A 70,601-nucleotide genomic window follows, 5' to 3' on the forward strand; every position below is an offset into this window, starting at 1 on the left:
TTTAATATCAGAAATTCCTTTACGTGGGTGGTAACTGGGGAACAGCTGCAGGTAGCTGAATCACAGCCCAAATCCTTGCAGAAACGCGGATGGGACCCCTGCCAACAGCGGGGCGATGGCTTTGCGAGCTGGAAGGGAGCAAGGCAGACTAGGAAGGGGGGTGCAGGCTGGGGAGGCAAGTTTTGAAAAAGCTGAGTTTGGAAGCCGGTGCATGTTTAATAGGATTAGAACACATGAGTTAGAGGCGGAACATTCGCAGCCCGCCTGCCTCGTTAACCAGCCAGCCGAGGGAAGGCCGGACCGGCTGCAGCCTCGGCAGGACAGCAGGGTGGTGGCCGAGCACCTGGGGTCCCTCCAGGGGCGCCCAGGCTGGTGGAGAGACTGTGGAAGTTCTTTTCGCTCCGACACGCTCTTCTGTGGCCTCAGAGCTTCCATCTGCCCCGCTCCCGGGTCCACTAACACACCCAGTTTGTCAACAGTGTCTGCGGATGCTCCATCCGTCCCTGTGTGACGTGGCCCAGGCCCGTCCACCCACTGCCTCGGCCCGTCCTGGGGAGGGAAGCGGGACTTGGGCCCCCTCTGTGGGCCTGGGCCCAGCCGGCCTCAGAGGGCTGCTGGGATGTGACTTTGAGTCTGGGGGTTTGAGTGACAGGTTGTGGGAAAGGGTTAGGTGAGCTGGACCACTTTTCTTCTCCACACACGGGTCCTGATTTGCTTGCCTGCTGACGTTAGCCGCAGGTGAGAAGGCTGTCGCAGACCCTGGGTTCCCGGGCCGGGTGGCCCCTGGCGCCAGGAGCTGGCGGGGTTCTCTCTGGCTCCCAGCTCTTGCCCTGACTCGGTGAGTGACGCTCCTTACTTAGATACAGAGGCCACAGGTCAGCCCAACCTGTCCTGAGCGGCTTTCAGTGCCATGGAATGAGAAACAAGCCCCCCCACACCCCCACCCCCGCATTGCTGCAAATATTTCACCTGAGACACTGCGCAGATCACATATTGAAGGGGCGGGGGTCACGGATGGGACCGTGTTTACAAGACTGAGGGCCATGGGCACTTCCTGTGATGGCACCTGTACTGGCTACACTCTCTAAGCCATGGCTTGGTCTCGGCCTGCTGGGGACCACGCCCAGTGGCTGACAGAGTCCAGCGTCTTTGCAAAGCATCACCGGGGGTTGGCGGTTAGCTGCGTGGTGTTGCCTCCTTGACTTTTCACTGACCTGTCCTCTTCCCGGTTCTGAATGGGGTGAAGAGTCAGACTTACAAGACCCGCAGGGGTTCTTCAGTGTCGGTAGAGGGTAGCGCAGAGTGATCAACAGCCCACGTTTTAGGACTGAACAGGCTTGGGTTCAAATCCTGGCCACCACTTAACTGTGCGACTTGTAAGCAATACTGAACCTCTCTAAACCGGTGTCTCTGCTGTAAAATAGGTAAAAGAGCGCAGCTGGCGTGGCTCAGTGGTTGAGCATTGATCTATGAACCAGGAGGTCCTGGTTAGATTCCTGGTCAGGATACATGCCCAGGTTGCAGACTCGATCCCCAGCATAGGGCGTGCAGCAGGCAGCCAATCAATGGTTCTCTCTCATCATTGATGTTTCAATCTCTCTCTCCCTCTCCCTTCCTCTCTGAAATCAATAAAAATATACTTAAAATAGGTAAAAGAGATCAGGTAAAAAACAAAAACTGCACCTAACATTCTTGGTATGCACTTCATGTACCCGGTACAGAGTCTCAGCCATGGTTACTATTACTAACAGCTGCCATTCAGAGAGCTTTCCCACGGTCAGCCGCTGTCTTAGCGAGTTACATGATTCATTTATTTGTGATCCTCAGCCCAGTGGCCTGCTCGGCTGATGTATCTGCCTCTTAGTTGAGGCAATGACTTCCCGAGAAGTTCTTTCTCAACCTGACACCCAGGCCTAGGACTTGGTCTAGATTAAGATCTGAACCCGGCCCAGGGAGGCCCCGGAGGCCCCAGTCCTTGGACAACCCAAAGGGATGCTTGGAGCCCTGTGATGGGTGGACTCCTGCCCGGATGCGGGGGCCTCAGGAATCCAGGGAAGCAGGGACCATTCTCAGGGCTCTGGGGAGCCCTGAGTGAGCAGTGTGTGTCCTGCCGGCTGTGTAAACACAGTAACCAAATATGCTGATGAGTTTCAGGGCCCACCAGATGGCAATGAGTACAGGGGGTGATGTGCTTCCCATTCCTTCTTTTCTTTTTATTTGTTCTGCGTGCTCGGGGAGGGACAGAATGTGAGACGCCCAGGAAGCTGTTATAACCTTAGATTTCCCTTCATAGATCTACAGCCTCCCTCACCTGGTCCTCGGGGCTTTGATGAAACGTCACCTCCTCAGGGCAACCTTCTTGGACCAAATCCATCAACTTCCCAGCATTTCATATACCCACCCTCTGTTGTCCCTTCCTCCTTAGCATTTGCTATGTGACGTCCCATATAGTTTAATCATTCCTTTGGTTTAATTTTGTTATTCCCTCCCCTCCAGCAGAAAATAAGTTCCCAGAGGGCAAGCGTTTTTTAAATATTTTTTAATTGATTTCAGAGAGGAAAGGAGAGGAAGGGAGAGATAGAAACATCAATGGTGAGAGAGAATCATTGGTCGGTTGCTTCCTGCATACCCCACACTGGGGATTGAGCCAGAAACCCAGGCATGTGCCCTGCTCAGGAATTGAACCGTAACCTCTTGGTTCATAGGTTGATGCTCAATCACACCAGCTAAGCCAACTGTGTGTGTGTGTGTGTGTGTGTGTGTGTGTGTGTGTGTGTGTGTGGCCGGGGGAGGGGGGTGGTTGTATATTACCATATGTCAGGTCTATAATAGTGACTACATGTTTTGAGTGAAAGAATTGATATGTGTCCCTCCTGGGCTAGCCTGGGCATGGAGCTGAGTTCTGCAGACATATTTTCTGGAGTCTTAGGAACATCCCACTTTTCCAGATTTTTGAAGGAGCCTGGGCAAGAGGGTCTACATGTAGGTCTTTCTACTCAAGTTCCTAAGACAGAGAAGAGTTCCTTGCTCAAATGCAAGGAATAGTGAAAATACTAGAATTAGATAGCATGATTACCCCCAGTGTCCCTCTTTGGGGGGGGGTGGTGTCTCAGCCCCAAGCATCCTCCCCCACATATCTCCTCCTGCCCTTACCAGAGACTGGAGCTTGTGCCTGGCCCTCAAGCCTCATCCTCCTTCAGTGACCAGCTCAGGGCTGCTGGGTGCTCCGGTGCAGGCTAGCTCCCCTTGGAAGCCTGACCTCTTTCCCTTTCACCGAAGGGAAATAGGTTTTTCTGTTTTATTTTGTGTGTATTGTTTTTACTACGTTGGGTGGTGAACGCAAAGGTAACAATAGTAGCCAGTGTCCCTGGACATGAACCAACAGTCAGTCCTCCTTGCTCTGGCTCGCTCCCTCTGCACTCAGCGTGAGCTCATCAAGAAAACAGAGCAAAGAAAAGGAAACTGGTCTTGGGACAGATGGAGTCATTTAATGGGAAAGCTGGGGACTGGGGAGGAGAGGAGAGGGGAGGAGTGGAGAGGAGAGGAGAGGAGAGGAGAGGAGAGGAGAGGAGAGGAGAGGAGAGGAGAGGAGAGGAGAGGGGAGGAGTGGGGAGATGAGGGGAGGGGCAGGGAGGGGAAGAATGGAGAGGAGAGGAGAGGGGAGGAGAGGAGAGGGGAGGAGTGGGGAGATGAGGGGAGGGGCAGGGAGGGGAAAAATGGAGAGGAGAGGAGAGGAGAGGAGAGGAGAGGGGAGGGGAAGGGAGGGGAGGGGAGGGGAGGGGAGGAGAGGAGAGGAGAGGAGAGGAGAGGAGAGGAGAGGAGAGGAGAGGAGAGGAGAGGAGAGGAGAGGGGAGGAGTGGGGAGATGAGGGGAGGGGCAGGGAGGGGAAGAATGGAGAGGAGAGGAGAGGGGAGGAGAGGAGAGGGGAGGAGTGGGGAGATGAGGGGAGGGGCAGGGAGGGGAAGAATGGAGAGGAGAGGAGAGGGGAGGGGAGGGGAGGGGAGGGGAGGAGAGGAGAGGAGGAGAGGAGGAGAGAGGAGGAGAGGAGGAGAGGAGAGGGGTGAGAGCTGGCAAGCTGCAGGAGGGTTTGTAATGGGCTTGCCGACATTGGTTTGGTAGAGGGGGTGGGGGTGGTAGAGCCAGCATGGGCTGTGAAGCATCCTAATCTCCCAGCCAAGTCTCCCTGTCACTCCAGAGAAATAAAAATCAAAGCCCATCGTGCGTTTCAGTCCATTTTTGGCCTCTCGCCTTTTTGTTCGTTGGACATGCCCAGTAGCTCTTCACGGTGGGTGCAGTCGCTGTGCCAAGTCCTCTGTCATCCGAGTTCAGGCTTCAGTTATGTAATGGATGCAATGAATAAGCAAAAGCCGTGGTTTGGTTTGGTTTTTCTCTCACTTGGCTGAGAATTCCATCTATCACCACTCTCTTTATTTTCCTTTCTTGTCCTCTTTGTGATATATATATTTCTGAATGAAGAGGGGATTGCAGGAGCAGGGTTGAGAGAGGTAACAATTTTTTCCTACATCTCTTTCACAAGCTTTGTTTTCTTTTTATAAGAAACGCTCACATGAAAGAAGAATTTTCCAAAGCTAAAAAAAGGTTGTGTGTCTACCAAAACATGATGGTGATGTGGTCCTTGCTCCTAGACCGAGGAAGGACACAAAGACACACACTCACACTCGGCACTCAGCAAGGGTCTGGGACGTGTAACATAAGTTGTGCACGGTACAGTAGGGGACGAGGGAGGCTGGTGGGTGGAGAAGGGATGGCTCTTCAGCATTTGCCCAGCAATCAAATGAGGGGGCCCATTGTAGGGTTACATACAACCCCCGCGAAAGAGTTCAGGGCAGAAAGAGCATGGCAGGTTGAGGGAGCCCATAGTCATTGCACATGGCTGCCATGTCAGATGGGTGAGGCCTGGGGAGTTGGAAGTGGGCAGGGGAGAGAAGGTCTCAGAGTGACGGGGCCGGGACATGGCACGCTGTGGACACCATGTAGCATTTTGGACTTTTTCTATGGGTGATGGGAAGGCATGGAAGCATATGGAGCAATGAAATAATGTGATCCAATCTGTGTTTTAGAAATCATCAATTCAGAGGATGGACTGGGGGATACATGAGAGCGGAAGGAGGGAGACCCGTTCATTCATTTATTAAGCAAGTATTTATAGAGCGCCTTCTGTATACTGGGCATCACTCCAGGCCCTGGAATATAACAACAAAACAAGAATATTTTCAGGAAGAGAAAGCCATATACACACACACACACACACACACACACACACACACACATACACACACACACACACATATGCATGTGTATATATATGATAGATCACTATATGCTATATATGTATATATGTATCTATGTGTAATAGGATGAGAGGTGTGAATGGGTTCTATTAAAAATGAAGTGGGCCCAGATATAGAGTGATGGGAGTCACAGTTCAGACTGAATGGCCAGAGAAGGGCTCTCGGCGCAGCTGGAACGAGCAGAGAGCTGGATGGAATAAGAAGCCCAGCCATGCCAATATTTGGGGGAAACTGTAATAATATGTTGGCAAGAGCAAGCACGGCCCACATTGGATGGTGATGACAGGGAGAGGCGACCGAACATGTTAGGAGTTGGAACTGAAAGGACTCCTCGCTGTGGAGAGTGAGAGAAGGGAAAAGGCCCCCGATGGGGCTGGTTTTCTGTCCTGGTCGCCAAGTGGGGGCAGTGTTATTAAGGGAGGGGGGGCACGTATTTTTTCAGAGGAAATGTAACCAATACATTAACTCTCAGTGGCTGGTGACACACGGCGGACGCTTCCATCTTCCTGGGCATTGTTCTCACCCTGGGAAGGTTCTGCATAACATCCATTCCCCTTTAAGAACAGAATGGGAGACCTCAGCCCCAATGGTCAGGACTTCGGGGACGGATCTAAGTTGGCTGAGCTTGTACCCTGTTTTCCTTCCTCCTCCCTTTTTCTGTTTGATCCTGCCCGTGAGGCCCCTGACTAGACAAAGTCAGGTCTTCGTATACCTTCGAGGGATGTAGCTCAGACAAGGTGTGAGAATAAGCCCACCTACCTCTACTCAGCGAGCAGAGTCTGCAGACCCACCATCCAGCCGCCGCCTGGCTTCCACACATTTCCGAGCAGATCCCGCACGCCAAATACCAGCAGGGAAAGGCAAACGTGGAGACTAGGGGAAGGAGGTGACCATGAATGTTCCGAGCTGGGTTCCTGAAGAAGTTTTTCAGCGGAGGGATGGCCACAGTCTAGTCTAGAGATTTCTGAAAGACGTTTGCAAAATGACTGGCCGGTGCGGCTCAGGGGTTGAGCATTGACCTATGAACCAGGAGGTCACGGTTCCATTCCCAGTCAGGACATGTGCCCGGGTTGTGGGCTCCATCCCCAGTGGGGGCCGTACAGGAGGCAGCCGATCAATGATTCTCTCTCATCATTGATGCTTCTGACCTCTCCATTACCCTCTTCCTCTTTGAAATCAATAGAAATATATATATATATATATATATTTTAAAAAAGACATTTACAAAATTGCCCAGTGGGGTCAGCGACTGGCTTTTTCCCCTTCACCCCCACACTGAATGCTGTTTGTGTGTGCATTTAAGGGAACTCTGATGGTACTTGAATTACTTACATATTTTCCCATCATTTTGTTAATTACACCGCGGTTTACTTCGCCTCTTGTGCAATTGGCGAAGCTAGAACGGGTGGCGGTGAGCAAAGCCACTTTTCTGTGGCACAGTGACCGCTGGCTGCCGGTGTCGAGACCTGCAGGGAGTGGCCGGGTATCCCACGGCCTTGCCCTGGTGAGCCTGTGTGAGCTCCGGGATGGGATGGTCAGTGACCCACCTGTGTCTAAACACTAATGTTGCGCCATCTCGACATGTTTCCAAACAGAACAGGGGAGGCTGGCTGGCTTGCAGTTGGACCACCTTTACGCGTTTTCCAGCCGGGCTGAAATTCCAGTTCAGGCTGGGAGCCTGCGCTCCTTCGAACCTTCTCACGGCTGATTGGCAGACTCGAAACACCCACTCTGTCTTCAGGAGGTGTCAGGGCCGGGTGTGGGTGGCATGACACGGAAGAGGCTCTGGTTTGGGGGAAAGAGTTTTTAATACCATCTTTAAAATTGTATATATTGGTTGATTTGAGAAAGAGAGAGAGAAAGAAACATCAATTTGTTCTACTTATTGCTGCATTCTGTGGTTGCTTCTTGTATGCGCCCTGACCGGGGATCGAACCTGTAACCTTGGCGTATCGGGATGACACTAACCATCTGAGCTACCAGGCCAGGGCTTGGGGCAAAGACTTTTAATGGGAATGGAGGTAAAACTTGAACTCAGTCCAGAAGGGTGTGTCCCCTTTGGACCAGCATGAGAGCAGGAAAAAAGAGGGGTCCCACTGTTCCTAGGCTGAACACCAACACCCTCATGATGGCCTTGGGGCCTCCTGTCTCCATGGAACGGACCCCCGCTGCCCCTCAGATCCATCTTGCGCCCTTTCTTGCCCTGGCACTGAGCTCCATCAAGTTTGGCCTTTGGCTATGGTCTGTGTCCCTAGAGTCGTGAGCTCCAGGAGGTCAGGGGTCATGTTTATCTGCTCACCATATTTGTTGATTGAATGAATGAAGGAATGAATGGATGGATGGATGACCTGGAGAGCTTCAAGTTGGAAAACTGCTCTAACGCTTATCTCAGGGATAAGTCTTTTTCTAGTAAATGACCCAGGACTGAAAAAGTTAAACATTCCTTCCTGACAGAAGATGTTGCCTGAGAAACCCAAGTGACTTCATCTGGTGGAACCTGCGGGTCTTGCCCTCTGTGGATGGGGTTACTCTGAGCCCCTCCTGAACATGGGTCTGAGGCTCAGGCTATGACTAAATGGTGCCTCCACGTCAACATGGATCAGGGGTCCACATTCCAACGCCAGGCGTGCGCTCTGAAGAGCATTTAGGCTAAACACCACGCCGGTCATGGAAAAGGAACCCTGAAACCTCATGTGACTTGGGCTCCACTTGGAAGCTTTAAAATCAGTAAACTAATAAATAAATAAATAAATAAATAAATAAATAAATAAATAAATAAAATAAAATAAAATAAAATAAAATAAAATAAAATAAAATAAAATCAAACTCACCCTCACTTCTGCAAAAGGAAAAAGCAGAATGGAATCAGGTCAAAAGTCAAGCCCCCATCACCTGGATGGAGTGTTTAATATGCGTGGGAACTGGGGGTTGGGCTGGGAGGCATCCCTCAGGGAGGGGCCTGGGCCCAGACTGGATGGAAAAGGCCCTGGGGGGGGAGGGTAAAGGAGGGCTTATCAACAGCAGACTTCCTCCCAGCAACTTTCATCTTTTTATACTATTTGTCTTGCAACTCCTTAAATCTCAAAGGACGTTGCAGTCGAAAAGCACATTTTCTAGGGGATAGGATGTGTGTGAATTTGGATTGGAGAGCCCGGGGGAGGGGCAGCGCCAGGCTATGGGAAGGACCTGGATCAGACCTGGTCTCCTGGCCAGCGCGGAGGTCCAGCCAGGATCTAAGTCAGTTTCATAGCTGCTCCAGCGACTGTTAGAGCAGACACAGTGTGGGTGGCTGCCAGGCCCCCACATCTCACCCCTGCTTCCTCCTCGGATCTTCCTTCAGGTCGTCATTGCTCTTTCTTCAGGATCCACCTGTGAGCGTCCTGTGTCGGAGAGAGGGGCTCTGATGGGAGGGCTGGGGAAGCAATGGCTGGAGGTACTGGACACGGGCCAGCACCCGGGAATATGTGTGGTGGGAGCAGCCGCCGGAATTCCTGTCCTGCTGTCCCCAGGACCCAGCGGTGCGACTAACTCTGAGCAGGACACTTCTTTCTGGGCCTGGGGTCTGTGATCTGTAAAAGGAGCCAATGAGATGGGAGGAGTGATCCATTTCCGAGTCTGTGGGCTGTCACTGGGTAGGTAGCCCCATGCATGAGGCTGCAGAGAGCTTTGCCTCTTCCACGTCGATAGTCGAATGTAAGATCTGGTTTGAACATTCTGGTGTACAGGGATGTTCTGACTTTGCTATTGGCAGGTGTGTGTGTGTGTGTGTGTGTGTGTGTGTGTGTGCGCACACGCTGTGAATATGTGATACATTTGTGCTATTCTGTCACCAGGTAATTGCGAGAATGGCTTCTACAATCTAGTCTCAGAGAAGGCAGGGCTACTATGACAGCTGTCCAGGTGCTCCTAGTGGGTTTGCATCCAATGACTGATCCGGGCGCATAAATGTGGATAGAAGGGTGCACAGGAGCCAAAGGGAGTGTCGCTGGCTAAGCGGGCAGCGCGTCTCCCCTCTGTTCCCACACTGCTCCTTCCTGTGGTGTTTCACTCCATCCCGGCAGCCCGGGTTGTCCCCGGCGTGGAGAGCGCACAGAAGTGCTGAGCTCAGCCTTGTTTCCTGCCGCACCTCTGGGGCCGCCCCAGCCTCGGCCAACCAGCAGGCCTGAATTACAGGCTGTTACGGAAGCCAGAAGGTTGCAATCAGGAGCTGGCTGGCAACGCTATGGGTCAGCAGAGGGGTCACCCCTGACTTATTTCCGTGTCCCCCTGTCCTGGCAGGAGGTCCATGGGGGCACAGAAAGCAAACACAGTGGAGGGCTCCAATCAGAAACAGCCCGTGACCTCCTCTAGCCCGGAGCAGCCACAACATTAGACTCTCCAGCAGCTCCCTGGGGACCTAGGTGGAGGCCAGGAAAGGGTCTCTTTGCGTCTGTGGCCGGGCTCTGCAGGGACTTCTGCAGATGCACACGAATCCATGCCCAACACGCCTGCATTGCCTGTGAGCCTATGGCACTCACGGGAGAGAGCTCTCAGGGGCTCCAAACGCATGCAGAAGGCTTGCGTTAGGTGCAGCCAGCTAGGAGTGACCAGTATCAAGGGCTGTCTACATATCCTTTGCCCTTTTGTTAGAAGGCTTTAAGGAGTCATCCTGAATGGCGTGCCTAATGAGCAATCGGATCAGGCTGCCTCCCTGTCACTCAGTGGATTTGACCAATCAATCAGCATCAGGGCGGATCAGCCCAGAAAGGCCCGGAAGGAGAGCTCACTTTGAAAGCAGTGTTGACAGGGATGGGGGTGCAGACCCGGCAGCAGGCCCCATCTCGGTTCTCTCTCCATTTAGGGCCTCACTGTCCCTGCTTCATGCTTGGGGACGCTCTTTGGCAGCAATGACCTCTCTCTGACCAGGGGGTTCCTTTTGGAATGGAGGGTCCCCTGCTAGTCTGATGGGTCCTCCCTCAGGAGCCCTTGTCCTGTACTTTTAATATGAATAGTACCTCACCTATTGACTTCAGATAACGGTTCTAATTTACATGTTGCTTTGCATGCAATTTGCATCACATTAGGCCCATTCCCCCTCCTATGAATATTTATCAATAGTCACATAGCATGGAAGAGGCTATATAAAGAGGAGGACTCCACCCTCCACCCCCTTCCGCCTCAGCCTCCTCTGCATCTTTGTTGCTTTTCACTGGCAGCCTCCAGCCCTTTCCAGTTCCTAATCCACCTCCCCACCCACTTCTCTGTGACAGCGTCTTCCTAAAAGTGATCTGGGGATGATCACCACTGTGGCTTCTAGGAGCTTCACCCAGCCTGGAAAGTGTTCCTGAGGAGTCAGAGCACACGGAAATTATACATTTAGACCAATTAGATCTTTAGATCATTTTCTACCCACTCTGCCACCCGGCCCTGGCTCCTTGCCTTTGAAGGCCTCCGAGTGTCTGCTCCTGCAGCTCTCACATTCCTAAGCGCAAGTCAGGAGGAGAGCCATGGGCTTTAGGCCACTTACACTGAGATGGGACCCTCAAGAGGAATGTAGCACCGGCTGTCACACCAGGGGCAAGCCAGCCTGGGGCTAGACTAGATTAGAATCATGTGTATTTTCCGGTTTCTATTCTGTGAGTAATATCCTAGAGCATTCATCAGCCTGTCCATCTAGTACACTCTTTTAAAAAATATACATATATATTTTTTATTGATTTCATGAGAAGGAGAGAGAGATAGAAACAACCATGATGAGAGAGAATCATTGATCAGCTGCCTCCTGCATGCCCACTGTGGGGATTGAGCCCACAACCCTGGCATGTGTCCTGACCGGGAATCAAACCGTGACCTCCTGGTTCATAGGTAGACGCTCAACCACTGAGCCACGCTGGCCAGGCCCTAGTACACGCCTTCTGAACTCCTTCTGGGGTGGTTTGACTTGCTTGGTTGGCATCCTGGATGAGATGGACCTGTGTCTTATTTGGGTCCAGTTGCTCCAAAGCCTTCTTCATAGCGTCATGTAGCATAGACCCTCTTTGAAATGAGACCTGTGTATGAGGCAGAGCAGTATAGACGACGCTGACTGGGAATCGAACTGGAGACTGCTGGTGCATGGGTCGATGCTTAATCACTGAGCCACACTGGCCAGGTCCCTTCTCTTTCCAATCTCACCCCTCCTCCCTATGAATTCTTTCTGCCAGCTTATAGGCAGAGAGGTGTCAGGATAGCCCACCTATGCCTTTAACTGGAGACACCAGGATGTGAAGAGATGCGTTCTTTGCCGGACATCTTGAGGCAAATGCATCATACCTAGCTGGGAAAAAGAAGTCTTCTTGGCCCATGCCAAGCCCTTCCTGGCCGCTCGGGGGGCTGTGTCTCCGGGCTCTGTTGGGAAGGGTGTGATACAGGATGACACGGCCCATGACAAGGGCCCTGAATTAATGCTGCTGAAGTGTGCTGGGCTGCCCTTGTGAGCTGAACACAGGGCAAGGCAGGCTGCATGCTCGCCGCGTATTCACACAGGTGCTGGGCTGACTCAGGCCCGTCTGCTGACTGGAGAAGCTGGAGGTGGGTGGAGGTTGTGTGTACAGATGGTTGTGTGTTCTGACTCAGGTCTCTAAGGTGTCGACACGGAGGGCACATTGGGAAATGCTCTATGTAGAAAGGGCTGACGGATGGCCTGGACTGCCTTCTGATCCCTTAGATACGTTAGGAAAGTCCGGCCAACGGAAATGGTGCCCTTCCTCTCCTTACCCCCAGTCCCCCATGTGTGCTAGCTGGCATGACACACTTTTTTTCTTTCCTGTGACCTCTTGTCAATTTAGATTTATATTTTTAACATTCTTTTTTAGTTTTCTTTTAAAAATATATTTGTATTGATTCCAGAGAGGAAGGGAGAGGGAGAGAGAGATAGAAACATCAGGGATGAAGGAGAATCATGGATCGGTTGCCTCCTGCACGCCCCCTACTGGGGATCCAGCCCTGGGCATGTGCCCTTGACCAGAATCTAACCTGCGACCCTTCAGTCCGAAGGCCAGTGCTCTATCCACTGAGCCAAACCAGCTAGGACTCTTTTTTCTTTTAAAGACCAAGGTAAGCCAGTTGTGGACATCGGTATAGGGCGCCTAGAGAGCATCAAATTATAGTAGTAATAGAATCAGCTGTATAGGAATACTTCCAGCCGCAAATCATAAAACTTTAATAACGGTGGTTTTAACATGAAAGGCATTTATTTGCCTCACAAGGAAGCCAGGAAAATGTAGTTCCAGGCTAGTTCATCACTCAGTGATGACTCCCAAATCCATGCTTCCTTCTACCTTTCTCTACTTTTCTTCCTCAGCTTAACCTATTGGCCTTTCACCCTCATGGATGTTGCCTCATAGTCACAAAACAGCTTCTGTAGTTCCGGGCATCGCATTTGCATTCAAGGCAAGAGGAGGGAAGAAATTAATAGTATTAGCAACCTGTCCCTTTTATCAGAGAGCAAAAGTCAATCGTACAGTCGAACTTTCGTTCCATATGTTGTGTTTATTCATGTTTCTGGAATCTCTCGCTTTTCCTGTACTTCCTTGCAGAGGGAACCCTAGGCTATAGTTCAGAGTTATGTTCTTCTCTTTTACTCTGACAAAGATAAAGAAGGAGATTTCCAAAGATATGAGAAAGAGGTGGAGAGACAGACAGATAGAGATAGAGATAGAGATAGAGATAGAGATAGAGATAGAGATAGAGAGAGATATAGAGAGAGATAGAGATAGAGAGAGATAGAGATAGAGAGATAGAAGTAGAGAAAAAGAGAGAATGAATTACCCAAGACATGGAGAGATGTACTTTGGTCTATTTCAGTTAATGCAAACTAACATTATGTTTTCCCCAGCCATAACTGTAACATCACCTGCTGTGAATGTACCTGCTTGCCCACTGAGTCCTCCTGCACCTCATTCGTTATTAGTAAGATTTCAAATTGAAGTGGCAATATAAGAAGGCCCATGAATAGGTAGTTGGCTGGATAGTCCATCTTACTGATAAATTATTTTTGGGGAGCAAAAAAGAAAGCCTGTTACAGGTGTGGAAATTAGCTTCCACTAAACGGTCCAGGACTGGACCTGGCATTTGGATAGGAGGCTTTCATACCTGCTTTAACATGTGTAAGAAACCTGACTTCAGCCCTGGCTGGTGTGGCTCAGTTGGTTGAGCGTCATCCTGTATACACCGAAAGGTCACCAGTTGGATTTCTGGTCAGGGCACATGCCAGGCTGCGGGTTCAGCCTGGATGGGGTATGTTGGGGGGAGGGAGGGAGGGATGGGAGCAAATAATCCTGCTTGGTGTTTCTCTCCCTCTCTCTCTCTCTCTCTCTCTCTCTCTCTCTCCCCCTCCCTCCCTCTCCTGAAATTCTATACAATAAAAGCCTAATATGCAAATCGACGGAATGGCAGAACGACCGGTAGCTATGATGCACACTGACCACCAGGGGGCAGACGCTCAACTCAGGAGCTGCCCCCTGGTGGTCAGTGTGCGCCCACAGGGGGAGTGCCGCTCAGTCAGAAGCTGGGCTCATGGCTGGTGAGCACAGCAGCGGTGGCAGAAGCCTCTCTGCCTCCACTGCAGGTGGGCGGTAAGGAGCAAGGGATCCTGGACTGCGAGAGGGATGTCTGCCTGCCGGCTTAGGCCTGATCCACACCCCCCAAGGGGTCCCAGACCAGGCTGAGGGACCCACCTCCCCTCCAGTGCACGAATTTCATGCACCGGGCCTCTAGTCAATAATAAAACAAAATATTTAAAAACTGAATTCAGACTCCAGTTCATTCAAACATTTAAATAATAATAATAATTCTTTATCCTCTCCTTTTTATAGTCTAAGACAGTGGATGGCAAACTACGGCTCGCGAGCCACATGTGGCTCGTGAGCTGCGGTTTGCCGCTCTGTTGACTAATGAGTTTGCTGACCACTGGGATAGGGGCTTAATCACAAGGAACAACAACAGCCTGTAATTATTGGAATCGAAAGTCTAGGCCCGTGGTCGGCAAACTCATTAGTCAACAGAGCGGCAAACCGCGGCTCGCGGGCCGCATGTGGCTCGAGAGCCGCAGTGTGCCAACCACTGGTTTAAGAGAATGAAAATGAAGGCCCAGGAATTTCAAAAAACTGTCCAAAAATTTCTCGGAATGAGCCTATTAAAAAAGAAGGAATTTTATTTTGTATTATCCAAGGCAGGTATCCAAGGCCACCACTTGGGGCAGACATTGCTAGCCAATCACAGTCCACTTCCTCCCACACACCTAGCAGACATCGCTAATCAATCGCAGCCAACGTAATGCTGGCTTATGGTTTCTTAACCTACTGGCCACATCCGTCACAGGCATCTTCCATTGCCTTCTTTGAATAGATCTAAAAACCAGAACACTGTTTCATTCAGTCAATTAAATTTTGTTTAATCTCTTTTTAAGAGGAGAAATGTCCTTTTAAACATGTTCTACCCCCACCTTCCCCATGATAAAGACCTCTGTTCAGTCATGGAGTGTGCCCCAGACTCTGCCATGGTGGCCTTGGGTTGCACACAGCTGGCCTTGGAGATGATCCCACGGAGAGGTATCAACTTCTCTGCAGGAAGCTCCTCAGAGACACATGGCCAGTGGGTGACCTGGAAGGGCCCCCACCTCTGCTTCCCACAGCTGGAAACACGTGTTGGTGGGTGGGATGTCTTGGGTAGAGAGTCTTTGCCCCAGAATTAGTGGCGCTAGCATATCCCCTTTCCCACAGGGTTCCAGCATAATTGAGCAGGCCACCTGGGGAATTATTCACAGGGAGCTGGGCTGAAAGGACCTGAGAATTCTACTTCTTTGGATTTTGTGCGTTTAGAGAGGAGCGGATTGGGGGAAGGGGGCCTATTCCACCGATAGCCCGATAATTAAATGGTGGTTGATATTTCTAACCATCGTCACTGACTAAAGAGCCAGTTAGAATATGACCACATCAAAAAAGTCCTAGCACATGTGTTAACCCAGCCGTGGGCAAACTACGGCCCGCGGGCCGGATCCGGCTGTTCTATCCGGTTCTCTTGCTCTCCCCTCCACTCCTTTACTTTGAATTTATATTAGTTCACACAAACACTCCATCCATGCTTTTGTTCCGGCCCTCCGGTCCAGTTTAAGAACCCATTGTGGCCCTCGAGTCAAAAAGTTTGCCCACCCCTGTGTTAACCCTTTTTGAGGCAAGCTTGTCTTTTCAAGGCAATGACTTTTGTTATTTCGGTTGCCTTCAGCCTTCTTGGATGGCTTGCTGAGCCTGGCTTTGGATGTGAAGGATAAGGAATTTGAAATTCACATGTGTGTGTACAGCACAATTTTCATTTGCAAATTACTGTCTCATGACAGAGACTGGGATTCTAGAAGTGTGCTCTAGGCCTTGTCTACCCTACCAGATACCCATTCATTCTTACAAATGAATAGCAAAATCGCCCAGCCAACGTGGCTCAGTGGTTGAGTGTCGACCTATCAACCAGAAGGTCACTGTTCCATTCCTGGCCAGGGCACATGCCCAGGTTGTGGGCTTGACCCCAGTAGGGGGGGTGGGGGGGGGGCAGAAGGCAGCTGATAAATGATTCTCTCTCATCATTGATATTTCTCTCTCTCTCTCTCTCTCTCTCTCTCTCTCTCTCTCTCTCTCTCTCTCTCTCCTCTCTCCTTTCATCCCTGAAATCAACAAAAAATATATTTTAAAAATTAATAGCAAAATAGCTAACATTTATTGAAATTTTCCTCTTGCTAGGCACTGTTTTAAGCACATTATATGTGTACCTTTAATCCTTGCATTCCTTTACATCAGGGGCTATTAGCAATCCTATTTATAAATGAGAAAATGAAACCCAGAGAAGGTAAGGGACTTTCCCAGGGTCACACAGCCATGAAGTGGCAGAACCTGGGGTGGAACCCAACTGAGATGACCTCACAGCCAGTAACCTGAAACCCAGTTCCCATTCCCATCCCTTGCACCTTGGAGATGAACTAATTATTGCTCAACATCTGTTTTCCTTGAACGAAGATGAAGAGATTTCCTCTCTGAGCAGCAGTACCGGTTCTAGGCCTCCCGCTGCACCCTGGTTCGTGTTTCCTGCGTCTTTGCTACAAATGGAGAAAACCCGAATCCTCAGGGCACCAGACCGATTCCTGGATCTTTATTATTTTTTCCTAACTCATGTTAACATTGCCCTTCCTAGTCTCCCTTCCGCTTCCTCATCCGCTCCCCTGGGCCAGCATTCCAGGGGCAGCAGAAGCCATTAGCTGGGGAGCCCCAGTTGTTGCTTTCCAGCTTCCTTTGATCCTATTTTGTGGTTGACTTGGCGAAAGTCCACATCTGTCACCAACGGGCTTTCAAGAAGCTGCGACTCATATCGGATTTGACCTCCACACACACCCCGTTCTGAGGCTTCCATTTCCTTTCAGGGCTGGGCGTGTGAACGGGGTTGCTCTCATCCCACATCTCTCTGTCTTGCTCTCCGTCTCTTCCCTCTCCTCCCCCTCAGTAATCCTTGGGGCTCAGGAAGGACCTTAGCATGTTTCTGTTGCTGTGTGGCATATGTTGTGTCCTAATCCTTCCTGTGTTTGCTGTAGGTATGGCGGTTCTCCAAGACAAATTACCCATGTTGTTGAGGAGGTCACGGGGCTGGCGTGGCGCGGATGGGGTGGGGGGGAGGGAAGATGTTTGTGGTGATGCACTCCCGGGGCCGCCTCCGCCTCCCGGCCTGTTCAGGGCTTGTCTGCCTGCGAAAGTGCTGGACCCTGAGACCCCAAGCTGCGAGCTGGCAGGAGGGGAAGGAAGAGGAGAGCTCTGCCTACCGGCCCTGTCATCTGATGAAGGGGAAGCTTGTGTGGGCCAGACCTCGGGCAGCAGATGTTGGTGGAGGACCTGCCAAGACCGCGTTGAGGGGAAGGCCGCGATGCATATGTTACTTGACACGGCGGGGGGGGGGGGGGTGGGGGATTAGGGAAACCATGAGGAAGCATGCCTCGTCCCTTCACACCGTGACACCTCGGGGATGTGAATGATGAGAACAGAGAGGCACCATCCACGCACACACACGGAGTGACGGGCCCGAGGGCAGGCAGCGTGAATGATGCCTTTGCTTGCCCCCCCTCTCCCACCCACTACCCCGCACCCCCCTGCTGGGCCGATTGGCAGGCGTGGTGAGAGGCATTGTGCGAGCTGCAGAATCCAAAGCAGGAGCCATTTGATGGAAGAGCTGCCTTGGGGTTGTCCTCCCTCGTTCTGCCCAGTTAGCCTTCCCCGCCCATCCCCACAGCGATAAGGGATGTGATGCGGTCGGTCCCTTTCCCTGCACTTTGCAAATGAAGTCATGTGGAAGGCGGCCAGAGAGGCCAGCATCTGTCTTTGTGGATGGCACCAGGAAGCACCAATGAAAATGAATGCTATTCAGCGGGCTCCGGTCCTCGGGGAAAGCGGGCAATGGGACCATTGGAAATCGGAGACTGGGCTAAAGAGAACCAGGCATCGAGTGGGCAGAAACGGGCCAGATTCCACGGTTCCTTTCTTTCCCTTTGTGTGAGGTTTTCATGGGACTCTACTTGCTCCTGGGGGGTAGGAGGGGGGTAGAGGCAGGCAAGAGATGCAAGCTCTCATCTGCATTCCCTACCTGTGAAATGGGGGTGGGGAAGAGGGAGACTGTGGAAGACTGGCCTTGGAGAAGCACATTTTGGTAATGAAATGGCTTTGGCCATGACGCCAGGGTCTACATTTCTTTCCACGGCTGTTGCACTCCCGGAGGAGGGGAGAGGGCCATCCAGTTGCCCTTCTGGATCCAGTGAGGCCGTGGAAATTCTCTAAGCTGGAGGAGCCCTGCAAAGAGCGGTCAAGGTTGTATAGCATTCCCAGCAAATGAAGCACATCTGGAGACCAAGATTTGGTTGCCTTCCATAATTTCAACCTGTTTCCACCAGAGATTCCAGGAGGGAGAGAGAGAGGAAGGGGAAGGGAGAGGGTCCTAGAAAAAGAACTGCTGGGAGGGAACCATGAAACGTGGTGAGGGATGGAGAATGAGCGAGGGAGCGTGTGAGAGAGGACGAGGAGGACGAGCAGAGACAAGGGGGAAAGGCTGCAGCCTTCGACATGAGAGAATGTGTGTTCAAGTAGGTGAGGCCTAGCAGCTGTGTTCATCGTCACCCACTCCTGGAAATTTCCCCGCAGGCTGGTGGGAACCATTTATGGAGGCACTGAATGCAGCCAGAACTCAGACAAGGGGAACCGTAAGAGTGTGCACACTGTGGCTGAAATATCTCCCCTTCTCTTGACCGAGGGTTGCCCCTGAGAAGTCCTCAGACTGCACAGCTGTTTTCAGACCCTAAGAAACAGTGTAAAGAAATAGCGCCAGGATGGGGGCAGCTTGATGGACAGCAGGAAGAGCCGGGGGTATTTCTTCTCCTGATCTCATTATGGTGAGACTTCTCCTATCAGAGATGCATTCTGGGAGATTGGTCTTGAAGGGATTCTGCAGTCATACGATTTCCTCCCGGCCGGGCCAACGTGAGACCCAGAGCAAGGTGTGCTCTGTGACCCTGAGTCCTCTCACCGGTAAACCACCCACCACTCTGAGGTCCAGAAGCTGAGGGGAAATCTCTGCATAGGGCTGGGGCCCTGTCCGATGCCCAGTGGGGACCTGGTAACATTTTGTAGAGTGAATGAATGAAGTAGTTATGTTTTGTCTTTTCCCCTTCCCACATCTTATCTCCACCCCCAACTGGCTTACTTTAGGCTTTCTTTCAAATCTGATGAAAGAAGTTAAGAGGAACCATTAGGCAAGGGGTGATTTGGGTGCCCCAGGCCCAGGAAGCAGCCGTCCCCAGCCCAGTTTAAGGGCCCTGAGACATCTGTAGTTATGTTGGTTCTTGACTTTGTCCAGAGCTATCGATGGGGACTCCCCTGGCTCAGGGTGAGAGTGGGCAGAGAACTCCCTTCTGATCAGAGAGGTCTGCAGGAGTGGCTGCAGCCCGAGGTGTCTCCAGCCTCTGACAAGCAGGTGACATGACCCCTTTGAGGAATTCTGAGCATCTTTGCATCTTCCTAATGAATTCCAAACTAACCAATCAGAGAACGAAATACAGCCTGGGAAGTAAGGGAGAAGGGAGTGAGAATGTCTCCTCAAGGATTTTCTCCCTGGGACCAAAGTATTTACATTCAGATTTGCATATGATTTGCATATAATTTGTGTCTGGCTACAAAGCCTGTCTGTTGTTCAGATAATGTTTAAGCTAAAGTTGATTTGCAGAATGTCCACCCCTCCCCCTTTCCTTACTCTACCTACTCAGACATAGGGTGGAGGTGTCAGGGTGTCAGGACTGTCAGGGGACAAGGTTAGTCCTGCCCCACCCCCACCCCCCAGCCTGGTCACATGCTCTCTGTCAGCAATGCTGCCAGCTAGTATGCATTTTATTGTCACCGCAACTGAAACCAGGACAGGGCTGCTTGGAAAGCTGGGAGCAATAAAGGGGAGAGTTATCCAGATAAGTTAAAAAAAAAAAAAAAAAGTAAAGTCTGGGAAAATGATTAATGATACGAGCTAACATTTATAAAAGTGCCTTCAATGTGCCAGACATTGTTTTCGGTGCTTTCTATGTATTATGTATCTCATCCTCCTAACAGCCCTATGAGGTGAGTACCACTGTTACTTCCATTTCAGGGGTGGGCAAACTTTTTGACTCGAGGGCCACAATGGGTTCTTAAACTGGACCGGAGGGCCAGAACAAAAGCATGGATGGAGTGTTTATGTGAACTAATATAAATTCAAAGTAAAGGAACGGAGGGGAGAGTAAGAGAACCGGATAGAACAGCCAGATCCGGCCCGCGGGCCGTAGTTTGCCCACGGCTGTATAGATGAATAAACTGAGGCACGCAGAGGGTCAGTAACTTGCCTAAGATCATGCAGCTTGAAAAGAGAGGGAGCCAGGACTTGAATGGGTCCTCACACTCCAGCCTGTGGTTTAACCAGCCTGCTAGGCTGCGAATAGAACAGGGAGGCAGAGCTCTGGCCAGCTCTTCACTTCAGGCTGCAGGGATGGCCGCTGTGGCCACGAGAGGGTTGGGGACAAGATGTGTGGACATCCAGGGGCTCAGGAGATGGAAAGAGGTGGTAGGGCCCCCAGCCCTCAGCACCTGTGATGAGCTGCAACCCTTCTGGTGTTTTCCGAAGCCACCCATGTTCACTCTTACTTTTGACAGAGAACTCCCTTCGGGGCAAGAACTGGTCTGAGCCTGCGACAGTGAGAAATCCCTGGTCAGTGGCCCGGAGTGAGAGGGTGGCTGGTCAGACAATGGCAGGGATGAGTCACCCTCCGTACCGTCAACAACTCCAGGAATCCATGTGATCAGGCTTTGAATGACCACAGGGAGAGTGTTACCACAAGGGAAAGGAAAGCGAGGGGCCACTGCTGTGTGGCTGTGTGCAAATAACTCCACCTCTCTGTTCAGTCCCACTCTTCCTTTTCAGCCTGGATCTGAAATGCACGCGTTCCTCTGGTGTCCCTTCCTTGCTTGCTTACTCTTTATGTTGTTTATCGGGGTGTTGTCAACTTCTGCCACATGAGAAGTGGCCGGCGGCAGCTGGGAAGTGCAGGGGATTGTAGCTGAAAACAAACCTCGCCAGAGCAGAGCGGGGGGGGGGGGGGGGGGGGGGGGGGGGGGAAACATAATTAATGAAAGATGGTGGCGCGGCCTCCGGTTAGCATTGGCTGAGGCCCTGTGAGAAACTTCCCGGAGCCGGCCTTGTTGTCGAGGAGAGGGTGTTGTCATCTGAATTGATTTGCATGACAATGGGCCGGCCCCTCATTATGCACAGGGATGCTAATGGGCACCAGCCAGAGTGCATTTCCATGGGAAAAGGATCTTCCTTTGAGGAGGCAACCTCTTCCTCCTCCCCCTCTCCCCCTCCCCTCCTCCTCTCCTCCTTCCCATCCTCTACCTCCCCTCCTTCCCATCCTCTACCTCCCCTCTCTCCAGCCCCCTCCCCCCTCCCCTCCCCTCCTCTCCTTCCTCCCTTCTCCCTTTCCCCGTCCTCCTACTGCCTCCTGCCTCTTCCTCTGCCCTCCTCCTCCCCCTGCTCCCGCCCTCTGTTCCTCCTGCCCTCCGCCTCCTTGTTGCAGTGGACAGCGCCTGTCCCTCACCTTGGGGAGGGAAGGGGGTTTGCGTGGGGAAGGAGGTGTGATGTGTTGTGTATAATTGAAAACAAATGGACCCCCCAGTCGTGCCAGCCTCATGGTAATGGGGTGTTGACACTGGGGGAGAAGCCCGGTGGGAGCAGGTGGGACCCCAGACACCGAGGTGCAGGGTGGGAGTGGGGACGGGACGTTGGCATGGACATTACCTCTGGAAGCGAGCTGTTCTCTTGTAGCTTTGCATCCGCACTCCCTGGAAGAAGGGCTTCACACTCGGCACCACCTCGCCCCACTCAGCCTTGCCTCCCTCACTCGCTCCGGGAGGCTGCGGCATTCAAGGCGAGGGTTTGGAGCCAGATCATCTGGGTTCAAGTGCCATCTCCACTGTGTACCAGCCATACCAGCTGTCAGACTTCGGCTCTGTGACTTAACTCTGTGTTGCCCAGTGTCCTCCGGGGTAAAGCTGGGAGCCCAGTGCCTCCCAGGAGGCTCAGTGCTTAGAAGCCACGTGGCAGCTGCTAAATGTTAGGTCCTCACCCTTCCACGCAGGGCCTCCATGGTCTCCGTGTCCCTTTATAACATAAGCCAGGGGGTCTTTTAGACGGCTAGGTGGTCGACTGTCCTGTCAGTCCCACCCCCACCCGCCTGGGTTGTCCCCCACACTACCTCCATGGAGGGCGTGGGCTCGGTGGGACGGGCTGGCTCGCCATCAGAGTGCCCTTGGAAGGAACTGTCCCTGATTTGTCACATTGTATCCCGTAGGTCAGCTGAGGGCCCGACTCATCGGACTGTGGTTGCTGCAAGTTCCGGAAAGCTTATCTCAACGTACCTCCCGGGATGGAGTGCTGGCCTTCCCCAGAATGAGATTCCATTGCAGAGTGAAATGACTGTGCCTAGAGGTAATCCGGAGCTGCTTCGCTTTGCACCACAGTGTCCCCGAGGAGGAGACACAGGCCGACTCGCTGATGGAGCGCCTGACCCACCCACTGGCTTGGAGAATGAGTCGTGGGCCCTTTAGCTGCATTTCTCACCCCTTCTGATGTGAAGTCACAGAGAGAAGACCTCCTTCTACAGACCAGGCATTGGCTGTCACTACACCACATGCAGAATCTGCAGGAGCCTTGGTCTCGGACATCCCAGCCCCCAGAACTATGAGAAATGAACTCTTCTCTTTTTAAGCCACCCAATGCATGGTATTTTGTTATATCAGCCCACACAGAGTAAGACAGTGTCCATCAACAGTCCCAGTCCTGGCAGGGCGAATCAGATCCAAGGATAGGGACCAGGTGGGCAAGAACCCTGAAGTTTCATATTGCCCCAATTACAGTCACAGCAGTGACCACACACACACACACACACACACACACACACACACAACTGGTAGGCATTGAGTTACAAATTGGAATGAAATATCTTCTTAGAAGGCTCCCTCTCAGGTAAGAAAACAGATTATCTGATTGTTGCAATAAATGCTAGAAAAGAGGTGATTCAGGGTGCTCTGGGCAGAGAGAAGGTTGACCCAGCTGAGCGGGGAAGGCTTCCGGAGGAGATGACTCACAGGGCATGGAGGATGAGGAGGAGTTCCCCAGGTGAAAGGTCAAGAGATCGGCAATGAGAGCCCATTCAGGTACAGCCACAGCTGTGAGAAGCAGCAAGGAGTGACCATTAGCACGGTCTTGCTTTCACCTAAGGCAGTGGTCGGCAAACTCATTAGTCGACAGAGCAGCCAACTGTGGCTCGCGAGCCGCATGTGGCTTGCGAGCCGCGGTTTGCCGACCACTGTCTAAGGAAGCAGAGCAAGGCGAGGTGAGAGGGGAGGCTGCTCAGAGTGGAGAGAGGCCGGTACTAAGAGCTTTCCAGTTGGCCAAAGAGATTAGGCTTTCCTCCATAAACACGGGGTGCTTTCGAAATGCTCTCCCACAGAAGATGGGTACCGTCAGGATCGTTCCTAAATGATCAGTCCTTAGGCGAGAGTACTACTCCAAGTTCTAATTGTCATAAAAGGGGATGGCTTCATGAAGGGGGTAACATTTGAGATGAGCATTGAAATCCAGGTAGAATTTGAACACGCAGAGACGGGGGAAAAATATTCCAGATGGAGGGAGGAATATAAGCAAAAAACAAACAAAAACAAACAAACAAAAACCCCTCAAGAGATTTGGGTAAAAGAAGGAGGAGGAGGAGAGAGGAGGAGGTGGAGGAGGAGGAGAGAGGATAGGTCATTCAACGTGAATGATGCGTAGAGTGGTTAAAGGGGGAAATCATGTGAAAATCAAGTCAACAATGTAAATGTCGTCAAGATCATGGAAGGCTAACTTGGTTGTCTTTTATTTGCATTAGTTCCCTGCCATTTGGCTCATGAAGTCTTCTGAGCAATAATCAGTCCTGCCCCGTCCGTTCCTTGGGACACACAGCCTTTGCCCTTGGCATCATTCCTCGTGGTGGTTGGAGGTGGTGCCTCTCTTCTGAGATGGCGGCCAGGCTCCCAGCGCCAAGGGTGAGAGACTCGCTCTGTGCACCGATACTTCCTTCTGCTTCACTACAAGAAGGGTCTGTAGACTGTGACATGATGGTGTCCCCAGCCACTGACAGGCATGCCCACTTGCTCATTCCGCCGTTGGCCCAGGTCAGTAGTCACCTGCATGTAAAGTTAGTTCTGGGGATGGGTAGAGCACTACTGGTTAACAAATGTATGGGTTGGTATGTTGTAGGAGTTACTTACATAACTACTCCAATAAAACGACTTGGGTAAAAAGCAACTGGTGGCTACAGCGACTGACTTATAGGATCTTTTGCCCAACACTTCCCTCTCATGGCTGGCGCGTCGCCCCCATTTTGGACTTCTTCCCGTCTTTATAGCTTTAGTGAGATTCTAGTTCTGAGACTCAAGGAAACTTTGTAAGCCTTCCTTAATGTAAAGGAGTTTGGACATGAACTTGAATGGCTATTGAGCTGATTTTCCAGCTGACAGGAGATGGTTAATTGCACGCTGTCTGCAAGAGTCTTAAAAATCTGTCTGGCCACGTTAATAGTGGCTTGACATTTACAACTTGAGACCACTGGGGGTGATAAAGAATCCAGGGTCCCCGCAACTCAGGGTAATAACCCCTTTGGTGAAAACGAAAGCACAGTGGGCAGGTCTCGCAGCCCTATAAACCGAGATGATCAAAGGCACACGTGGTCCAACGTCAGCGTCTCCGATAGGACTCTGTTCTCTCCTTCTGGGACGGCGTCTGCTTGTTCCAGAGCAAATGCGGTCCGTGGAGAGCAGGACTCACATGGGGGGGGGGGGGGGGGGTAGGGAGGGGCCTGCTGGCACGCTATAGGGAGGAAACGCTGCATCATTTTTAGAGACCAACTTTTCCCCGATATGGGATTTTATTCTAACACCTGAAAAGGAAGACAGGCAACTTACCCCAAGCGGATGATCTTTTCTCTCCCTTGACTCCTGTGTCGAAAATGCAGGGGTGACGCTTACGGATGGAAGACACCCAATCTGTCTCCCTGAAAGAGTGTGGGAACGTTTTCTAGAGTTCACGTGGGATATCCTGTCGAGGGATAGTGTCTAGCGAAACCGTTGGGAGGGAGGACAGGGTCAGCAGTGGTGTGAGCGGCTCCCGCTCTGTCCAGAAGCTTGGAGTCCTCAGTGGTCCTCCGCTGCCCCTTGCCCTCTGGCCCCGGTTCAGCGCTCAGCCGGCCTGACTCTCAGTGTCTTATTGGTTCTTCTCGCTGTTGCCCTTTCACCCGAATCCCTGGAAAGTGGGGCTAACGGGCCCTACCCACCTCACCGGGTCATCAGGAGGACCCAGTAAGACAGGTGCCCAGCATGAGGTGCTAAATAGAAGTTCCACAAACCACAGCACCCTACCTCTCATTCTCACCCGTATGGGACACACACACAAGGGGTGATGGAGATTTCCTTGGAGAGTTGGTGTTCATGGGTTCTTCCGCCTCTTAGTCCACATGTCTGCAACTTGTTCACGGTTCACACCATGCATGGTATTTTCCCAGTTAAAAAGAAAAGCGTAGTGCCAGAGTAGTAAAGAAACCCTACATATAGCAAAGTTGCTCAGGGGGAAGCGCTGTATCTATTGTGGATAGTGGTTACCTGGACGCAGCAGATGAAGAAAACGCATTGGCTGTGTCCACACTTTGTGGGCTGAGCCAGTCCCATCCCAATGTTCACCAATCATGCCATCTTCTCAACAAACAGGCATACCATCTACTTGAATTCAGTTGAGCAACCCCCTTCCCTGCCTCCCTTGAGAATACACCTCTCCCTGCAGGGAGCGGAGTTACCCAAAGTCATCAGCAGTGGCCCTGTGAGACCCAAGGTCATGGTGGTGCAGAAGCCACGCCTTCCAGAGGTTGCTGCTGGTCAGGGGCTGAGCACAGCAAGGGTGCCTGGCTCAGGGAGCTGTGCTCTCGGGAGACCTGGCATTCCTGGGAAGGCTGACTTTGGCTGGAGAATTCCCATGTGGTCTTGCCTAGCGCTCTACGATGCTTTTCTCTCTCCTCCATCAGGGTCAGACTTGTCTTGTGGTCTGACAGGGCTCCCAGCTTTTCCAGCTCCCTCCCTGTTTTCCCTCACACAGGCATTTCCTCTCATAAAGCCCTTGCAATTTCATCCCATCCCAGCATCTGCCTCTCCAAAGACCCGAGCTAATACATTGTGGGGTTTTGCTTGTTGTTTTTCATTTGTTTTTGTTAGTTTGTTTTTGTGTTCCTGTCTGCAATCTCCAGGGTGCCAAGCCAGAAAGATCCTTGCTGGACTCTCCCTCCAAGGAGGGAGGGAAATTCCAGGGTTCCCTGCATGGCCTCCCTTGGAACCAAACCCTGAGGTGCCCTGATTTCTTCCTCGAATGGCAGACGGCAGAGCAGCTACAGGCTTGGCAGTGAGCTGTGCTGGTTTCTAGGAGAGTAAATACATTTTGCTTCTTTGATGACAGACCTAGACTAGACATTGTCTGGAAAGGGGGTTACAACCCTGCCTCAGCTACTTCGGAGCTGGGACCTGAGGCTTGGCAGGTGAACATAAGGGAACTCGTCTATAAAGTGGAGATCATAGTACCCATCTCATTCTATGAGAAGCTATTCAATATCTTCCCTCCCTTTCTCCTTCCCTCCATTCCTCCTTTCTTCTCAACCTTCTTTCCATTTTTCCTTCTTTCCTCCCTCCCTTCCTCCTTCCTTTCTTCCTTTCCTTCCTTCCTTCCTTCCTTCCTTCCTCTCTTCCTTCCTTCCTTCCTTCCCTCCTTCCCTCTATTCTTTCTCCCTTTCACTGATAATTATTGAGGGCTCACTATGTTCCTCTGTGAGAGTGGAACACTGTGTTACCTGCTAAGTGCGATGAGTGACACCTAATAAAAGAATAAGGCCCAACGCTAGCCATCGAGAAGCTTGAGAGCTATGGCTGTAGAATAGACAACCCTCCTTAAAAGAGCTGTGAAACGTCAAAGTAAAATACAAGTAAACACCTGGGAGTTATCTAGGTAGCACGGGGAACAGGCCTGGGCTACACCAGCTCGAGTGACTCCCTTAAGGTCTTAGGAGGAGAGGATTTAGGTCTTCCGAGTTTAATTAGGAGAGAGAGTAAGAGACCAAGACTCATGTGAACACAGACCCACGGCAATGGTTCCCCACCAGGGCCGTTTTAGAGAGGCTTTGGGGTTGTCACAGCTGGAGAGGGTGCTATTGCCAGGGAGTGCTCAGAGGCCAGGGATGCTGCTGAACCCCTCTATATAATACATACACAGGACAGCCCCCTTCCAGGAGCACGTCAACCGTGCTGAGGTGGAGCAAACCCTGGTCTACCAGGGTGATGTGCGATGGGTGTGGGACGGATTATCCAGGGAGAAGGTTGGAGATGGGCCCGTTGGGGAGCGGTGAAGAGCGGGGCTGGAAAAAGAGCCGCAGGGGTTGCTTGGCTCAGAGCGGTGTTTAGGACCCGGCGCTGTAGGTTCTTGGACAATCTAGAAACACAAGCAAATTGCGGCTCCTGGAAACGCTGGTGGCAGGAGGAGGAGGGCGAGAGCTGCACCCACGTCAGCTCTTCCTAGGCAGCGGCGATGGAGACCCAGGCTGGACAGAGCCCCCGGGACCTGAAGACTCACTCCTGCCACATTCTGAAGACAACAAAGTCATCAAAAGCCCGGGGTGGGGACCTCGGTGTGCCAGCGTTCTTTGAGACCGAGCTTTGTCCTTCGGGCCTCAGGGACGTTGCCTGGCTTGTAGAATGCCATTCTTGTTAGGAGAGACACTGGTCTGCGCCATCTTAAGGGGAAACATATCCTTTTAATAAGTTTCTAACTTTTCTTAAGTGTGACGGGACCACCTCTCTTAGGTGCTCTAGACTCGAGTGAGTTAGCACTGTGGGCTTCGACCACTAAGCCGGATCTATCTATCTATCTATCTATCTATCTATCTATCTATATCTTTTAATGGAGAATATTCTTTTTTTTAATCTTTATTGTTGAAAGTACTACAGATGTCCCCTTTTTTCTCCCATTGACCCCTTCTAGACCGCCCCATCCCCCACCCCAGGCCTGTGTCCATGGGTCATGCATATATGCATAAAGTTCTTTGGTTGATCTCTTTCCACCCACCTCCACCTTCCCTCTGAGTGTTTTATTTATTTTTTAAATAGGAAAGTTTAAGTAAAAACAAAAACAAGACAAAAGTTCTCCTGGGAAGAAGGCCTGTTGTTCCATCGAGAGGGTTTGGTTCCTGTGTGGATGCTCTTCTCACCACGCTGTTCCGAGGAGGGCCCCATCCTGAGGACCCCACCTCCGCCCACGCCCCAGGCTGCCTCTCCTTTCAGGTCCCGGGGTGCGGAGGGGCGGGCCTCGGTCACTCGGGTTCCGGTCTCCACTGTCCTCCAGGACTCTGTGGTGGCCTGGTGTGGCGTGTGTGTGCACGCGTGCATGTGTGAGCTTGGCTTCTGGGAACAGGGAAAAGGGCAGAGAGAAACAGATGGGTCCCCCGAGACTCCCCTTGGCCTGCAAACTGAAAGGCGGAGAAAATCGTAATAAAACACGGAAACAGCTGTGGCAGGACAGCAGCAGCGTGTGGGGCGGGTCCCGGCCCCAGGGGGCTTGCAGTCTGTCAAGATTCTGTTCCGAGGAGGCGGGTGGGTATCACCAAAAACAGCATCCACAGCCTGGGGGGCGCCCACTCCCTGGGTCACCAGATCCACCCTCCGCCCTGCAGCCCCTCCTCACTCTCCAAGCCGGACTGTAAAATGGAGATGGAATTTATCTCTTACTACATTAGAGGAGATTTGCAAACAGGAGCCCTCCCTGCGGCTGGTCGTTCACTGTGTGTTGCGGTTGCTCTTTCTTCAACCTCATGTAAATCCCCCAACTTCGTGTAAACCTGGTGTTTGTTTTTTTTTTTTTTTTAAATATATTTTATTGATTTTTTACAGAGAGGAAGGGAGAGGGACAGAGAGTTAGAAACATCGATGAGAGAGAAACATCGATCAGCTGCCTCCCGCACACCCCCCACTGGGGATGTTCCCGCAACCAAGGTACATGCCCTTGACCGGAATCGAACCCGGGACCTTTCAGTCCACAGGCCGATGCTCTATCCACTGAGCCAAACTGGTCAGGGTTAAACCTGGTTTTTGTCCAGGTTTCGGCACAAAAGTCAACAGCAGGTTCGCACAACGTATGTTTTTGTCGACGATGGGCCAGGCTGATGCCCTGACTGGGCAGAAAAGACATGTCCTTAGTCATAACCATTGGCTTCATTTCAAAAGTGATGGGACTCTGTCTCCAGGGACTTTTGGGCTGGGCAGCTCTGAGAAATTCAGAGTGAAAATGTGGCAACTTGGGGGAAGAGCATAGATTTCATATCAGCATGGACAGAAGTTTGCCACCTCTCGTCACACCATCAAAAGTGAATGCTAATTACAGTTTCAGTTACATCGCTGAAGCTGTAATAGGGTACCGCCTTGCCAGGTCGGGTAACCTAAATGCTATTCAAATGGAAGATGGCTCTATGAATCAAGGATGTTGATTTTTTTTTTGTTTTTTTGGTGTTTTTTTTTTTTTTTGGGGGGGGGTAATCAATTTATTTATTAAGTAATCTTTTCTTTTCCATGAGATATTTAAAAGCAATACACGTTCAGATGATGCATTTTAGAAGCTAGTAAACTCCTGACTACCGTATCAACTCTTTATTCGCTTAATTCTTTGACTGTATTGAATCCAGAAACATAGCTCTCCATGATTTATTAAGATTACTTGTTTAATGTGGGTCTCTCCTTACCAGGTGTGAGGTCCCACCATACCACTAGCTTCTAGCATTGAGCCTGTCAGCTGGTAGACCAGAAAGACACAGTTGTCGTCTTGATGATTCTGACCTCTTGAGTGACGTGACTGAATGGACCAGAGCAAGCCAGTTCTTTCCCCACTCTGTGCCCATGGGGACCGTTTTGATGAATAGCTATGTGTGCTGGCCTCTGGCTGGACCCCTGAGTTTCATTTGGTCTCATGTCCATTGAACGGCTACTACTCCTCGCTGATTTCTGATACTCTGTTGGGTCACATGACTCTCCTGCCATCTTAATGTTGCCGTCTGGCATGAGGTGCAGGCCTGGTTAACTCAATAGTAAACCACTTGCATTATGGCTGAATCTCAATGAGCAGAGGACACAGGTAAAATCTGGATGAAGGAGAGTCTTGGTGAGAATAGGGGGTCAAGGGTATCGGGGAGACTTAAAAACGCCATATTATGATTTTTTCAGATCCCAGGAAACAGCTGCAGGTGGAGAATAGGATGGATTTCAAGAATTCTCCATAGAGGCAGGGGTTCAGACGGGGGCCAGCTGGGTGATGAAATCCACTCAGAGGTCAGATGTGTGCTCATGTTCACCGAAGGCTTCAGAAATTTCAGGGACTTTCAAAACTGGCTCCGGAGAGAGGCAGATCTGTTGACTGAGGAGCGGGGCTAATTGATGCATGGCCATTCTGAGATGCAGCGGCCTCAAGAGTGAGGGGAAATGGGGCTCCAGACTCCTTCCTTTACCACTGTTTTGGGGAACCCTACAAGAGAAGTGCCTCTCCCCCACTCCCCTCAGAATGTAGAGAGATGAAGGACACTCAGAATGGGACAAATCTTACCCCACGGAGGGGCTTTAAGCTATAAAGTGTGGAAGCCCCACAGATGGATCGGCATGGATTTGGGTCGGCTCTCCACAGGTCAGAGAATGTCGGGTAATTTGAATAAGCACCACCTAGAAGCTCAGATGTTTATTTGGGCTCTAACACTTCCCTCCATGATCCTGCCTTCCTCCACCTCCCAGGCTGCCTGGAAGGCGCTGAGAGCTCACATTAGACACTCCTGCCTCCCCAGCCCTCTCTGTCTCCAGCTGGACCTGGGGGACCAGTCCAATCGGCTTCCTCGCGGCGCTTGGCACGCCCTACACGGGCCTAGCTGTATTCATACAGCGCCGAGACAGCTGCAAAAATGAAAAGTCATAAGAAAAATGGATATCCAAGCTCTTCCCATCCCAAGAAAGGAAATAAACATCTGGGCTCCAGAAGAGTGCAGGGGGCCGTCAGATCTGATGTCACATTAATTCGATAATGCAAACCACTCTGCAAGGGAATTACCCAGGGCGTGGAGGAAGAGGGGTCATTGGAAATGCAAATTAAAAGCATGAGATAGCATTTCACACCCGCAAAAATAGGTGTCAAATTTTGAAAACCTGACAACAAATGTTAGTATCGATGGAGAGAAGCCGGAACTCGCCTACATGGCTGGCCCGTGGGAGTGTAACATGATTTATGCACTTAAATGGTTTGGGAGTTTCTTACAAGGTCGCGCATTTATCTATCCTATGACCCGGCAATAACGTTTCTAGGCATTTACCCAAGAGAGATTTATATCAGCTTTATTCACGATAGTCCCAAACTAGAAAAAAAAAAATCCAAATGTCCATCAGAAGGCACATGAAGGGACACACTGTTGGATGTTTATCCAAGGAGATAATACTCAGCAAGAGCAAGTAATGAACTACTGATGCGTCAACGCAACACGGATGATTTTGTCGAAATCACGCTGAGAAGAGGAGTCAGATATAAATGCTGCATAGTTCCACTTGCATGAAATCGAAGAACAAGCAAATCGAACATGTGGCGATGGAAATCAGGCCGGTGGTTGTCTCGGGGGAGATGCGGACTGAGTGAAAGGGAACGAGGCAGCTTTCTCAGGTGATGGGTATGTTCTCTGCTTTCATTGGCGTGGGGGGCGCTCAGATGTACACATTTATTAAAAATTGTGGGGTTAGCCCGGCTAGCGTGGCTCTGTTGTTGAGCGTGAACCTATGAACCAGGAGGTCACAGTTCAGTTCCTGGTCATGGCACATGCCCGGTTTGCAGGCTCGATCCCCAGTAGGGGGCGTGCAGGAGGCAGCCGATCAATGATTCTCTGTCATCATGTTTCTTTCGCTCTCTCGCTCTCTCCCCTCTCCCTTCCTCTCTGAAATCAAGAAAAATATATTTTTTTGAAAATGGCGGGTTATATACTTAAGGTCTATGCATTCCACTGAAGAGTTTTATTTTTATTTTTTTAAATATATTTTATTGATATTTCATAGAAAGGAAGGGAGAGGGATAGAAAGCTAGAAACATCGATGAGAGAGAAACATCGATCAGCTGCCTCCTGCACACCTCCCACTGGGGATGTGCCCGCAGCCAAGGTACATGCCCTTGACCGGAATCGAACCTGGGACCCTTCAGTCCGCAGGCCGATGCTCTATCCACTGAGCCAAACCGGTTTCGGCGACTGAAGAGTTTTAAATTTAATTTTTACCTCAATAACATAAAGGAGGGACAGGGTCAGAAATGGAAAGCCGTGGGGAAGGATGCTTCTTGGAGAGCCGCTGCCACCCTCTCTCCCCGGGCAGGTGTGGAGGTCTTACCCACCAGCCCCGACCGCAGCCCCGGGGGCTTGAGCAGATGTTTCCAGAGCTCTGACCGGTGCTGAGAAACACAGCTCATTGGTGCCTGACTCAGGAGTCCAGATGTGAGGAGTGGTGACTTGGGTAAGTGATGTGTTTCCACTAAGCATGTGGTCGGCAAGCTGCGGCTCGCAAGCCACATGCGGCTCTTTGGCCCCTTGAGTGTGGCTCTTCCACAAAATACCACGGCCTGGGTGAGTCTATTTTGAAGAAGTGGCGTTAGAAGGAGTTTAAGTTTATAAAGTTTGGCTCTCCAAAGAAATTTCAATCGTTGTCCTGTTGATATTTGGCTCTGTTGACTAATGAGTTTGCCGACCACTGCGTGACTAAGCCAACGTGGTTCCCCAGGGGTGGCGGGAGCGGGGGGGGGGGGGGGAAAGAGGGAGCATGGGATCATCCTGTTTAGCAGACTCACCTGCAGGAGCAGGGAGACCTCACAGGGAGAGGCTGAGGTGGTGTGCACATGCTCAGCAGTGGCGTAAGCGTGGCAAACTACCTGTTGGAGGAGGGATGTGTCTGCCTGAGTCAAGACAGCTGCGCAGGTGAGGAGTCCTGGCAGCGCCGCGGGAAAAGGGGTCCCTCGGCTCTGACAAGTGCCTGGCCCACCAGGGACACCGGCTTCAACCGCCCAGCAGGGCCCAGCCGTGAGACCCAGCCGTGGAGATCATGTCCCTTTCCCTGGCCTCTCCTCCCTCCTCCTCTCCCCGCCTGCTTGGCCCGTTTCTTCCAGGCTCTCTGCTGGGCAGGCAGGAGAGGGGCCCACCAGGCTTGGGAATGAGAAAGATGCCAGAGGGGTGGGGCATAGGGAATAAGGTGGGTAATGGCAAGAGACCGAAACAGGCAAGATTGCGGAGGGAAAAGGGAAAACCTTTTCGGTGAAAGCCAGTGAGTAAGTATTTCAGGCTTTGCAGGCCACCGCCTCTGTTCCACCCACGCAATTAAATGTTTATTTGCAACAATGGGCCAGAACTGGTCCGTGGGTGATGGTCTGAAAACCCTGGGAGTAGGGCATAGGGTCCTATGGTAAAGAATTTGGATGTTATTCCAAGTGACTAGGTAGACAGCCAAAGGTTTTGAATGGGGTGGAGGTAGGAGGGAGTCCTACGGTTAGATTTTTAAACAAATATATTTTTTATTGATTTCAGGGAGGAAAGGAGAGGGAAAGAGAGATAGAAACATCAATGATGGGAGAGAATCTTGGACCGGCTGCCTCCTACATGCCCCCCACTGGGGATCGTGCCCACAACCCAGGCATGTGCCCCAATTCGGAATCAAACCAGGACCTCCTGGTCCATAGGTCGACACTCAACCGCTGAGCCACACCAGCTGGGCAGATTTTGCTTTAAAAAGATTCTTTGCGCCCTGACCGGTTTGGCTCAGTGGATAGAACGTCGGCCTGCGAACTGAAGGGTCCCGGGTTTGATTCCAGTCAAGGGCATGTACCTTGGGTTCGGGTACATCCCCAGTAGGGGGTGTGCAGAAGGCAGCTGATCAATGTTTCTCTCTCATCAATGTTTCTAACTCTCTATCCCTCTCCCTTCCTCTCTGTAAAAAATCAATTAAAAAAAAAAAGATTCTTTGCAACGTAAGATCTTATTCTCCCTTCCTAATGATGAACTCCATTTCATATTCTCTTTGGAAAATTAGGACTCGTTTGGGATGGGGTGTGGGGGGGGGGCGGCAGACAGCAGGGCGTGGGAGTCACTAGAAGTTGTTATGCTGTGTGCTAGTTTACTTGACCTCAGGTTAATTGCTTAATCTCTCTGAGCCTCAGTTTCCTTCTTAATAAAACTGTAATAATAACACCTGACTCTAAGGGTTATTAAGTGGATTAAATGAGATCACGTGTATAAAAACACCTGTCACAGGGCCTGGCAAAGTGAGGGCTCAATGACGTAAATCCCTTTTCCTCTCTCTCTTTTCATTGAGCCTGTGTATGTCACGCTCCAGTCAAGACAGAGGTAAATGTAAAACTCGGTAATTAAGTTCAAAAAAATCTATTGCACAATGACCTGCTAGGTGAGAAATTTCTCACCAGAACATAACCGGGTGATTTGGTTACTGCAATAATTGGATACAATTTAAATGTAAATTTATAGACGCACAACTTCTGATGACACGGAGGATGAATCTACTTGTATTCCATGTTAGTCAAACAGAGCTTGGCGCTGTGGTCATAATTCTGGACATGCTAATTTGAGAGGAATGCTCATAAGGGAAGTGCACTGGCAAAAAGAATGGCAAGTTGTGGAAGAGCTTGGGGACCATATCAGATGTGAAAATGTATTGGAAATGTTTAGCATGGGGGAAGAAAAAAACTGAAAGAAAACTCGAAACGTGTACAATTAGTTGTAGGGCTACCATCTGGAAGAAAGACCAGACTCACATCATATTGGCGTGGAGACAGGTGTCCCCGACCATGGCATGGGGACGGCAGAGATGAGATTTCTCCACCATTGAAGATCTCCATGACAGGAGAAGGGAGCTCCCCATCAATGCCAGCCTTCTAGAAGAGATTAAGGGGCATTCGATGGCCGAGATGTTGTTCAAAAGATTTTTGCAATGAGCACACAGCCAAACTCAAAGACCTCCCATCATACCTCCCAAATTTCCGATTCCATGAATTTATGGGGTTTGTTAACCAAATCTCTGGAGGTCCAGAGACCCTCTTGGGTACCAGGGACTAGATTACAGGGGTGGGCAAACTTTTTGACTCGAGGGCCACAATGGGTTCTTAAACTGGACCGGAGGGCCGGAGCAAAAGCATGGATGGAGTGTTTGTGTGAACTAATATAAATTCAAAGTAAAGGAGCGGAGGGGAGAGCAAGAGAACCCTCCGCTCTTTCGGCTCCGCGGGCCGGATAGAACAGCCGAAGAGGGCTGGATCCGGCCTGTGGGCTGTAGTTTGCCCACGGCTGGACTAGAACCTTCTTTTCAGGTGTCTGGCAAAAGGGATTGTGAGATACACAAATTTGTGCCTAATCAAGAGGTACAGGGACTTACAGAGTTTTATTGAGGTGGGCAGGAGGGAGTGACTAAGGAACAAGAGACTGGGTCACTTCTATGTCAATTGGGTCAGAGTAAATTTCATGTCACTGAAAAATGGATGAGATTAGAAGAGGAAAAAAAGTTAGGAAGTTCTCACCTGAATCATCCCCCAACCCATTAACTACCTTATCTCTGCCATCCTCGATTAGGCCACCATCATCTCTCTCTGGGTGGCTGCTATAGCCTCCCAACTGGCCCTAATCATGTGCTCAGAGTACACGAACAAGAAAATAGCAGGAGGACTCTGTGTTTTTCCTGCCTTCTCTAGAATGTAAGCCCTGTGCCTGGCCGGTGTGGTTCACTGGTTGAGCATCGATCTATGAACCAGGAGGTCACAGTTTGATGCCCAGTGTGGGGCGTGCAGGAGGCAGCCGATCAATGATTCTCTCTCATCATTGATGTTTCTATCTCTTTCTTCCTCTCCCTTCCTCTCTGAAATCAACAAAAACACATTAAAAATAATAATAACCTAGAAAAAATAAAGGGAAGCCCTGTGAGGGCAGGGGGACTACATTCACTGCTGAATCCTGACCCAGAGGGGATGCTCTCCAAAGGGGAGAAGGAAGAGTAGAAACCGCCCAGAAGTGGAATATGGCACCTTGAAATCGTGGCAACTGGACTAAAGTCCAACAGAAAATTTTGGCATTTCAAAGGCCGTGTCCAGCCGAAGCGTCAAGGTAATGTACGTATTACCCGAATTTTGTCTGGTTGTCTTGAGTGAATGCAAATCTGACATTGCCTGGCCCGAGTTGTCTTTGGTCCACGAACAATTCTTCAGCTGTCCAGCGTGAACGAGTTCTAGACTGTGAATGGTGGAAAAGCAGCAGCCCCATGGGAGCCCAGCAAACTCTTTCCAGCTTCCAGAGTTAACAGGAGACTCTAGGAAAATGCAGGGCAGAGATGGCCTAAGAACGGAAAAGAAGAAATGAGTAGGAAGAGGAAGTGAGGCAGAAGAAATAAAGAACATTTCTTGTGGCCTTTCGTACGCCGTGCACCTCTGCTGTGCCCATGAGATAATATCTTCTGAGAAATGAAAAGCATTTGGGTCTCAGAGGAATAAGAAAAGTATGTAAGGACAGGTGGTAGAATGTTACGGTAGAGATTCCTGATACTGCGTCGGTGACCTCGCCATGAAAGGTTGGAACGTATTAAGCACCTACTAAGTGTCAGGACTGTTGAAGAGAAGGGAAAGCATCTTGCTGGCAGCCTCTGATGTCATAGTTTGCTATCCAACAGACATGGTCATGGGCAGACCCAGGTTTTGGGGGGCCTGAGTTGTATCAGTTTTTTTTTTTTCAGGGAGGAGGGGGATCTTCAAAAACAAGGCTATACATTTTTAAAAATATGGGATTAAGTCCAAGGCCTTAATAGAAGCTAGTGAGGAGTCCTGAAGCTTAAGCATCTTTAGCGACCTTGTAAGTGACTCTAGCAATTGACAAAGTGTCAGAGTGGTGCCTCAAACATGTTCCTGTTGGAAATGAAGCGGGGGGTGGGGCGGGGTCGGGGGGTGGGGGGGAACAGGATGGAGCTGAGCTGGGAAAGTCAAACACACTTCTCACACGAACCCATAAGCACCATGTTCATTACAGCCCGAAAGACTGCTTCTCAGTGATTTGTTCATATTCTCTTAGGTTAAAAATTCCTTTTATGTTTTGGTTAAAATGGTTTTCCAAAAAGTTTTATTGCAAGTCTAAGATACAAGCTATTTCTGGTCTGGAGGACTCTCTGCTAGGATCCCAATACATGTCTTGTTGTCAGGGTGATAAGCCCTGCATTTCTGGATTTGGACTAAAAATGCCTCTAAAATATTTCATAATCTGGTGATGCTGGGCTTTGGATCTGGTGGGTGGGGGTGAGGGGATTCAGAGGTGCCCGCTCTCTGCACTCGGCTGTCTCCTGTGTATCAATGCCATGGGGGGATTTCCCATGAAAACCCCAAACATTTTCCTTTACCTTCCAAAGGAATCCTGTGCCGACCAGGAGATTCACAGCGAGTGAATTCTCAGCCTGCTCTTCGCCCCAAACTGCCCTCATGCAACCCTATTCCACCAGGGACGGATTATCAGCATGCTAACAAAAGGGAAACGGAGGCACGGGGCAGTAAGCAGCCTGTTCTAGGTCACCCAGCAAGTTTATGTCTCAGTGGCATCTTCTGGCTCTCGGAAGGTCTGCCCAAGGTCATGCGCTGAGGGACACTGAGGAAAGAACACGTTCCTAGGAGTGGAAATCTCGAAAACCTAGGTGGGGACAGGACTGAGTGTGATTGGACGCTGTGTCAATTTTCATGGACAGAGGGATTTGGGCGAATACGAATTTAACAGACGGTTATAAAGGACTTTGGGAGTGTTGGCAAGGGGGAAAAATAGAGATTTTTGTAAAAATGGAGGATGGGCTCTGGGCGTGGGGGGTGCGGTGGGACTTTATGGCACTAACAAGCAACAGAATCTGCCGCCTGGGATGGGGTTGGGGGTGGGGGCAGGGAGGTGTTTGTGCCGCACCCAGCAGATCACAGGCCCTCAATCCATGCGCTGCCTCGATTTGATAACTACCATTTTCCTGGTTGCCATGATCCTGGCCTGGGGCGCAGGCCAGGGATCCAATCGGCAAAAGCAGACAATGGGAGGTGATACGGGAGAGTGGGGTGCTGGTGAAGGCCACGGGGGCGCAGGCCCAGCCACAACCCCAGCCCAGGTGGCAGAGGAGACCTGCCTCCTTACAGACACTTCCCCATCAGGATCAGCTGGGTTGGGGGCGGGGTATCTCCGTGTGGGGGTGGGAGGGAAGGAGCGATTTCATCTGTGTAATGAAAAATGACCTGAACGGTTCTCTGATCCTGGAAACTCCCATCTAACCGGGGCCAAGGAAAACAGGATTAGGTCTTATTACTTCTGCGATGGCTTTGCATCTGCTCAGAAGGAGTTAAACCGGAGGGAACAGAAAAAACCCTCTCCCTCTATGGCCCCTGCAGATAAACTCTGAATGATTTCCCGGGTTAATAGGACAGGCTTCCCCGTGGCCTCCCCTCCCCCAGGCACTGGTTGACTCTGGCTTCCTTCGCTTTTGAAGTGGACACCCCATTTTGGGGGGTGCGTTCATCATCCCAGAAAGCTGGCTCTCGTGAAGTCAGACAAGTCACCCCCTCCGGCCTCTCCCTTCTGACAAGCCACTGACTTCGGGGCTGATATGCCCTCCCCACTTCCACAGGGTTGCCCCAAACCACCACACACACTTGCCTGCGTGGGCAACTACTGACACGTGATTCTCTTTGTGCTCCAACGGGGTGGCACTCGACAAGATCTTTGTGTGTCCATGTTTGAGGGCACAGTCTTCCCAGGCCGGTTTTAGGATTGCCAAGAATGCACTTAAAACCCCGAACCTCACAGGCAACCATCTCTCTGGGCCCACGTTTCTTCAAACCATCCTTTTCCCAAGAGAAAGGGGTGAGTCCACAGGGCAGTGTTCTTTTTATTGCAATGTATATTTATTGTAAACAATAATATACAAAAAAAAGAGAGAAAAGGTAAGTTTCACAGAGAGAACAGAAGTTTCGGGGTGTACGGGGAGGGGGACAAGGAAACAAAACACAAACACGAACCAAACCTTAACCTAAAGACAAAATATGATTTAAATGCCAGGTTTTTTAAGTTACAGAAATATTTTTTTTTTAAAAAAAAGATCTGCTTTTATACAGAAATGGAAAGATGCCATATTATAAGAGTGCTTTAAGATTTTATTCTACTGACTTCTAAAACTGTTAATATATCTTTTTTTTTTAAATAAAAAAAAAGTTTGCTGTCTTTTTTAAAAAGCAATCCTCAAACGCTCCAGCCACAGAAATAATTAAGAATTAAGGTCTGTCAGCGGGCTCGCCCCTCCCCCTTTCCTCCCTCTCTCCAAGAGAACATGCAGAGGAATAGGATGACACCGGCTCCCACTGTCCCGTGTCACACCACACGCACGCCGTGTAGGCAGCCCGAGATCTGTGGCAGAAAACACTGCAAAGGACTCAGTGATACACTACATTTGAAACCTCTCATTTGTACAAAAAAAAAAAAAAAGAAAAAGAAACAAGTTTCCAGTTTTTCAACAAAAAAACAACGAAGAAAAAAATAAAAGGACGGACAAAAAGGCATATTTATACAAATCTAGGACAAGGAATCCAAAGAAACTTGCTTTTAATAATACAAAAAAAGGATTAAAGAGATAAATAAAAAAAAACAAAACTGGTTACAGTTAAGAACATAATTTAACAAGATGACCATACTCTTTGAGGAAGGCTCCAACAACCTATTTTAAAGGTAAATTTTAAAAATAAAAAAAAGATGCTTTTTTTTTTAATTAAAACCTCTCCTTACAAAATAAATAATTTGAGCACGTGGAATGTCTTGAAGGTTAACTGCTGGTGTTCAGAGAGGCACAGGTGACTGTGGGAGGAGGCTGGCATCTGTGTTCCACATGGGGCCAGGCAGCCAGCGGGCAGGGTGCTGGGGCTGGGGGAGGCACTCACTGGCTGCTGAAACATCCCCAAATCACATTTCCTCTCCTTGCCTTTTGCTTCTTGCTTACGATTTCCTTGAACAGGCAAACGCAGGAGGAAATAGATGCACTAAAAGAGAGCGCAAGTATTTGTCAGCAGCATGTTTTTAAGGCTCAAGGTGTGTGTTTTTTTTTCTCTCGTTTAAAAAATATATATGTGATAACGCTTCCCATATGCTTCTCTAGACTAACGTGTCTACTAGGTCCATACTTGCAAAATAAGGCCTTTATTTGTCTAAGGCAGTTCCTCCTCCAATCAGAAAGCCTGAGGCATTAAGCAAAGCTAACACCTCCCCCCCTCTCAACTCATAACACAAACCTGTGGGGGTTTTTTAAATGTTAATACAACAACACTTTTTTTTTCTTTTTTTGTAAGAGAAAGCAAATCTGTACAAAAATACTCTGGTTGCAAGAAAAGCTAGGGCACGCTGTTCCACTAAGTAGTTTAGCTGTTGGAAAAATAAGAGCATTTAATTTTTTTTAAATCTAAAAATATGTATAAATCCCCTCAAAATGGTAATGAATCATACACAGTACATACTAAAAATATTTAAAATAGAGAATATTCCTCACAGAGGACTTTCTTCTTTAATTACTGCTAAAAAATAATTACAAAGTCCCAACAGGCAGAGAGATTGAGCAAACACGGTCCCACGGGTCTCCATCCCACGGGTCTCCATCCCACGGGTCTCCATCCTCGAGCTCGCTGGGGAGAAGGCTACCAAGTCCGGCCTCTTGTGGAGATGCCGCGGGCGCCTCCAAGCCCCGAGTGGCCTGGCCACTGCCTGCCTCCAGCAAGGTGGGCATGCGTTTTGGATAAGCGAATGTTTCTGTCTTGGAATCTGGGTCCGAGTTGCCTTTTAGCTTAAAATGTCTTTATGGAATGAGAAGAGGGAAAAAAAATAATGTCCAAATGAACAGAAATCGTGGTGGGCTGGTTTTCTTCCTTTCTTCGGTTATGTTGAGGAACATCACGCCAATCATCCATCACCCTTTGTCTCCGGTCTCCTCAAGGTCTGGTGAGCTGTGTGTAGACGGGCTGTTCCCAGTGCTGGGGGCTGTGGGTCTGCGGGATGGAAGGCACCCCGGAGGTGTCGGCGATGGGGGTGTACATGGGCCGCTGCGCCGGGTTCATGTAGGTGAAGGTGGAGTAGAGGCCGGAGCCCTGGCCGGCCGCGTGGCTGTAGTAGGAGCCGGAGTTCTGGTGGTCGCTGTAGTCGTACTGCGAGCGGGTGATGGGCGGGTAGGAGGGGCTGTAGTGCGGGAGGTTGAAGGGGCTGTAGGCGATCTGCTGCGCCGGCGAGTGCTGCTGCTGCTCGCTGTAGTGGCTGGGGCTCAGCTGCTCCGTCTTGATGTGCGTGCGCTGGGCCTGGCCCGCCTCGCTGCTCAGCGGGGTCAGCGTGTGCGCCTGCGGCTGCGGGGGCGCGGGCGGCTGCTGCGGGGGCGCGGGCGGCGGCTGCTGCTGGGGGGGCGCCGGCGGAGCCTGCGGGGCCTGCGGGGGCTGCTGCGGGGGCGGCGGCGCCTGCTGCTTGGACATCCACACGTGGCCCGCGCCCGCTGGGGTTGCCGCCGCGGTGCTGCTGATGCCGTAGCTGCCGGTGTAGGTGACCTGGCCGTGCGTGGCCGGCACCCCCGGGTGGCCGTTGGGGGGCAGGTACTGGTCAAACTCATTAACGTCGAAGGTCTCGATGTTGGAGATGACGTCGCTGCTCAGCTCACCGATGTCCACATCGCGGAAGTCGATGGGGGGCTGTCGGCCCCCCTCTGGCAGGGGGCGCCCCTCTCGCTTCAGGTCAGCCTTGCCCGGCTGCACGTCGGTTTTGGGGGTGGTCGGTGGCGTCGGTGGGCCCTGGGATTGCCCTGCATGCAGTAAAAGAGAAAGAAGCGCAGGAAAATCAGCAAGGGGTGTGCAAAGACCCTGGTCTTAGGAACCCTCCGGAGACCCTCCCTCCCTCCCTGATAAAGGATCCAAGGGCCCCGCATCCGCCAGGGAGGCGCGCTGCCCTTGGAGATGTGACCCTCCATAATTAACCTGCCAGCACACACTGGACCACCTCCTTTCATCAGGGGCACCTGAGGACCCTCCGCCAAATTGCTACTTGTAGGAGTCCTGGGTGTGTGTGCGGTGGGGGAGCAAAGCAAAGAAGGGTGACGTCCCTTAAAGCTGTAAAGGCATTTACCTCGTGCAATAAAAATCAATCTGCTAGGACGCAGGACGTGTGTGTGTGTGTGTGTGTGTGTGTGTGTGTGTGTGTGTGTGTGTGTGTGTGTGTTTAGGTAGGGGCTTCCTGGGACCCTGGGCAGGGAGGGGAGGGGCAAGGGGTGGGGGATGGTGGTTCCCTCTCCCGGGTGGCGCAAAGTCCCTAAGCAGAGCCTATTAGGTGGAGGCCTAGGGGTGCGCCAGGCGGGTCGTGGCTGGGCTCAGGGGGCCCCGGGGGACTCACCGGAGTGCTCGCCGGGGGAGTGCACCTCACTCATGCCCGAGGAGGAGTGCGGCGAGTCGGCCTGCAGCGCCTTGAAGATGGCGTTGGGGGAGATGTGCGTCTGTTCGGCTGCCTCCTCGGCCTCCGCCTGGCCGTTCTTCACCGACTTCCTGCGCCGGGGCTGGTACTTGTAGTCCGGGTGGTCCTTCTTGTGCTGCACGCGCAGCCGCTCCGCCTCCTCCACGAAGGGCCGCTTCTCGCTCTCGTTCAGCAGTCTGCGTGCGCGAAAGGGGGCGCAGAGAAAAAGAGGGGGGGGGGAGGTCTGTGAAATCTGCGGCGCTGTCACGGCGGCGGCGGGAGGTGACCCCCGACCTCTCCGTTGCTGCTTTTGCGCACAACCCCGTCTCCCTCCCCCTGCTTTCCAGCCAGTGCCACAGCTCATAACTTTTCTTAAACAACAACAAAAAAGTAAAAAAAAAATCAAAAAAAAATCTCCCCCATTCTTTTAGTGGGACGTGAGCGGTCACTCCGCGCCCCGCCCTCTCCCCTTCTCTTCTATTTTGGAAACCCTGCAGATGGAAATAGCTCTCCGCTGCCCGGTTCTTAATGCCTCTGCTACTGGAGTTATCCCTCTCCCAACTCACCCCACCCCACCCCACCCCACCCCACCCTCCTCCTACTCCCTTCAAACAAAAATGTTCCCCCAAATCCCACTCGATTTGCAAGGAGCCCCTCCTGCCCCCCCCAACACTGCTCCCACCTATTTCCAGGAGCCTCCCTCCTCCGCCCCCTTCCGGCTAGGGGGTCCTCTAGCCTGGGTTTCTCTCCCCGCCCTCCATCCCAACTCCGTGAGTGCAGAGCTGCAGGAAAGCGCGAAAGCGCGCAGTTCCTGGGAGAGAGAAGCAAACTTCACTTCCCACTCCAGCACCCATTTGGGACTGCAGTTCATCAGGCTGGCCCCCTCCCACCGTGCGTGCGTCCTACTAGCCTTTTCCCACCCGCTTGCCGTCCATCCCTCCCCCCCCCCCGCCCCGCTACCCACCAACCTCCCTTCCCCGGAGCCATCCAAGAACTTTGTCAAACTCCCAGCCAAGTTATACCACGTCCCCACCCCCCTCCGGCCCCACCCCGCCCGCTGCGGAAGGCGGGGCACGGAGAGCGGGTCTTGGCCAGCGCCCCCCCTCCCAACTCCCCCCACCGCCATGGAGCCCACCCGGCCGCCGCCCTACCTCCAGAGCTTGCCCAGCGTCTTGCTGAGCTCGGCGTTGTGCAGGTGCGGGTACTGGTCTGCAAGCTTCCTGCGCGCCGCCTGCGCCCACACCATGAAGGCGTTCATGGGCCGCTTGACGTGCGGCTTGTTCTTGCTGGAGCCGTTGACGCGCACGGGCATGGGCACCAGCGTCCAGTCGTAGCCCTTGAGCACCTGGCTGACGGCCTCGCGGATGCACACGGGGAACTTGTCCTCCTCGCTCTCCTTCTTCAGGTCCGGCTCGCCCTTGGGGAACGTGTTCTCCTGGGGCCTCGTGTTTTCGGTATCGGAGCCGGAGCCCGAAGGGCAGGGCGAGCCCGCCGAGTCCTCGGACATGGTGGGGCTGGGGGCACCGGACAGGCCCTTCTCCTGCTCTTCGGTCATCTTCATGAAGGGGTCCAGGAGATTCATGCGCAGGCCCGGGGGAGGGGGCGGGTGGCCGGGAAAGGCGAGAAGCCGCGGCGGCTCGGGGACTCGAGGCGCGGGCTCCTCTCCCCTCGGCTGCCCGGACGCGGAGCGAGCGGCTCCCGGGGAGCCTGGCGCGTCACTCAGCGGCGGCAGCGGCGAGCACTTGGGAAGGCGCGGGGTGGCCAGCCCGCAGCTGCCCGCTTCAAGTGGGGGAAGGCGAATTGGAGAGGAGGAGGAGGAGGGGAAGAAAGAGCTAAAGCGGGGGCGATTGCACCCCTTTCCCTCTCCTCCTGCAAAGAAAAGTTCCTGGGTGAAACTGGCAAGTCGTGGCGCCACTGAAGTTCCCAGTCAATTTCAAGCTCTGCTCTCCGCTCTCCGACTTCCAGCCCGGCTGCTCTTTAATAAATACTCCCCCCTCACCTTAGAGACGTCCAGCCAATCAAGGGCTGGCAGGCAGCTGATTGGATCGGATTGGGGGGGAGGGGGGAGGATTGTGGCGCTGGGCTGGGTGACGAGAGGGGCGGGGAGGAGCTGGGCGGGGAGGGCCGCCGCTGGCCCGGCGGTTAAGGGGGTGTGTGGGGGGGTGCTGCTGGAAAGGCGGGGGACCCGGGACATCCAAGTGTGTAAGTTTGCCGTACTCTCTCGCAATGTCAGAATTTCGGTGCGTCTCTGCGCGAATCTCCGTGTGTGTTTGCGTGCGTGTGTGTGTGTGTGTGTGTGTGCCCGCGCGCGCGCGCGCGCGCGCACGCATGTCTAGCCTAGGATCTACCCCCATCCCCAAAGCATTTCTCCTCCGAGCTTTCTCCACGGTCCCGGGGACTGAGCCGGAGTTTGCAGTATTTGAGAGGCAGTCCCTCCATAATGCGCAGCCCGGTTGACGCGCCTGGAGCCTGCCTGTGCCGAAAGTCCTTAGGAATGGTCTTTTGCAACAAATGTTTTGGTGACTCAGCGCCCGCTGTTGCTCTGTAATAATCCATATAAATAGGTGAACATGCTCTGGTTCGCTGGGGCTGGCGAGGCTGGTCGGGATTCGGCTGCGCTTTTGCAAAGGGAATCAATGAAACGCAAAGCTAACTCCCCGCGAAGGCTAGGCTGGCTGCAGGCGGCTGTGCAGCCCCGCGCTCGCTCCCTCGCTGGCTCGCTCGCAGGCAGAGCCGTCCTCAGTCCACGCCGACCTTGAACTCCGACAATTCCAGCCCCCCAGCCTCCCCTCCTCCAAGCCCCTACCCCACCAAAGCGCCTCAGTGACAGGGCAACTGCTTTGATGGTCTGCTCTTCACCTCCCTGCCGAGTCAAAACGCCAGCCGAGTTGCCCGGAAAGAGTGTGCAAACTGGCTTTGAGCGATTATCAATCGAACTGTGCGAAGGTGGCCGCCCGGGGCCGCGCGAGGCTGAGGCCAGTCGCTCGGTTTGTAAAAGGCTAAACAAATGGGTCCCGCTGCAGGCGAAACAGGCCACTCGGGCGGGTCGCGCTGCCTGCCTGCTTTCGCCCTCCTTCACAATCACCTGGAGGGGGGAAGCGCCCGTGGACCTCACTTTATAGTCGGGTCCTTTTGTGACTCGCAGACAGTAGGGAGTTCTGTGGAGGGCTGGGGGTGTCTGATGTATTTCCAGTGTGATTTGAGCGCAATCTTTTGTGTTTACATGCCTGCTTAGAGTCTGGTTGGGTATCTTTTTCTGGGGGAGAAGAAAAACTTTAGTCGCCGAGGGTTACTTCTCTTCAGAATCATAACTAAAAGCCCAACTGAGCAAAACTCTTAATTTTCAACTTTCCCCTCCCCCCCCCTTCCTGGCTCCGGCAAATATTCACCTCGATTTAAATGATGGTTCTTGTGACTCGGCCGGAATCATACCAAAGACTTGTTTATTTCTAATTTGCAAATTGCGGGGAACTCTGATTTTAAAGACGGTTTTTCCTTGAGGAATTTTCAAAAATTTTCTTTTCTTCCAAAGAACTCGACATTTCTTATAGGAAACGGAACTCTTCAGAAAGTAGTAAGTTGCAACCCTGTTAAACAGTATTTTACTTTTTAATCGAATGTAACTCTCAGTTGATGTCTCGGTTATCTTAGAGTTTAACAGGAGGTTAAGAGATCTCCATACAGGAGTCTTGCATTCAAGACTTCCTAATATGCCGGGAAAAGAATAAGAACAACTTTGTCCTTATTTTTGGGAGAAAAAGTCCCGCGTAGTATGGACTGAATCCTGGGTCCTGGGGAGGGGACATTCGTGAGTATGACTAACTGTGTGATTCGTAGGCAACTGGCCCAGAAGGAGTCTCAGACACCAGGACTTGGGGCAGAAGTTTTAATCAAGGCCTCTGTATTTAGTTGTATTTTATTGTAATTCTCCTGTTTACTGGCATAAAAGGCACTGAAGACGACCTTGACTTGGAGGTAGTTTGGAACATTTCACTAAATATTGGTCAAGAAAAATACGCACATATGTAAGCCTATTTTAATACATTTTCATAATAGGATATAAAATATGCAGCGCTTTAAATAGTTAGTTATAGTATTATATACATTTTGTGTTCGTTTGATACAAGCGTTTTGTATTCTTGTATCTTTTTGGAAAACATGATAAACAATCAGTTGACTTAAAAACTGGACTGCAATTTTCAGCTGCATCCAGAGGGGGCGCCAAAAGCCCAGAAACTGTCTCAGCTCGCAGAAACTGCAGGAAAACTCGGATAGCTGCGGTGGAGGGTGTGTGTCCCTCTCCATCAGGACTCTTCTGCCGCTGAGATTTATCTGCAGAAATTCCGACACGGTATGCCCTCCCGTGAGGATCCACCTCTGGGCAGCCCAGTTAGGGGAGCTGGGAGGTGCGTGTCTATAGAGGACCCGGCCGATAAAAAGCGCGCTCCCGGTGCCTGACAATTCTATTCTGCACAGAACGTGGAGACCGAGACCACAGGAAGGGTCCCCCCACCCCCACCCCGCCTCCCAGATGCCAGGCGTTGTCCTCTGCCAGGCGAGCTAGGGCCAGGCCGAGTCTGACGCGTGGAGACCATTGATTAGCCAGTGAGGCCGTCCTGAATTTCTTCTGGGGTCTGGGGGCCAACTCCCCCATCCCCATCCAGGGGCTCGGTTCGCTGCGGAGTGACTTTCCCCCTGTCAGTCGCCCCTGACTTTTCTTCCCGACCCCCGGAATACAGCAGGGTTTGGGGGTGGGGACAGGAACCCTTTCCCCAGAGTTGGGGCTACAGATGGGGAAACTGAGGCCCTTGGCCCAGTGTTAGCCAGAGCCTTCTGCCAAGAGCTAAACGCCTTTGGGACGCACGGTGTGGTGGGGCCGAGGAAGGGAAAGGGCACTGGTCAGGAAAGGGAAAGGCAACCAGCTGCACTTCGCACGTAGCAACGACGCGCATTCGGCCCAGGCACCTGGGCCAGCGCCGTGAGGTCTGCCACGGAGGGAGCGGAGACCTGGAGGTGCGAGCGGAACCCCAGGGAGACCTCAGGAAGCCAAGATCTGGGACCCTCCTCCCCCTTCTCTCTCTTTAGGCGTCTGGGGGGCCGGCGCCAGGCTCAATTTCTCCAGCCGGGCCGCCAACCTCCCTCCGAGTCTACGCGGGCTCCGAGGTCGGAGCCCGGAGTTGTTGGCACAGAGCGAGTTTCGCCGGCTCTGCGGGGCGGTGCTGACCCGGGGTGCCAGGGGGTGGGGTTGTGTCCGCGGATGGGGAGCGGGGGAGCGGTGTGGGGTCAGGATGGGGTTCCCCATACCTGAGGAATGAAGGAGCATAACTCCCTTCCCCAAATTCCTTAGCTAAAGTGGAGACCATGCCTAAATCCGTCTTCAGCAGGGATGCGCGTCCTTGAAGAATCGGGTTGGGGTGAGCCGCGGAGTCTCCCAAAGAGCTCAGCCCTGGGCCACCTTTTCCATAAAGGTGCCCAGAGACGGGGCACCCCTTCTCCTGTCAGGTCCCCAGGGCTCGGTTCTCTGCAGGTGGAAGACCCCAATCCCTGGTGGGCCCTCAGTCCCCGCGCCCTGCGCTCCCAGGCGCTCCTCGGTCATTGGTACATTGCACTGGGAGCGGAACCTCCGCTTCTCTTTGGAAGGAGCAGCAGGTAAGGCGAGGCTCCGACAGGCGCCAGGCTGGACGGCTGCAGCCAAAAGGGAAAGGAAAGTTGCAGATGACTCCACAGGGGCGCAGTGAATACCTGTGCCCGGCCGAGTACAGGTGACCCCCGGACACGTTGCCCTGGGGTGTGCCTGTGTCATCACAGGCCCAAGCTCCGTGAGCGCAGTAGACCTACCTGTGTGTTTCTTCCCACTCGGGTGCCTGTGTCCGCACCCCCCAACCCCCACCCCCACCCGCGCGCCCCTAGAACTGAAGGCCAAGGTGCTTTTGGGTTTTCTTCCCTCTTCTGTTTCCGGAGAGAAAGAGGGATGAGAGGGACAGGAGGTGGCGGTGAGGGAGGTGTGAAGCATCCGTGTGCTCCTGCCCGCCCCCCCCAACTGTGGGTCTTGGGGAAGCGGTGGCTGGAACCCATGTGGGGGGCCCATGTGGGGGGGGCCTGAGAGGGGTGGGGTTCGAACCAGCACCTGAGCCCGAGAGAGAACTGCTGGCTTCTCTGGGCTGGCTGGCTCTCCGCAGGGGGGAAAAGCATGTGGGAAGTTTCTGTCCCAAAGGGACTGTGTGCCTTTCCCCCCTTTCTCTCACTTTTAAAAATCCCAACTTTCCCCCCAAACATCTGTCGTTAGTCAAGGCATAAGGGAGCCGCGAGTCAATACCTCAGCGCACCCCTGGAACGGCCTGTGGGGGGGCGGGGAAGTTCCCAGGCAAGTCCCCCCCCAGGCCCCCTTCCTCAATGCTCCTCTCTTCAAAATCTGACATCCTGGCTGAGGGTGCCCTCGCCTTGCGGACTTAAACATACAAATAGAGGCAGCGGGGACTCCAGGGCCCAGAGGCTCACTCCCCACTCCACCCCTCAGCCTCCCTAGGGCAAGGATTCGCACCTGCACCCCCTCCTCCCCTCAGGTCACCTCTCCAGCGGGGGCGCGCAGGGGGTGGGGGTGGGGGGTGTAGGACCAGGGAGCGCAGCGACAGAAAGGAGCTGGATGCCCGGACATTTTTTCATGGTTCCCCCAGGGGCCGGCTGGGCTCTTTAGAGACGGCTTCAGCTCCAGCTGAAGGGACTCTGATTATTTCGGATCTTTGGGGGAAATGCCACCATCAAACCACCGAAAGGGAGAAACGCTATTAATAGCCAATTTCGTAGGTAACTGAGTGAAAGACCAAGTATCCTGTGTCTTTCTCAGCAGGACCGGGAGGTACCTCGGGCGGAGAGAGCGTCTTCCTTGTGTCTGGAACCTATGGATTTAGGGGCCCAGCCTGGCGTCTTCCCTGCTGGGAGTGGGGTTCCCCTCTGGGGCGGCTGAGCCAGGCGCGGGGCAGAAGCGCGCAGAGGGGTTGCCCGCCCTCTGCGCTTTGGCCCCAGGGCCCCAGGAGGGCCAAGGTTGCGAGGTCAGCCCCCAACTTGGGAGTTTCGGCAGGAGTGACGCATTTAGGGTGGGGGCTCAGGCCCGGGAGGGTGTTTGGAGCTGTAAGGTCACAAAAACTGCAGGGGGTGGGCGGCCTCAGAGCCTGGAAACTGCCCTGGGCCTTTGAGAAGTCTGAGCGTGTGTGAGTGGGGGGTGGGGTGGGGGGACGGGGAGGGGCAGACAACCCAGGACCGCTGTTTATTTCAAATTAAGCTCTGGGTGCGCGGTGCAGGGTGCACACTGTCTGCCAGCCTGCCCCAGGTCCCGCTCCATCCTGGGCGTGTTTGCAGAGAGAAGCAAAGGTGTGTCTGCTGCTCTCCCAGCCTCCAGGAGACATACCTGGGATTTTGAGAAAGCAGGGTCCCCTCCGCCTTTTCTTTCCTTCTGCCCACCTGTCATTCATTCATTCATTCATTCATTCATTCATTTTGCTGAGTGTGAATTTTGGTCTGGTGCAGGAGAGAGGGTCAGGCCTTTATTTTTTTTGGTGTGTGTCCCCCTCCCTAGAAAATCTCGCCGTGTCCTTGTCTCTATCTTCAGGACCAAGTGTGAGGAAGGACAGACTGTTCTGCTTCCCACAGAGTCCTGGGAGTGCACCGCACCCCCCATCCCCTCCGCCCCCTTCCCAGGTTGGCTGAAACCTGAGGGAAAGCCCGAAGCCTGGCAGGCAGGGACTGATGGCAAAACTGTGTCCCGTCGGGGTGCCTGGAAGCTCACGGAACTCAGCTCTGGTTGGCAGAAGTCTTTTCAGTCTCACCCGCCTGAACATCCATGTGTAGCACAGAGACAGATAAGCAGTTCCTGGTGTCATCTCGGGCTAGGGTCCTGTCAGGTGCAAACATCAGGGCGTCTATTATTCTTCAAAACCAAGATGGAGTTCGAGAGGGCCCTACGTGTAGGCATCTTCCCCCGAAACGCTCACCTTCTTGGAGCCATGGAGACACCTCGGAGGTGGAGAAGTTTCTCTCAGCAACCAGGAGAAAAGGTGGTGTCGGACTGAGGTTGATCTCTCTGGTAGGAAAGGCAGGCAGGGTGGATGGTCTTGGCTCAGACCCATATGCTCAGCATCCACCCCACTCCCTCCTGCCTCCCCCTAGGACCTGGCTCCAGCATCCCCTTAAAAGAGCCACATCCAGTTTTCACTTGAGCCATAGATGCATGAGGCCTCATGGACAGCAAACCAGGTGCTTGCAAATGTGCGCGGCGCGGCAGACGGAGGCCGAGCAGGAAGCGGGGGAGCGGGATCGGGGTGTAGATCTGAGGCTGGGCCCTAGGTGGGACACAAGGGGACAAAATAGAGTTCTGGTTGCAATGCGGTGGAGACATCTTGTCCTCTCCCTCCTCTCTCGCCCCCTGTCATTCTTCTCCTTGTCTCCCTGTCCCAGTTAGCCCAACAGTCATCAGATATCGCTTGAGGCTTACTATGTGCCTGACATCCACAGGGGACAAGCTCGGGGTCCCTGCTGTGATTGTCTCCGTGTGTCGATGTGAAATCAGAATTCAGCTTCCACCCTCCACACTCTGCCCCGCCCTCTGGGCTCCCTGTTCTGAGACCCTCTTTCTCTGCCTCTTCCATGGATCCCCCTTTTCTTGCTCGGAGGGAATGCATGGGTCACAGCGAGCTGCCTGCCAGCTTGTGGCTCCATCAGAGGGGAAGACCCAGCCTGGGAGGAGTGGTCCAGGGACCCTGGCTCAGGGTCAGAGTCCTTTCCATCCTCTGCCCCCGCCCCCCCCCCCCCCCCCGGGTGCCCTCTCTGCTCTCCCTGGCGAGGCTGTGCTGCCCTTCGCCTGAGCCATCGCCTCCCACCCACCTCTCCCCCTTTCTTGGTCTGAGCCCAGAAATGCCTTGTAGTGTGTGGTACATTTCACTCTCTCTTTGGGGGACATCTGCCAACCAGCACAGTGGTGATGACAGTTTCCAGATGATTTTCCAGGAGCAAAGAAATCTTCTGGGGGAGGAGAGAGTGGCATTGGCCCAACGCTGAGTGGGCTGAACACTGTGGTTCCGGAAGAGGCCCAGGGAGGTAGAGTTTTGCGGGGCGCCAAGATTTCTTTTTCCCCCTTTAGATTCTGCCTGAAGCAAAAGTCACTAATTGCTTTTTATTTTCCTGGCGCTTAGGAGGTTCTCTGGATACGGACCCTCCTCCAGGAACTCAGGTCTGAGGAAAGCAGGGCTTCAGCGTGGCATCGCTGGGGCATTTGCCCCCAGGCCCGCCTTCCTGAGCCCAGCTAGGCCTGAGACCGGCTTCAGCAACTCTTGGGTTAGTTATCATCAGCCAAGATGCTAACCTGTACAGGGGAGGCAGAGGAGGGATGGAATGAATTCTCACCTACCCCCTCTGCAGTCCCTGGGCTTCCCTTAGTCAAGCAGACCAGGAGTGTGAGCGAGGTTGCCCTTGAGACTTAAGGATGGGTTCGATGGGTGAAAAGGGGGAGGGATTATGCAGTTACAAGTTGGTAGTTACAGAAGAGTCGGGGAGATGAATATAATCAATACTATCGTGATAACTGTGTATGAGGCCAGGTGGGCACCTCAAGCAGCGGGGGGGGGGGGGGGGGGAGCACTCTGTAAAGTACATGCACTTTGCTGTGCATCTGAAACTAACACAGAATAATACTGAGTTCACACTGTAATCGGAAAACACACACACACACACACATACACACACACACACACACACACACACACGAATGGGTTCAAAGAAAACATTAGTATCTTCTTTGATTCTGAAAAATCCCAGGCAGTGCTTCCTCGGGAGGGAAAGACGTACGGATGGGCCCACCTTTGCACATTCCTAAGAGCAGCCCTGACTCCTCGGGTCTCTTCCACGTCCTTCGCACATGACCCATGGGCGGAACTGGCCCCATCCTCCTGTATGTACGTATATACCGACGTGCTCCCCATCTTCAAGATTCTCCTTTCTCGTGTGCGGGGGACACCTCCTTCCTCAAAACGCTTTGTTTGCAGAGTCTTCTCCCTTTTCAGGGAAGGGTGCCTCTCCCAGATCGAAGGAAAAAGATGTTTTCCTTCAAAGGATGTGAGCCTCATTCAGACTATGGAGTAAATGACTAGTCAGGCCCAGTGTATTCTCAGTCTAGGAGGCAGCTCGACTTCAATGGGGGATAGCGATCCAGTTCAAATGCTGACCCCTCTGTGAAGACTGGACGTCTCCCCCAGGAATAGACGCTCGCTTCCTTCTCTGTGTTCTGGCGTGTTTGTGCCTGCCTCTCTGCGCTGTCATCGTTCTTTGCGTCTATATGCTCGTCACTGAACTGTGATCTCCTTGAGGACAGGAACAGTGTTACCCCTAATCTCCGTGCCACATAGACCTTGCTAAGTAAATGCTCATCGAGGGAATAAATGAGCAAACTGTAGCCAAAGCAATGAGTATCTAATGGTAGATAGAGTGGGACCCCTGGGCGGTTAGATGGATGTCTTTGTGGCCGCCCTCCACGTGTGCCCTGGAGATGGTTGCTTGTGCTGTTCAGGGGGGATTCCTGCCCTGGAACTCACTTCTAAATTTCCTGCCCTTTGACCTTTCTCTGTAAGAAAGGGCGTCAGAGCTGCGCCTTTGGAGAACATTTGGAGTGTTGGATAGAAAGCTTTCAGATTGCCATCTTTTATACACGTCTGGCCTGGATTTACAGGTTTTGAGAAAACAATCAAACCACAAACTGAAATCATTATTAACATATCAGAACCTCTAAAAACCCTGGGACCTCGCTACCCAAATATACAACGCTGATAAATATTTTTTTCTTCCCGGTTTTCTTGCTTGCTTTTCTAAGCACAAGGCGCAGGCCTTCCACGGAGGGGCCGCGGTGTGGCTGCCTGTTGAATGAATGGTGGTCGGGGGCTTAGGAGGTGGGGAGTGGGGGTGGGGGGGTGCTGAGGAGCCGGTTATGACCTGGCTGCTCTAAGGAAGGCGTTTTCTTTTCTCTGCAAACGGAGCTGCTGTTTGTTTGGAGAAGGAGAGCTGTGGGTACGGAATTAGGGGGTGTCATGTGGGCTGCACGTGTGGTGGGAGCTACCTGAAATCTGCCGGCTAATCACTCCCAGATGGACTCCCTCCCCCCAGGGACTGCGGTCCCAGGAGCCCCAGGAGCCTGAGTCCCCCCCAAGCCGCTTCTGGGGGGTGGGGATTTAAAGGGAAAGAGAGCAAGAACGTGTGTGCACGTGGACACGGCTATGTGATCTCTGGGGACTCTGAGGACTGTGGACCTAGCCCCCGACCCCTTCTTCAACCGGAAGCGTTCGGCAAACAAAGTCAGCCACTGCCACCCTGTCCCTAATGCCACACTGCGATCTAACTGGAAGCAGTGGAGGAGAAGGCGAGGTGGGGGAAATGAGAAGACAGGAGAAACACTGGCTTCCGGAACAATTGAATGGGCTTGAGGGTGGCGGGGGGGCGGGGGGGGGGGCAGAGTTCACTGCTACCGGTCTTTTTTTTTTTTTTTTTTTTTAACCTTTATTGTTGAAAGTATTACATAGGTCTTCCTTTCCCCCCATGAACCTCTTCGGCCCGCTCCCACCCCATTGTCCGTGTCCATGGGTTATGCATATACCCATACCAGTTCCTTGGCTGATCTCTTCCCACCCACCTTCCCCTGCCTTCCCTCTGAGGTTCATCAGTCTGTTCATGCTTCTGTGTCTCTGGGTCTATTTTCGATCAGGCAGGTCTTCATTCGTGATGAGCCGTCTAGGTGCCACAGCTTTTTGCTGCTCATGGGTGAGCCTTGCTGCTCAGAGGGGTGGGGCGATGCAGTGAGCGTCAAGGATGGGCACGTCCTCCAGCCAATGGGCAGCCACCATGGGAGGCATGGGGGGTCAGCTTGGGGAGGAGAAGTCTCCGGCTCGGCCTCCGTCTGTCTGGAGCCTGTATTCCCCCTGCATGTCCCAGGCCCTGCGTCCGCTGCCATCACACGCGTGGTCCCCGTCCCTCTGCCCCCATAACCCGTGAGCGCCTGGACTCCCTCATCGCGGTGCCATACGGTTCCGACTGAACACGAGGGGGTCAGGCGAGGGGACCTGGGGTACACACCTTATCCTCTTTCTCCCGCATACGCACATCACTCTAAAGCAGGCGTCCTCAAACTACGGCCCGCGGGCCACATGCGGCCCGCCGAGGACATTTATCCGGCCCACCGGGTCCCGCTGCCTGTCCTGCTTAGCATCCGACTCGTCCCGGGCCCGCAGTACGCATAGGAATTTGTTCATAGTTTTTTTTTTTAACTATAGTCCGGCCCTCCAACGGTCTGAGGGACAGTGAACTGGCCCCCTGTTTAAAAAGTTTGAGGACCCCTGCTCTAAAGCATACGCTCTTGGGCTTTCTCACCCACTGCTGAAAACACAATCCTCTTGCAAATGAATATTATTGCTGCTGCTTCCAGCTCCTGCTTCCCCAGTGCCCTCCCATCTAGGTCTCGCCTCTATGCCCTGGGCGCCCCTAGGAGGAGGTGCGGGAAGAAATCACTCTCTTTGCTCTTCATATGCAGACACAGGAGCCCTGCAAGTGGCGTGGAGCTAGCTCAAGGCCGTTGATGGGAAAGGCAGACCCAGCCCGGAGCTGGGGTGCGCGCCTGCCTCCCCCGTGTGCCCTGGCGCACAGCCTTCCTCGCGCCTCTGTCCCCACAGAGCTCTGGCTCCAGCGAGCCCACTCCCCCACGTTCCCATTGTTCTCCCTGCGCCCAGGCCAGGCTCCGGCTCCTTTGTGGGTCACGGGGAGAAACTGGGGCTCCGTGCTTTTGTGAAGCGTGTCTCTGATCTTATCGCCGCCCTGCTCTCCTAATCAGCACTTGGTTGCCTGTGTCTCGGAGGAGCCGAGAACAGAGCGTGACTTGAACAGGGCATGGCCAACATGTCTCCCCTGCCTTCCATTTCCCCTCCGTCTGCCCAGCTGGCCTTGGCCCTGGGCTGGTGGTCCTGGTGCCTTGACCGACTTGGGTTCCCGGGACGCGCTGCGCTCCAGTGCGTGCGGCGGCTTCTTTCTTCTCTGGGTCATGCGGCATCCTTTTTACATCTTGATGGAGGATTGTCCGGATTTGCAAAATCACTGTGTTCTACCAAGCAGAACTGGGATGTCACCACCCTGCAGCCTGGGGACGTCCTTGGGGCCCTCCCCTAATGGGGTGTCCCTCTTCTTTGCGGCTTCATGGGGGCGTTTATTCGTAAGAAGAAATGTTTGCAGAGCCCTGCCTAGGCGCTTGGCAATTTGCAGAGGGCTCTTAACCTCTGTGTGTCACCGTCTCTCCCCCAGAAAACCTCGTGTGGCTGTGCTTACCCTTCCCCCCATTTAACAGATGAGAAAGCTGCGGTTTAGAGGGGTTAATTCACTTGTCCAAGCGCTCGGTGTTAAGGGGTGAAAACTGACACTGACAACAACAGCAGGGAGACAAGGAGACAGTGGCTGCCAACTCTTGGGTGCCTGATGCTTAGAAGACCGAATGGGCTATGCCGGGACCATCCTGATTCCCCCCGTGAGGGACGCTATTTACCTGTGGCCTTCCTTCTTTTTGGCCTTGCCTTATGTCCTTCGGACTTGGTGTTTTATGGGGCAATGATAACTCACATTAGGGAGTTCACAAGATTGTCAAGGGAGGATGCCGAGTGGGGAAGGAGAGGGGGCTGCTGAGAGTCATCAGACCCAGTGGCTGTCTTGCATGTGGCACAGGCTGTGGCGGAAGGGCTGGCCTGGTGACCTCAGGAACTGTCTGCCCCTCCCGTGGGGGGCTGGCTGGGGGCCCTTAGAGCCATTCCCCACTCTGCCCAGACCCCAGATGGGTCGCCTGACACTCCCCGCCATGGAGGGGAAAGACACGCTCTCCTGGGGAGGAATCAAGATGAGAACCCTCTGGTTGCGACCTGGTCTGAAAGGTGACAACTCGATGGTGTTCAGCACGTGGGGAGAGGGCTGGGATGCTGCTTGAAGGAAGGAGGAAGCTGACAGGGTGGGCAGGGAGGTGGCTGACGAGGCCCATGTCCTGTCTACTGTTCTTGAGCCAGATTAGAACTCGGCTGGACTCGGTCTTGTTTGCCGATTATCCTTGTATACGAGGTTGGGAAACAATAAAAAGGAGGGTGGGGGAAGGTAAAGGCCATTGCTAGGGAGAGAGGATTTCAAAAGAGAAAGATTAGTTAGGTTAGTAGCGTGTTTTAGGGCCGCTCCCTGAGCCCGGATGCTCTCAGGGGAGCCGGGGAGCCCCATGGAAGGAGAACGGTGGCAGATTCACACGCCAGGTCTCCTGCCTCTGGGAAGCATGGAGTGCATCCTAAGGATGACATGGAGCCCTTTAAACACGCCCCGCACATTCACCCCACAAGCATCTCACAAATGCTCCGAGAGGCCTGGCCGCGCGCTGGGCGACTCCCCCAGGTGACGGGCTCAAGGGCACCTTCATTCCTGAATACGTCAATGCCACGCCCTGCGCAGGCCCCTGTCAGTCTGCCCTTTTGCAAAGACACGCCACTTTGGGGACCCGATTGGGAAAAGGGAGAGCCACGCGTCCGCGCCACAGAACCAGACGCTCGCCTGGGCCGTCCCGGGCCTGCCTGCCACTGGTCACAGCTGGTCTCTAACTCTGTGGCCACGGAGGAGGTTTCCATGGCCGTTCTGAAGTGCTTTGTGTATTGGAAACTGTGAATAAAAAGGTGAGGGGAGGGGGGAGGAAGGCTGCCCATCACGCTCACCCAAACCCCAAACCTCAGACTCTTGGGAGGAAGCAGCTGCCTGAAACGGTCCCAGACGGCAAACAGACGGCCTGCAGGGAGGGCAGGGACGGTCCCGGAGGCCCCGCTGGCTGCCACCGTGGAGGCCTTGGCCGCCCGGCACGGGGAGGAGGAGCGTGCAGATCCTTTTTAAGTTTCTGAACGCAAGACGCTTCCTGCCTGCCGCCCCCTCACCTTGCTCCCCCTGCAGTGGCTGGCCCTGGTGGGGCTCCTGGCTGACCCCGGGGAGCCAACCCCAGCCTCCCTCTCGCCAGCGGTCACCTCTCCTGCCAGTGCTTATCTGGGGGAGCAGGAGTCCTACCTTTCAGTCCCCCCCCCCGCCCCCCCCCCCCCCCGTTCCTGAAAGAAGGTATTGTTATTGTCTCAAAACTGCCCAGGTCAGGAACAAAGGCGGGCCCCGGGTCTTCTTGAAGCGGGATGCGATGGAATTGGCATTCCTCTGAAATGGCTCGTTATTACGGCCCATTTCTGCTAACAATTACCTGCCAACACCGAAAGGCACCGGGCTCCTTCGGGCTCTTGTTCGGTTTTCCTCTTCTCTTTTCCTTTCTTTGTGGAGCCTTAAAAAAAACAACAAAAAAAAACAAAAACCAAAAAATCAAAAAAAAAAAACGGGTGCACGCTGGAGTTCAGATTCAGACAGGTCTGGTGTATTCATCTCCACGACATGTGTGTGAATCTGACTGGACAAACAATTATTTTCTGTGGGTGGGGTGTGTGTGTGTCCATTCTTGGAGTAAAGAAGGTAATTTATTTCCTTTTACAACCCAGCTGTCTCTTGAAAACGGGATTGTAGGAAACAGAGAGAGAGTATGATATGGTTTGTTTCACAAGTGGATTTAGTGTTGTTGTTTTTTCTCTCTAATTATCTGATTTGAGCAAATGCCTTGCACATAATTGATGCTCAGCAAGCGTTTGTTGAAAGGAATGGCACCTGCCCGGCTTGATCTCTCAAGTGGAGGAAGTTGGACGATACCCTGGAGTGGCTTAGCGGGCAGGGAAGGTGTCTCAGCTGGTTCAGGAGACAGAAGAATTTTGAAACGAATGCGATGACTAAGCAGACGGTCCGGGTGTTCGGTTAAAACGAAAAGCCAATTCTTGTCTCTTTATATCTTTCGGGTGATCATTCGCACTCCGGAGTTCCTTAGCCTGAGAACGTGACCCCTGTGCTCCTGGAAATAGCCGTGTGACCTTCTGTACAACACTTCTCAACAAGCCCCCTTTCTCACGTTAAAAACGAGGAGTCGGCCATAACCGGTTTGGCTCAGTGGATAGAGCGTCGGCCTGCGGACTCAAGGGTCCCAGGTTCGATTCCGGTCAAGGGCATGTACCTGGGTTGCGAGCACATCCTCAGTAGGGGGCGTGCAGGAGGCAGCTGATCGATGTCTCTCTCTCATCGATGTTTCTAACTCTCTATCCCTCTCTCTTCCTCTCTGTAAAAAATCAATAAAATATATTTAAAAACAAAACAAAACAAAAAACGAGGAGTCGCCTTGTCTGAACGTCCGCAGACATGCGAGGGGCACTGACTCGGGCTCGCGAGGGATGCTGACCTCGATACAGGCGCTGGGTGGAAGAAGCCAATCCAACCAAATGCAACCAATAGCTGGCGGGCTCAGCACTGTTGATCCTGCGATCTGTATGCTGATAGAGAAGCTGGGGGTGGCCGCCGCCTGGTGAGAGGGAAGATACCCCGGGAACGTCCCCTGTGGGCTGACCTGCCTCAGGAGCCCAGTAGACAGCTGGACCAAAAACTCCCTGGACAACAGGAGATTTGGTTGTTTGGGGGTGGACGGAAGGGCCCCCAAGAAGCAGCAGGTGTCAGAGGGGGTCGCGCCCATGTGATATTCTTTGTAATGTGAGCCTCTAGCCAAAGAGCGCGATTCCTTTGGGTGAGGATGGATTTGACAGCAGATACGATAGGCCGATAGGACTTCATTTGTTTCAACCAACACTGAGGTGTCACCTGCCCCTTTCACCCCTCAGTTCCCGCCTCCTCGGATCCCTCTTCCAGGCCCCACACAGGGATTTTCATTTTCAACACTTAGCGCCCGATGTAGGGATCTGAGATCACCGACTCAGAAAACGGGAAAGGTCAGTCTGACTAACACCTCGCCTTGCGTCCTGGGATTAGCATCCAAGAGCAACAGATCCAGATCCGAGATGGGCTGCAGGCTCCCGGGAGACAGACGATTCCCACATGAGAAAGCCCGGGGGCAAGGCTCCCTGACATCACCCGAGTTCAGGATCCAGGGCTTTACCTGACGGGGGGTGGGGGCTGGAATTCTACCGGAAGAACACCAGAGCCAGGCTGGTGGGTTCAGAGGGAAAGCAGGCGGGGAGGGAGAGGAGTTCTTTTCTGCTAATCAAAGGAGAAACCAAATAAAACGGAGGGAGTCCAAGAAAAATACAACTCTATTGTTCTGGGGCAGAAGATGCTGGCTGGGAGGCTTCCTTGAGTAATGCAAGTCACACCCTTTCTCTGTGGGACTGCAGGAATGTTGGCTGTTTCCCTGGAGGCCAGGTGGGAGGTGGGCAGACAGGTCTATGGAGATGAGGAGTTCTTGGAGCTGGAACTCTCTGAACATCCCCATGGCCTTGCAGCTGGGAGGCGGACGCACGGAGCAGCAGGAATGTAGGTTGAATAAGGGCCAGGAAGCAGCAATCACGGTAAGTGATTGGGGAGGTGGGGGCGGGGAAGGGGGTCGGGAGAAAGGTGCAAGAAAACTCGGAAACAGGGAGGGAGATGACCCTGTTCCTTTTGTCCTCATCCCAACAGGGGCTTCTGTGTCCTCGAGGGCCCCCTTGGCTCCTGTTCACTAAGCCGGAGGGCGGAGTCTGGGGCTGGGGTGCTACGGGAAGCAGGAAGTGCCAGTCATTTCACAAGAAGGCTCCACCGTGGGGAGGGAGCCAGCGAAAGCTGGCAGACCCTCAAGGTGGGGTGGGGGAGTCTGGCCCGGCGCGCAGAACCCGAGGCTTCCCAGAATCCTGTGGGTTTGCCACAGGCCAGGGCTACGCGCCCCTCCCCCCCCCACCAACACAGCCCTTTCTCTTCCCCACCTGTGACTGTGTCTCTGTGGTGACATGTCAGCGGCTGGCCGCGAACGTTCCATGGTCCAAGGAAGGATGAATGTGACTGACGTCTTGGCATGTTAGCTTTTCCCAAGAGCGAGCTCTTAAATATAACTCCCATGAGTGCATGTGGGCTGAGAGAGACCCCACCACCTTATTTTCCCTGTCTCTGTCCCTTGCTTCTCCTCCTTCAATTTCAGCAAGAACCCTGTTTGTGCAGGTACCGCTCTGGGACCGCCTGGAACCCCACATTTGGGAGAGAGACGCTGTTGGGTCGGGCCACGGTCCGTTTCCTTCTGAACGTGCCCATCATTTTATTTGGATCTTTGTCTCTTCCCAAAACTCTAGCTCCAACTCCTCACACGCAAACTTCTCTTCCTCCACTATGAACGGCAAAGACGCAGCTGGAAAACCTTGGATGCCGAATGGCTCGCCGTCACCCACAGTGTCCTGTCTTGGTGTCGTGGAAGCTGCATCACTCCGAGAGACAGTGTCACGAGGGCGCTTTCAGTGTTTTCCAAAGTGCTCGTCGTGCGGTTGGATTGTTTGCTCCAGGGCCTCTGGACGTGGGCCAAGGGACGTTATTACGGGTCCCACCCACAGCGATGGTCTGGATCCAGCACCTCTGGTTCTCTCTCTCCCTCTCTGCCTGGATCAGCTTGCTCTGTCACTTTAAAAAAGCTACACCACTTCTCTGGGCTTCAGTGACATCTCCCACTCAAAGGCGGTTCTTCATCCAAATTCAGCACCTCAGTCTTTCTTTTCTCTCTCCCAAGGCCGGGGGCTTCCCTTAGAGACCCCCCAACATGTTCTCTTATGAAGGCGTCTGCTAGGAATGAGTCCCCAGGAGCTTAGAGTGAGGGAAGGGTTGGAAGTGGCCAAAAGCTTTTTGCCTTTAAAGAATCCCATGCCTTACCCTAGCCACAGAGACGCGCTCCCCATCTGTGGGGCACCCACCCTGGCACTTTCGGGGTGTAGGGTTTGTGTGGCAGCCACTACGGAAAATCTCTGAGCTGGAGGCGCAGGGATGAGCCAGCCTGGGAGGCTCCCACAGTCATAGCCGTGTTTACGGGAGAGCATATGGATGGAGTTTAGCTTTGATACATTCCCATCGCGTTTTACAGAAAGATTTTCCAGCCAATAAAAGGCATACCTTAACTGCTGCTGGCGTCCGAGTTCTGTCTGTCTGTCTGTCTGTCTGTCTGCCTGCCTGCTATGGTGCAGGGGTTCCCAGAGGACACTCTGACCTCTCCCAGCTCTTTATCGAAGCCATCCCGTCCAGGATTCAGAATTTAAAACCTGAGCACCCAAAGCGGCGGTCTTTGCCAGCTCTACGGAAGCCGCTCTTCCAGGAGCCCTCGGTTTGGGGGTGCCACCCTTCATGCTGGGGCCCTAAGTAGTGGCCTCAGCCGTAAATAAGTGACGGGCAGGAAGCCAGGGCAGTGAGAAGGACTTACTATTGGCTATGTTCTCGGCTAAAATTGGGTGGGTGCTCATGGGTGCCCTCTCTAAAAACACTATTGCTGCAGCTACTGCTAAGAATAATATTCCTTGAGTTATGCATCGGAAAGCCACGGTTCACCACTGCTTAGTCCACAAGGTCCCTCCAAGCAGCAGGCCTGGGTTTCCAGCTTACTCTTCTCCAACGGGTGACAAGACGAGGCCCCCTTGCCTGCGGCTGAGCCGGTGGGAGAGTTCCTGGCATTTGATAAGTGCTTGGCATAGGTTCATCGGGTCAGCTCCATGCCCGTCCGAGATCAGAAGGCAACAGAGGCTCAGGGCAATGAGATACCACGTCCTGAGGGGGGATGGCGGGAAGCCCCGGAAGCCACTGGAACCACCACTGTCCATGCCGCCAGTTCCCTGGGACAGGTGTCCTGACACGTGGGGCGTGGAGGAGAAGGTGCGAATCTAAGAGCCACAGGAGACGGTCAGCACTTAAACATATGTCTCGGGTTGTTACCGTGTGACCCTTTCAGACGTTCTGGATATTTGAAATGTTCTTAATAAGAAGATGGGAAACATACAGTGCAATGGAAGCAAGAGGAACCTTTGCAGAAGGCAAGAGGGCCTTTGCCCAGTGACCCCAAACGTAACTGCAGCATTTTCTAGAGGCAGGAGAGTGTCGCTGGGGCCGGACGCTCTGAGCCCCATTTCCGGGGGCTTGGCCCCTGGGAGTCGATGGGCTGGATCCAGAGGTCATCTGCCCCGGGATGGAAGGATGGGTTCCAAGAAACAAAAAGCCCCTTTTCCCTAAATGTCGCGGGTCCCCATGTTCCTTACTGCAGAGCTGTGTGTCTGCTGCGAGGTCGGCGGGAGCCTGAACGTGGTATGCTGACGATACCTCGGGTCTCGCATGTAACCTTGTTTCTACGCTGGGCGCTCCCTCCCAGCCCAGGGCAGGTAGCCGCGGCTGAGCCTCTGCCGGAGCCTCGGAGTGTCAGCACGTTATGGACACGTGTGTTGATGTTGCTGTCTGTGTGAGCCATGGCGGGTTTGGTTAAAGCAAAGCGCTGAGAGATGGAGGAAGCACCCTTTCACACAGAGGCAGCTCTATCTCCACGTGCAACTTCCTTGTCTGGGGGCGTCCTGGTCCAGGGAGGAGGGGTCACCACAGTCACCAGGACACGAGAGCCCGGCTTTGATGTTTAACCAAAGTGCCTGAAGATTGTGTTTTTATGTGGATGTCCCTTTTTGTTGTTGCTGTTAATCCTCACCTGAAGGTATTTTTTCCATTGACGTTTAGGGAGAGTGGGAGAGAGAGGGAGAGGCAGAGACATTGATGTCAGAGACACACATCAACTAGTTGCCTCCTGCACGAGCCCTGACCAGGGCCTGGGCAGGGGAGAAGCCTGCAACCAAGGTACGTGCCCTTGACTGGAATCGAACCCAGGACCTTTGGGTCCACAGGCTGACACTCTATCCCAGCCGTGGGCAAACTACGGCCCGCGGGCCGGATCTGGCCCGTTCAGCTGTTCTATCCGGCCCGCGGAGCCGAAAGAGTGGAGGGTTCTCTTGCTCTCCCCTCCGCTCCTTCACCACCAGCAGTGTTAACATGGCAACGTCGGGAAACACGGCCGCAGCTCCTTCTTCTGAGTGGGCGGATTTATATCCCCCATTCAGTAGAAGGAACAACCTCTCAGTCTTCCAGAGGCTCCTTGTAATGCCCGCGGACGCGTCCCCCGACATCACCCTGGGAATGCGTAGACACGTTATCGTGGTGATGTAGGGAGACATGCCCCTGGAGAGCACAGTATCAGAGCATTAGCTAAAAACGAGACCAACAACACTGTTCCCACTGAAGTTGATGTTTTAAAGACCAAAAACCTTTCAACCCAGTCTACATTGCCATCTACATCTTGCACTAAAGAAAATGTTTAATTTACTGTTTACACATTTTGTTCTTTTCTATTTGTTTTAGTTTTAAATTATTTTATTATATTTAAGATTAATTTGAAAGGCTTTTGTACCTTTCCTTTGTTAGGCAATTTTATTTTGCCTTTGCCATCTTCAATATAAGGTATGTTATTGTGCTATGATTCCTCCATTTTTTGAAGTTTCAAATTATAATAATTAGTGTTTACATTCTTCTTGTTAAAATGTTTGAAATGAATAAAACTATTGAAATAAAAAAAAAAAGACCGTACCCTTTTATGTAATGATGTTTACTTTGAATTTATATTAGTTCACACAAACACTCCATCCATGCTTTTGTTCCGGCCCTCCGGTCCAGTTTAAGAACCCATTGTGGCCCTCGAGTCAAACAGTTTGCCCACCCCTGCTCTATCCACTGAGCCCAGCCGGCGAGGGCTGGATGCCCATTTGAACAGTTAGCCACGCTTTACGTCCAAGTGGGCTGTCGGCTTTTGGGAACTGACAGCTCATCTTTGACGGGAGAGCAAGAAAGACACCTCGCCGTGTGTCACCTCCGAGCCATCAGGGCTGAGTGGGGGAAGAGACCAGCCTTTCTCAGGAAGCTGCTGCCGTCCCAGCCAAGAGGCTGCTGGGGCCTCAGGTTGAGGCAGGTTTTCACCGAGCAGCCTCATGTTTGCAAAAGAAGCACCGCCGGGATGGGGATGAAGAGGCTCGGTCTGCGGGAGCCGTCCTGTCCCGGGGTTGCGACAGTCTTGGAAGGTGCGAGCTGGTGGGAGAGCCCGGGGAGGGGAGGCTGGGAGGCAGGCCTGCCTGGGGAATGCCGGCCCCCTCTGTTCAGGGCCCGGGATGCAGGGTGCTGAGCGAGGAAGGGCTAACTGGCCGGGCTAATTGTCCAGTGTTTATATTTGAAAAGGGATACCACACTTCCAGGATAATTCCCTCCAGCCTCCTCTGGGGCTAAGATTTCCAGCGGGTCCAGAATCCCGAGGAGAAATCAGGGGCTGATTACCTGGCCGGCTGGGGCTGCAATCACACCTTTCAATACTAATTATCTGCTCCTTGAGTTCAATGACATCGAGCGGCCCGGCGCTGGCTGGGGCGGACCTGGCTCAGGGGTTTGCATCACCGGCTGGAGACAATGATTCGAATGGACAAAGTACCCGCACTGGGCCTTGATAAGCAGGAAATGAACGCTTGTTTGCAAATAAGATTGGGAAATGCGATCAGTTTCTTGTTCGGCATTTGTCTTCGGGTTACTGGCCTGATAATACTAACGCAGAAATAATATGTTGGAAGTCACCAGTGAGGGAGCCTTTTTTGTAATGACCTCCGCACACTCCAACTTTCTGAAGCAACGGCAGAGGCAAATGAGGTGTGTGTGTGTGTGTGTGTGTGTGTGTGTGTGTGTTTCTCTGTATTCTAGCTTGAATTTTTCTTTTCGGGGATTTGGGGAGATGGGTAATGATTTGATAGGATACTTTTTCAGGGTCCAGATTTGGTCATAAGCATGGCTTTACCCTTCACGGAAGAGAAATTTTACTTCTACTTAGATGGGGTTCACTAGTTTCATGAACAGCTTTGTTGCAGACTCATGCCCGGGGTGGATTGCTTGGGGGCTGGGACGCATGCCCAGTGTCGGGGCTCTGGAGGAGCAGCAGCTGGGGGTGGGGTGGGGAGGTGGGGGGATGGAGGAGAGGCGGATCCAGGCCAGCGATCTGCCCAGCTGCCTGCACTGGGGTCCATGTGAATGTATCATTTCTGGCGAAGGAGTGCCGGGGACAAGGAGTAAATGTTCCTGGTCTGTAATCTTTTGGGGAATGTTGCTTTCCTATCCTGACTCCTTGATCATCAACTAGAGATGGCTACTCTCATGAGTTGAATTGTGTCCCCACCAAAAAAGACGGTGAAGTCCTAACCCCCAGGACCTCAGAACGTGGCCTTAATTGGAAATAAGATCATTACAGATATACTTAGTTAATGAGGTCACATTGGAGTGGGGGGTTGGGACGCATCTAATAGGTTTGATATCCTTCTAAAAAGGGGGAATGTGGACACAGACACACACAGAGGAAGATGCACAGGGGACACCACGAGAGGGTAGGATTGGATTGGAGCATCTACAAGACCGGGAACACCGGAGGCCACCAGGAGAATGACATGCCCAGGTCTGCAGAGGGAGCATGACCCCGCCGATACCCTGATTTCAGTCTTCTGGCCTCCGGGAAGGTGAGACAATCCATTTCCGTTGTCTTAACCCACCCGGTGTGCGGCACGGTGTGATGGCAGCCCTGGGAAGTACCGCACGTCGCTGCATCAGAGCCAAACACTTGGGACGGGAAGAGCGGTGTCAGCCCACCCACGCCAGGGAACACGCACGGCCTTTGCTTTTCCAGCCCGGGCAGCGGGTGGTTCTCCTGGGCCTGTTCCCACTGAAGTCCCTGCAGCCTCTGGCTTCTCCTGGAGGTGTTTCAGTTTCAGGGGACGAAACCAACCACAAGCACGCCCTGGGCCACATTCCCAACAGGCCAGGATGTAACTGAGACAGCTGTTTGGGATGGTGGACTTCCACTCTGAATTCCTACTTCATGCTCTTAGCTTCCCTGCCTTCACCCTCGAAGGGCAGCCAAGAGGAAAACACTAAGAACAGGAACTGACTTGAGAGCCAAACATGGTGAAAACCACATGCAGGTGTGCCCTGGCCGGTGTGGCTCAGTTGGTTGGGTGTTGTCCTGTGCACCAAGAGGTTGCTGGTTCTATTCCCAGTCAGGCACATAGCTAGATTGCTGGTTGGATCCCCAGGAGGGGGAATGCAGGAGGCAGCCAATGGATGTTTTACTCTCACATTGATATTTCTCTCTCTTTCCCTCTCCCTCCTCTCTCTCTCTTTAAAATACCAATAAAAAAAATCTAAGAACAACAACAAACAAACCCCAAAATGAACACATGCAGTTTCAATGAATTTTCTTACCTTCTTGGTCAATCTCAGGGCCCTTCGCAATGGAGCGTTACCTTTAACGCTCCTTCCATGCACCTTTCCCACCTATAAGTGGGACCCCGAAGGAAGCGGAGACCCTCTGGTGTATGAACTTCACCGTTCTCTCTCTCTTACTGTCCTGAGAGTCACCAGGTCCACAGGGTCGTGACGAGTTTCTCTCTCTACAATGGGACACACAACAGGGAGGCGATTTCTCTCGCCCCCAGCCCTCGCTTTTTGTCAGGACGGTACTTTACACCATTGAACCCGAGAGCTGTAGGACCTTCAGAGATCAATCTTAAAGCTTTCCGGTGTTGGCTTGAGAATGCTGAGGTTCAAACTTGCCCAAGACACTCTTGCCTTAAAGCAGCGGTTTGCCGCTCTGTGGACTAATGACTTTGCTGACCACTGGACTAGACTAAATGTTACTGTGTAGTTGGAAACTGTGAGGATTAGGCAATTGTGGCATATTGTGTGCAAAGAGATAAAGGGTAGTATATGGCAGTGGTCGGCAAACTCATTAGTCAACAGAGCGGCAAACCGTGGCTCGCAAGCCGCATGTGGCTCGCGAGCAGCGGTTTGCCGACCACTGCCTTAAAGCAGACTCCGAACCTAAGTATTCTAAACTTCGTTCTCTGTGTCCTGCCATGGCCCATCTCTTCCTTTCTCTGGAAGCCTCCAGGCTTGGCCCAGGATCGGACAACTCCTCATTGGATCACCTAGGGTGGCTCTCGCTCTCTCCAGGCAGCCTGCCCTCCCTCCTTGGGCTCCTTCCATCGGGAAGAAAAGGAGAACTATTTGCTGGAAACCTGCTCTTGGCCATGCATCATGCCGAGAGCTTTAAGAGTTTTAGCAGATGAGAGGACGGTGGCTCGGGGCGGTACAAGTCCTGGCCAAGATGATACAGCTGTTAAAAGTGGGGCTGGAACCCACACTTCTCTGGGGAGGCCCTTTCTCCAGCGAGAGAAAGGGTCCATGCCCCAGTGCCGGGTATGGGCGTGGCTGTCATCAGCGATATGAGGGTGAAAACGCTACCCCCGCACTACATTTCACTCTCTGCTGCTCTTCTCGCTCTGCTGTGTCTTGTTTCCATGTCAACAAGAGCCTTTTGGTCCAGCGGGAGCCAGGCCTGCTATCTGTAAACGAGGTGATTTATTTTTCCTGCTCCGAGCCTTCCCGATATAAATAGCAAGCCACGGTGGGGGCACACACAGCCTCCCCCTGCATGTTCCTAGGTCCAGCATCAGAGGCAAAGCAATGCAGCAAATATTTGGTGGCTCCCACGATGACCAGGGTGAGAGGGTGATGAGTGAGCTCCTCTATTCGAGTTGCTTTCTCGCCTCAACAGGGATGACTCAGGCGCCGCTAGGCCAGTCAACAAGCCGAATATGAAGGATGTTCTATGAGGAGCACAGAACACGGGCCACCCCTCAGCCCCAACCCCCCCCCCCCCATCCTCAAGCCTCTCGTGTCACGTCTCTCCACTCCTGTTGCTATGGCCACCACCACATCCTGCTCACTCGTTTTGGTGCTGTGGCCAAGGTTTTGCCCCACCTCCTCCTAAAATGGCCCAGATGATGTACTGGGCTCCTGACCACCAGGCCCTCCACTGTTACAGGAACCACATGGGGGAAAACCCTACTGGACCTCCTTCCCTGCACCTGCAAGGAAAGGAGTTCTCCCAAATTGCACGAAAACATGACAAAGTAGGAATGTCTGCACCCCCATGCTTACCGCAGTATTATTCACAAGAGCCAAGATGGGAACCACCTAAGTGCCTGTCAGCAGGTGAGTGGACCACGAAGATGATGCATACAGGGGGCCAACGTAGGGTTACAGTGCTGCGTGCGCATAACACTATTTATTTTGTATTAGTATTTATTAATTATTGCATTATTTTTTATGCAAGCTGTGAGCCTACTTTTGCTCCTCCCTGGGATATCTTGTGCGCGCGCGCGCACACACACACACACACACACACACATACACACACACAGGGATGTTATTCGGCCATAAGAAAGAACAAAATCTTGCCATTTGTGACAACCTAGATGGACCTTGAAGATATTAGACTAAGTGAGATAAGTCAGATGGAGACAGAGAAATGCTGCACACGATCACTGTATGCAGAATCTTAAAGAGCACAACTTGCCCTAACGGGTTTGGCTCAGTGGATAGAGCGTTGGCCTGCGGACTGAAAGGTCCTGGGTTCGATTCTGGTCAAGGGCATGTACCTTGGTTGTGGGCACATATCCAGTGGGAGGTGTGCAAGAGGCAGCTGATTGATGTTTCTAACTCTCTGTCCCTCTCCCTTCCTCTCTGTAAAAAATCAAACATATATATATATATATATATATATATATATATATGCACAACTTGTCAGAACAGAGAGGAAAATGGTGGTTTCCGGGGCTGGGGGTGGGAATAAGAGAGAGGCTGCCTAAGGATACAGACTGGCAATGGGTCGATGAAGCAGCCCTGGAGACCAGGGCGAATACAGACAACAATATTGTGTTATGAACTCCAAACGTGCTAACAGACTAGATCTTAATTATTCAAAATTACCTCCCAAAATATACATGCATCAGATCAAAATGCTGTACATCTTGCATTTAGACACTTCATGTGCCAAATATTTTCCATGTAAAGAACACTTGGAATAAAGGGGGTTCTGCTTCATAGTAAAATGAATCCTTCTTCCAATGCTAAAACCTGGACGTTTTCTACGCCAATCTCCCTTCTTCAACTGAGCGAATGTGAACAAGTATCATTGGTCGAAAGGATTGTTGGCTACTGAGTGTAAAAATCACATAATTCATTTATTTACAATCTCAGGCATTCGGCAAATCTTCATTGTAGGAATAGAACTTCACTGTGAATTTCTATGTATTAACTTGTCACTCATAATATTTTTTTTCAGTCTGCTGTTAAATTCTTCCATGACTTAGATATTTTTATAAACACACTTATGCTGATAGAGCAGATTCCCAGGCAGATGTGGGGAAAGTGTTACACAATTCCTGTAGATCACTGGCCCCAAGTTACAGAACACACAATAGTTTGTAGCTGTCCTTTCTAGCCACAAGGTCATAGTTTCCTTGGCCTTCTGGGCTACACATCTTTCTGCCACTGATATTTATCGTTCACATGAGCTCTCAACTGAAGATAAAATTGCCCAGGGATCCAGATTGATCTCTCCCTCAAACTAATTAAGCCTGGACAAAGGAAAGACATCGATTCATGAGGTAAACAGATATTGATTAAATCCCAATCAAATTCCAGGCATTGTGCTGTCACAGCAGGGGGCAGCCCTCCAAAAGCAAAGACAAAGCAAATAGAAATGATTAGGAATTGTGACAAATACAGCGTGTCCCCCCAAAAAAGTATATACACTTAAATAGCTGATAGCTCAATTTTGAAAATGAAATGTATTTTAATAAACACTGCATTTAAAATTATTCAAAGTGTGTGTCTACATTTTGGGGGGACATCCTATATTTAAAGAACGTAAATGAATGGCCAAATAGAGAAAAAGTGGGGTGGGTGGGTGGAGCATGACCTTCCCTCACCTGCTTGGGAAAAGGCTCTTTGGGTGGATGGCGTGTAAGCTGAACCCGGAAAGAGGAGGGGCGCTAGACATGAGAAGGAGGGCGTGAAAGCAGGGGAGAGGGAAGGAGCATCTTAGGAAGAGACAAGAGACAGGCCTGGGGGGGGAAAGACTTGGGTATGTTGGAGGAACCAAGCTAATGCTCACAAGTCCTCCAAGGTAGAGGCCCCTTTCCAAGCCCACCTGGCTAGCAAGTGGAGAATGGAGGCCTGTCCTCGATGCCACCCACCAGGCCTCACGGCTTGCAGTCCGCTGGGTGTGTGTCTGTGTAAGGAAG

General features: G+C 52.4%; 1 protein-coding gene across 1 annotated transcript; it reads right to left on the reverse strand.

Moving 5' to 3' along the window:
- Positions 1-38,914: 38,914 nt before the first annotated feature.
- On the reverse strand, positions 38,915-44,460 carry SOX9 (SRY-box transcription factor 9). The gene is made up of 3 exons (XM_080680009.1): positions 43,656-44,460; positions 42,448-42,701; positions 38,915-41,863 (listed from the first exon to the last, which is right to left on the reverse strand). The coding sequence occupies exons 1-3, from the start codon at positions 44,084-44,086 to the stop codon at positions 41,013-41,015; spliced, it is 1,536 nt and encodes a 511-aa protein (XP_080536135.1). The 5' UTR covers positions 44,087-44,460; the 3' UTR covers positions 38,915-41,012.
- Between the last annotated feature and the right edge of the window lie 26,141 nt (positions 44,461-70,601).

The sequence above is a fragment of the Plecotus auritus genome, assembly GCF_963455305.1.
Source record: "Plecotus auritus genome assembly, chromosome: 7".
NCBI classification, from domain to species: Eukaryota; Metazoa; Chordata; class Mammalia; order Chiroptera; family Vespertilionidae; genus Plecotus; species Plecotus auritus.

Coding starts and splice junctions, on each gene's coding strand:
- SOX9 (XM_080680009.1), bottom strand. CDS start 44,086: ATGAATCTCCTGGACCCCTTCATGAAGATGACCGAAGAGCAGGAGAAG. Junction 42,702..43,655: donor ACGCTGGGCAAGCTCTGGAG/GTAGGGCGGCGG, acceptor TCGCGCACGCAG/ACTGCTGAACGAGAGCGAGA. Junction 41,864..42,447: donor CTCCCCCGGCGAGCACTCCG/GTGAGTCCCCCG, acceptor TACTGCATGCAG/GGCAATCCCAGGGCCCACCG.